This window comes from Propithecus coquereli, unplaced genomic scaffold, assembly GCF_000956105.1.
Source record: "Propithecus coquereli isolate 6110/MARCELLA unplaced genomic scaffold, Pcoq_1.0 Scaffold785, whole genome shotgun sequence".
In the NCBI taxonomy this organism is placed as follows: domain Eukaryota; kingdom Metazoa; phylum Chordata; class Mammalia; order Primates; family Indriidae; genus Propithecus; species Propithecus coquereli.
The window spans coordinates 59,099-125,804 of record NW_012154007.1 but is presented as its reverse complement, the minus strand read 5'-3'; the positions used below and the strand labels follow the sequence as shown (position 1 = coordinate 125,804).

The following is a 66,706-nucleotide window of genomic DNA, read 5'->3' as shown; positions in this document are numbered from 1 at the left end:
GCCGCTGACTGTCGGAAGCACCGGCCCGAGCTCTGACATCTGCTTGTCCTGCACAAAGCTCTCGGGATGCCTAGACTGTGGCGGAGAAGAACAGTGTGGCCACACCATGCATTAGGGCAACACGTGTAAATGAAGAAATCCACTCCCATTTTGAGGTCACATTCTAGTTTACAGTTAATGTTTAACCGTGTTTTAGGACAAAGACAGTCCTACAACTGCCAAACCAGCCTAAACGAGTTGGTGTTTTGATGTGAGCTTTCTGTTGCAGTGTGACACACATATAGAAATGTGTGGAAACGTTACGTGCTGCTAACTGAGTTCCGAAAAGTGCACATACCCGTGTCACTAAGTCAAAGAAATAGACTATTTAGCCCAAGGTACCCATACCCTTACTTTTATCCGCATGGGTTTGTTTCGCCTGGTTTTGAACTTGGTGTAAAGGGAATTGCACGGCGTGCACCCATTTGTGTCTGGCTTCTTTGACTCAACATTCCGTGAGATTCATCCACGTTGCTTTGTGGCGGGAGCTTATGTTGCTTTACTGCTGCACACTGTTTACCCATTCTGTCGATGAAATGACAGGCTGTTTCCAGGGCGGCTGGGTTTCTAACGACATTGACGTCGTCTCCTGGTGCATATACTTTATTGTCACTGCCGAGCATATGCCCCGGCGTGCCAGTGCTGAGTCACAGGGCCTGTTTCGGCCTCAATAGATACGGCCGAACAGTCTCTACTAGTTTATACTGCCACCCTCCATGGTGCATGAATTTAGTTTGCCCTAAAATGTACTAGAACTTACTATTTCTTAAAGTTCCATCTCTATCTCCTCAAAATAGCTGTTATTCGGTGCTGTCAAGCAAAATCGCTGAGGGTTACACTAGATTATAAAACTGTGGAATATGGTGTCTCCAAGTTTTCACAGCAGATTTCAATCTTGGGTGATGTTAAAAATAAAATACAATAGCAGTTCCCCCCAGCTTAAAGAATGGCATCTGCTTACCACTGTCCTTTTCACATTTAAAGAAAGTCAAGATGTCGCTTAGCTCACTTCTCATTAGATTTAACAGCTTCTGTAATTTGGGGTTGGACCCTACTTCTAACTGTCTGTCTTGGTTATAAGACGGGGATTTCTGAGAAAAAATTGGTATGCACTGATGAAAAGAGAAGTTTCTTTGTTTTCTTTTGAGTGCAAATGCTACTTTAGTTTTTTTTGTTGTTGTTATGGGATCTAGGGAAGCTTCAATTTATTCCCTTTGATAGGAGTGATTAAACTGCCCCTTCGGTAGTTTAAATTGTAATTACTGAGTAAATACATATGTTTGTCAGAGTTTAAAGGTCAGACGTCGCTCAGGAGGTCAGGCCTCTGTCTGGCCACAGAGAGGCTATTGTGAGCTGCTGAAATACTACCTCTGCTGTTCTCCTCCGTTCCTGGTGACCTCAGGCCAGCTTCTGTGGAAGGCCTGTGGTCGTCCATATATTAGATTTCCCCATTGTAGATCAAAGGTAGGTAAAGATTCGGTTATATTGAGTAGTTTCTAACAGCATTGCTCTGGGGATTTGGCATCAAGTTTGAATCCGGATACTAATAGTAATGTAATGGGATAGGCCCACTTGGACTGATGATTGTATGTGGAACAGGGAGGTATTATTCAGCTAAACTTGAAACAGCAGTCTTTCTCTCATTCAGCTGTCAGAAAAAGGTTAAGGTCATAGAATCTCTCAATTTTAAGGTGTCCCTGCATAAAAGTGCCTCTTGGCACTTGCCGCTACACGATTCTAGTTTCAATGCCATGAGAGTTGGCGTGTGCTTTTATAGTGTTTGGCTATTTTTTGCTTGTTATCCAGGTTTCATGATGTTCCACAAAAGCACCTACACTCTACTGTTTGAATAAGTTTGAGAATTGTGGGTCTGGAAGGAGAGGCAGTAGTTGCAAAAAGAAAATTATAGTGACAGCGGCCACTGTATGTCAAGGGCTGTCTGTGCCAGGCGCTGTGTCAGCCCCTGAACATCAGGTCTCCTCCTGGCGCGTCGATGCCGGGTTCGGGATGAGCTCGCTCTTCCTCTCGCAGCCGGGCTCTGCCTGCCGCGCTGATCATGAAAGGCTGGTGTTTTCTCCTCCTTGTTTTGTCTTCTTAAACTTGAGGGCCAGCAGGCACCCTCAGGAGTTGTGACGGTGCCATTGGGATGATGCCCAAGGTGAGGTTGCAGAGTCCAGCTGGCCGTGTGTGGGGATCCGCCCTCTGGTGCCAGCCCTGGGACACACTGGTTTTGCTAAGGGTGGCTGGGGGATTTCCCATGAGGAGATGGACTCTGTTCAAAATATGTGTGTTTGTGCATTGACGTTTGTGATTTTCAGTACATCTTGATGAGCAGGTGTTGAGTCTCTCAAGGGAATGACATACAGATTTTTTTTTTTCTTTTTTTTTTTGAGACAGAGTCTCACTCTCTTGCCTGGGTTAGAGTGCCATGGCGTCAGCCTAGCTCACAGCAACCTCAAACTCCTGGGCTCAAGTGATCCTTCTGCCTCAGCCTCCCGGGTAGCTGGGACTACAGGCATGCGCCACCATGCCTGGCTAATTTTTTCTATATATTTTTAGTTGTCCAATTAATTTCTTTCTATTTTTAGTAGAGACGGGGTCTTGCTCTTGCTCAGGCTGGTCTCGAACTTCTGAGCTCAAACAATCCGCCCGCCTCGGCCTCCCAGAGAGCTGGGATTACAGGTGTGAGCCATGGTGCCCAGTCCTTGACATGCAGATTCTTACTGGCGTAAAAGCAATTCTCAGTCTGCACATATCTGACTGCATTTCCATGCTGTTGTCTTCTGGCATGTCTGAAGCCCTCACGCTAGAGATAGCAAGTAGATTTTATCCAACCTATCAACTCTAGTTTATTACTAGTGGTTTTCTGGTGCTCTTCAGGATTTTGGGGCTTTAACCTGGCTCTTTGGAATGTATAGAAATGCTGTGGTCAATCAGCAACGTCTGCCGCGGGCGTGGGTGGCAAGGGGCACCCAGATCGCCACATATTCCCTTCCTGGCTCCTCATCTAGTGCAAACAGCCCAGCACCACAGAGCCAGCACTTGGCAAGCACGAGCCCCAGACTCACTGACTTCTCCATAGCTCGTGTCCTGAGCTGCTTTCAGACGCAAGAGGCAGTTCAGCATGGCAGCTGACAGCTTGGGTTCAAATCCTAGCTCCACCACCTTCCTAGCCTTGGGACTGTGGAGCAAAGACCTGAGTGATGACAAACTGTACTGTGACAAACTAGGTATTTCCTCAGTCGTTACAATTAAACTACCAAAGGGCCAGTTTACTCACTTATGAGGGAATGCATGAAAGCTTCTTTAGATCCCATAATAACAAAGCTTTGGGCCTCAGTTTCCTCATATGTGAAACATGAATCTTAACAGTAACCACCTCATCTGGTTGCCGTGAGGACTGAATGGGTAACCCATGTAAGGCGCTCGGCGAACGAAGGCCGTGGTCTTCACCACTGTTGGCCCTCTGTCCATGGCTTCCTGACCTCCCCCTCCTGGCATGGCTGCCTGCCTGACCCCTTTGGGCTGTGCTGCTGGAATCTGCTGCTGCTCTTCTGGCAGTGACCTTGAGCTATTCCTGCGCTGCCTCTTCCCACTGCCTAGATTCCACGTTCATAATAATAATAATAATCATTCCCTTTTATGGAGTACTTCCTACATGCCAGGCACAGTGCTAAACCCTTTAGATGTATCATCAAACCTTCCAAAAACTCTAGGAGGGTGATGTTACCATATGCACTTCAAAGATGAGTGGGTGCAGAGAGCTTAAGGGACTGTCCCTAGGCCACACCATAAGTAGAAGACTCAGGATCGATTTCAATGCAGATGTCTCATAGATATTTTAGAATTTTTCTCTTGGCCAACATTTTCCCATTTTCCTTTTCTCCTTGTCCTTTCTTAGGTCTGATGATTAGATCATCATTATAAAGACATTCCAAGTAGAGCTTTTGAAAAAAATGTCCAAGCTAGGGATTTCCAAGTGGTTTCCACAGTGGGTCACATCATCAGACAGCACTTTTCATGGTTTTATGGATGATAACATGCACTATAGTCATTATTTTAAAACATGGGGTTTTTTTGAAAGGGAAAAATGGGTTTGTTTTTATTTGATCACTTGCACACCAGTGACAGGCCAAGCTCTAGGCACTGAATGACCAGACTGGCGCCAACAGCCTGGAGGATTCTGGGCATCTGGAAGGGGCACTTAGACAGGACACACCTCTATTCTCTTCCACATTTGCTAGCCTGGTAGTGGCTTTCAACCTTAACGGCAGCGATTTAATAAAAGAAATTGTCCTCCCACCGAACCTGATGGCCACACGTGTTGTTCTTAGATTGGCTGCACAGCCAGAAATTTCAGGTCCTGCCCAACTGGCCTCTGACCCAGGCCAGCTCCCTCCTACCCACCTTCTCTTCTTTCTACTTTTAGGAATGGTCCTTTTCCTTGCCCCGGTATTTTTGCTGAGACCAACATCTCTCTTCCGGCTGACACACTGACAGTCAGAGGAAGCTTCTCCAGCCTTCTCCCCAGCACCCTATTCTAGGAAACAACACACTGCCTGTACTTAGGGGTTCACTCGAGGCTTTTTTCTGCTAGTGCAGCAGACATCTGTTGGGCTCATGCTGATTGCCCTTCTGTGAGAATGCTTTCCATCTCACTTCCATCTCTCTGCATCCAGAGAAAACTCCAGGCAAAGCGACGCGGGCGCTGATGCAGGCACGCCATCTGTGACACACACACAGTGTCCTCAAAGCTGAGTCATGCTTGTGTTCCTTGAGCTGTCCTGGGTGTCACTTCACTCAGGCTTGAATGAAATCCTGTTTTTCCATCGATCTTATGAAATAATTCAGAGGAATTCCAGTAAGTTTCCTTTTAAAAAATCATGTATGTATTAAAATGATGATAATGATTATTATGGTTGTCATTATTGTTATTTTGCTTAGACTGGCTAAAGTTGCTTTCAGTTGTGGGTAAAAGAACCTCTCCCAGTACAGCTAGTTGAGTAACAAATGGGTGAGGAATAGCTAGGTTCATTTGAAGAGGGTTCAAGTGATATTTACTATGTTGTATGTCCCCTAAGTCAGCGGTCCCCAACCTTTTTGGCACCAGGGACCGTTTTCATGGAAGACAATTTTTCCACAGACCGGGGGGTGGAGGGGAAGAATGGTTTCAGGATGATTGAAGTGCATTACATTTATTATGCACTTTATTTCTATTATTATTACATTGTAATACATAATGAAATAACTACACAACTCACCATAGGTTGGGGGCCCCTGGCCTAAGTGCTATGCACTAACATTGAGCATTTTTTGCACAGCACACTTTTCCACTTAGACCCCATGGGGCAAGGCTGTTCAAACTCTGTTCATCACAGGCTATGAGAAGTTAAAAAACAAAACAAAACATAGGTAGGAACATGATCAAACTTAAAAGATAAATAATAAACTAGAAAAAAGTATACTTTGAACATATCTGATTTTCAAAGGTATTCTTGATATATCAAAATAAGCAAAAATGAAAATCCCAAAAGGAAAAAAGGATATACACATAGCCAATTAACACGTGAAAAAAATCTGTTAACAATGAAAAGCAAATTAAAATGTCAGATTCCCTTACCCCAACTATTAATTGGGAAAAATTTATCAGAATGATAAACAGCCCATTGTTGGTGCAAAAGTTGAAGATGGCTTCTCCTGCCCACTGCTGGTGGGAATGTGAAGTACAGTTGACTACAACAACACAGGTTTCCACGCATGGGTCCACTTATACGCAGACCACCTCTCCCACCAGAAACAGCAAGACCAACTCTTCCTCTTCCTCTTCCTCCTCCTCCAGCTAACTCAATATGAAGATGATGGGGATGAAGACCTTTATGATGATCCACTTCCATTTAATGAATAGTAAATATATTTTCTCTTATGATTTTATTAATAACATTTTCTTTAGCTTATTGTAAGAATACAGTATATAATACATATAACATACAAAATATGTATTAACTGATTGTTTATGTTATTGATAAGGCTTCTGGTCAACAGTGGGCCATTAACAAATTTTGGGGGACTCAAAAGTTATATGAGGATTTCAACTATGCAAGGGGTTGATGCCACTAACCCTCAAGTTGATCAAGGGTCAACTGTACTATGGTAAACCCTTTCTGGAGCTTGTTTGAAAATATTGATCAAAAGCCTTAAAATGTTCATATCTTTGACATAGCAATGCCAATGCTATAGCTTTTTGATTACGGAAATAATCAGAGCTATGTAGAAAAAGGAACAAATTCATTGCATTTTAATACAATGAGTGAGAGAATCTTTTTTTTTTGAGACAGGGTCTTACTCTATTGGCCAGGCTACTGGAGTGCAGTGACATCGTCATAGCTCACTGCAACTTCAAGCTTCTGAGCTCAAGCGATCCTCCTGCCTCAGCCTCCCGAGTAGCTGGGACTACAGGTATGCACCACCATGCCTGGTTAATTTTTCTATTTTCTGTAGAGACAGGGTTTTGCTCGTGCTCAGACTGGTCTCAAACTCCTGGCCTCAAGTGATCCTCCTGCCTTGGCCTCCTAAAGTTCTGGGATTACAGGTCTGAGCCACCCTGTCTGGCCAAGAATCTTCTTTTTTTTTTTCAATTAGCTTTCTTCTTGGAATGAAAGGCAGTATTCAAAGTGATACATATTAGCATTTACTGAGTACTTTCTATATCCAGATGTTTTTCTAATAGCTTTACACTTTATTAACTCATTTGTAAGGCACTTACAGAACAGCTGGGGACCAAGAAGGTGGCTATGTGGCACAATGACAGGCCTGCACTGGTCTGCTCTTGGGGTTGCAAGTAACAGGAAACAACTCAAATTAAAAAAAAGGAAAATTAAAAGATCTGTGAAGTCTTAGCAATGGATAATAACAACAGCTAAGATTTATTGAGAGCTTTCTATAGGCCAGGCACTGTTCTAAGCACTTTGCATGTATTAATACTTTTTATCTTTACCTAATACTGTGGGGTAAGCACTATTCTTAACCTCATTTTGCAAGTAAGGAAACTAAGGCAAAGAGAGGATAAGAAGCTTGCCCAAAGTTGAAGCAGCCAGTGATGACAGCCAGCCAGGCAGCTGGCTCCAGAGCTCAGGTTCTTAACTGGGTTAGTTGGGGTCTGGCTGCATCCAGGAGTTGGAACAATGCTACCAAGACCTCTTAGCTTGCCTCTCGGAGCTTCCTTCCTAGGTGGGCTCCCCTATGTGTTTCCAGAATGGCAGCCCCAAACCCACATTGACCTCACAGCTCACCATTCCAAAGCAACAGGGAAGATCTTCGCAATGGCCCCAGCTTAAGCCCCGAGAACTGAGAGGTATGGTTTAGGTAAATATGCCCTCCCCCAGGACAGGGTTAGCATCCTGAGAACTGAGGAGGACCACTCTGGATAGGAGGAAAAGTGGTTTCTCAGAGGAAGGGATGCTAGGCAGACACATGTACGTCCGAATGAAGACCAATTAGCTGTGATTAAAGACTGAAGAATGGGTAATGGAGTTCCTGCTATGTGCGTGGTGTCTGCAAGGCACTGGGGAGTCACTAAGACATGGTTGTTTTCCCCAATCAACTGAGGAAAGCACAAAAGAAAGGCAAAAGAAAAATTGCAATAAAGCTTGATAATTCTTGGAAGAGAGACAGGAACAAAGAGTACTGGAGCCCAAGGACAAAGGAATACTGATCAAGAGTTGAGCAGGGGCCGGGCGCGGTGGCTCATGCCTGTATGCCTAGCACTCCGGGAGGCCGAGGCAGACAGATTGTTTGAGCTCAGGAGTTCGAAACCAGCCTGAGCAAGAGCGAGACACCGTCTCTACTAAGGATAGAAAGAAATTAATTGGACAACTAAAAGTACATAGAAAAATTAGCCGGGCATGGTGGCGCATGCCTGTAGTCCCAGCTACTCGGGAGGCTGAGGCAGTAGGATCACTTGAGCCCAGGAATTTGAGGTTGCTGTGAGCTAGGCTGATGCCACAGCACTCACTGTAGCCCGGGCAACAGAGTGAGACTCTGCCTCAAAAAAAAAAAAAAAAAAAAGAGTTGAGCAGGTGCCAGATCTTGAAGGCCTGGAAACTAAGGAGTAGTGAATAGTTAACTACCACTGTCTGAATGCATACTGTATATGCCAGGCACTAAGCTAACCATCTGTATACATCTATCTGGTATCTCCTGTTTCACAGATGAGGAAATTGATACTTAGAACAATGAAATAACTTTCCCAAGGACCCGCAGTCATGGAGCCAGGATTCAATAGACTATATAAACACCTTGCTGCTAAGGGGAGGGCAACAAAGGTCACAGTCAAATTCATTTTTTCCCTATAAGTAATCCACATTGAAAATGGAAATTTCTTCATTGGTAGCAATCTGATATCATATACCTATAATTAGGACACCACAGTAGACATTGAGGAACTTATTTAATGGACTCCAGCAATGAAGATGTGGTCATTAAAGATCGGAATTTTTCCAGCCTGCTTTAAAGTATTATCAGCATGGTGTACAAGTAGTGCCATTTAAAATATCAGAGAAAAAGAAACGCTGGAAGGATTTCAGATCCAAATACATACAAAGGCCCTGAAACCACCAAAGGGGAAACCTGATCCAACCTGAACATACCACACATGGAAACCCCGGAATTGTGGAATTGCTGCAATACTCTTGGAAATATTCAGTTACAAGGAGACCCTGCACTGGGAGACCCCGTTTTTGAGGATACAATCAGCAGAAGACTGTATTTGATGGAATGAATTCACTTCCTGTTAATAAGGCTTCTAACCCAGTATGAGAGAGAAGGAGGGAGGGCGAAGACCCCAGCTGGCTTTGAAGAAATGAATCCCAGTTCTTTGGGAGTCTGTAAAGAAAAAGGAAAAAAAAAAAAAAAACAGGAAAAGGGAGACATTGTTTAGAAAAGCTATATGATCCATCCAGCTGTTAAATTCTTTGCTCCAAAGGGTGTAGAAAGGCCGAAGAAATGGCAGAAATAAATCAGTAGAAACTTGACACTCCTCTTGAATACTTTTTTACATTCCCTTTACAAATACCCATGACATATAGAAGATTTTAATTTAAAGAGTGCCCACTAATTCAAATTTTACTTCCTGTGTGGTTTTCTGGGCTATGCTGCCCTCTATTCAACCCACCAGAAACCATTCTCCCTGTTTAAACTGTCCTTTTTCTGGTATTCCCATAGCCCCATGTACAGTATTTCTATTACGGTACCGTGTTGAAGCTGCCCTCTCCACTAGATTCTTTTTTTTTTTTGAGACAGAGTCTGGCTCATGTTGCTTGGGCTACAGTGCCGTGGCATCAGCCTAGCTCACAGCAACCTCAAACTCCTGGGCTGAAGCAATCCTCCTGCTTCAGCCTCCCGAGTAACTGGGACTACAGGCATGTGCCACCATGCCCAGCTAATTTTTTCTATATATTTTTAGTTGTCCGGCTAATTTCTTTCTATTTTTAGTAGAGACAGGGGTCTCGCTCTTGCTCAGGCTGGTCTCAGACTCCTGGCCTCAAGTGATCAACGCGCCTCGGCCTCCCAGAGTGCTAGGATTACAGGCCTGAGCCACCGCGGCCGGCCTCCGCTAGATTCTTACCTAGCTCTGTCCTCATCATTTTACTGCATGTAGCAGCTCAGAAAATGTTTCTTGGCTGAATTAATGAAACGCTTCCGTATACCTATAAAAACTGCACTGTCTTGTATTATGTCTCTGTGGTCATCTTGGGACTAGGAGCGCCTCAAGTGCAGTGCCACTGCCTAGCATGGTGCCTAACAGTTCCTAGTAAATAGTAGGTGCTCTGTAAACGCTTGAGTGGGTAAGCACATTTCTCAGCACATGACTAGGTAGGGAAGAGGTGGGACAGTAATAAACAGGATTATTGATGGAAGAAAAGCTGTGAACTGGCAACACATGGTTTATGGGTGTGAGCGGAGGGCAACGGCAGTTCGAGAGGAAAGTAATTTAATTCCCATGGTGCAGGCTGGGGCAGTTTTCCACAAGTGGAGAGAAGGGGGCTCACATGAACCACATGCAGGTGCTCCTCACTTAACCCCACAACAAATCTCAAGACAAATATAATCCTTGCTGCGCAGAAAACACCCGACCGGTTTGTTTCACGCCCAAGGGCCCCCAAGCGGTAAGTGACAGGCCCCGGTGTCCTGTCCAGCGGTCCTTTTCTCCTTCTGGGGGTGCCTTCAACCCTTCTGAGTCTGGCTGGGCGACTCCTGAAAAGTGTGAGTAGGAACGGAGCTGGAGGCTGAGAGTCGAGGTCTGGATATACAGTATTTCTTACGCTTTGCCACCAGGAGCCTGGGAAGGCTCTGGAAACGGAGCAGCTCAGGGCCGCACATCCTTGCCCTGCGCGCATCCAGCGGCAGCAGTAATCCTGGTCCTGCTGGACTTCCGTAACTCGGAATAAACTTGGGAAACGTTCGACCGGGAAAGTTCAGTATTTTAAAATTCAAACCACGCTTGCGGATTCGAGTGCGGAATCTACAGCGCCAGCTCCACCCTAGCTTCTCGCCTACAAAAACCGCAAAGGAAATTGCAGTCTCCACGCGCGACTCCAAGAGACCCCATACCTGGAGCCGACGCCGGAAGTGCTGTGTGTTGGACGTCACTTCCGTCGCGTTTCGGGGCGGTGCCGAGATGGACGCTTCACAGGCTCGGGAGCAGCTCCGGAGGCGATTCTTGCTCCCGCCGGACGCCGAGTCCCCCCTGGATAGCGAGGGCGACGCCAGGCCGGGTGAGGCTCTCTCCCCGGCTGTACTCCGAGCCGCGCCGTGGTCCCCGGAGGCGAGGTGCCCGGAAAAGGCTGGCCTCACGGGCCTCCCGCAGCCCCAGCCCAGTCAGGAGGAACCGAGTTTTCGTTTTTCAAGTCTTACCAAGTAGTTTTGCAAGTCGGGTATTTAATGTCATGAAAGATCCTTAGAGATAGCGTAGTTCTGCGCATCTTCATTTCAGCTGCGCTTCAGGATTCCTTGGAGAGCTGGTTTTACACCTATGTGGAACTATCCATTAAAATTAAATATATCGACCGGTTATAAGGTTTAAGAATTTGGCCTGGCGCGGTGGGTTGCGCCTGTAATCCTAGCACTTTGGGAGGCCGAGGCGGGAGGATCGTTTGAGGCCAGGAGTTGGAGACCAGCCTGAGCAAGAGCGAGACCTCCTGTCTACAAAAAAAAAAGGAAAAATTATTTGGGCGTGTTGGTGCACACCTGTAGTCCCAGCTACTCCGGAGGCTGAAGCTGGAGGATCGCTTCAACCCAGGAGTTCCAGGTTGCAGTGAGCTATGATGAGGCCACTGTACTCCAGCCTGGGTGACAGAGCGAGACCCTGCCTCAAAAAAAAAAAAAAAAAAAAATACAGAAAAACCCGTAATGTTACCACAGTACACAAAGACGTGTGCATAGTATTTCACCTAGAGTAGAGTTCTAGAGTGCCCTTTCCACATTTGAGCTGCCTCAAAAGGTTATATTTGTTTAAAATAACTATTTAGTTATAAAAAGTGTTCTTGAAAGAGTACAAGTCCATTTCATGCTCTAACATTTGCCTTTGGCATTTTTATTAATTAACAGGGCTAATTACTTTCTAGAAGAAATGTGAAACTTAAAATTCCTACACTTCCAAGTAGCATCGTTATTTCTGAAAGACTAAGAAAATGTAAATTTGACTTCACAATTCATTTAGAGGCAATAAGTTGACTATATTGAACATTTTATAGTGGGCTTCTATTATTTCTCTAAATATAAACCTATCTTGATGGTTTTACAGAAGGATTTGGTGCTATAAAGGGAGAGACTCACTCTAGGAAATGATTTTATTTGGCTTAAAACAAGTGTAATTTTTCCTCACAAAATTATGGTAACTAATAAGTTGAAATCTCACTTCTTTGCAGAAACCTCTACAGCTGTTGAGAAAAAGCAGAAAGCTCTTCCAAGACTTAATATCCATTCTGGATTCTGGATTTTGGCATCCATTGCTGTGACCTATTATGTTGATTTCTTTAAAATCCTTAAAGAAAACTTTCACACTAGTAGGTAAGAAAACTTTATTGCTTTATAAGTTAAACCCTTATTTTGCATTTTATATTTTGTCAGTTGAATTCTTCAAACTCTTAGTAAGTACCTACTCTCTGCCAGCACCTCCCATGTTGGAGGTGTTGGTGATTCACAGATGAATGAAAGACGTTGGTCAAAGGGTACAAATTTTCAGTTACAAGATGAATAGGGATGGGCATGGTGTCTCACGCCTGTAAATCCCAGCACTTTGGGAAGCAAAGGTGGGAGGATCACTTGATGCCAGGGGTTTGAGACCAGCCTGGGCAACATTAGTGAGACCCCGTGTCTACAAAATTGTTTTAAAAATTATCTGGGCCTGGTGGTACACACTTGTAGTTCTAGCTGTTTGGGAGGCTGAAGCAGGAGGATTGCTTAAGCCCAGAAGTTTGAGGCTGTGATGACCTATGATCATGCCACTGCATAGCCTCGGTGACAGAGTGAGACCCTGTCTCTTTAAAAAAAAAAAAAAAAAAGGATGAGTAAGTTTTGGTGAATCTAATATGCAGCATGATGACTATAGCTAATAATGCTGTACTGTCTACTTGAAATTTGCTAAGAGAGTAGATCTTATCTTATGTGTCTTTGCTACACATACACACACAAACTCACATACACAAAACCAATGGTCTCTATGTGAGCTGATGGATGTGTTGATTGTGATAGTCATTTCCTAATGCATACTTACATGAAGTCATCTCATTGTACACCGTGAATATACACAATTTTAACTTGTCAATTATACCTCAGTCAAGTCGGAAAAAGAGTGTGTTTGCTCTGGGAATGCATGGCAGAGTGGATGAGAACTGAAAATTTCACTGTGCCTTTTCAGCACAGATGTGTTGTAGGATGAGGAAGGTAGTGAATTTAAGAAGGACCTGATCTGTTTGGAACACAATGGAGGGAGAAAGACTGACTGAGGTCTTTATAAGGACGAAGTGCAGAGGTACTGGGGAGGGAGTGGGAATGGCAGCCGGCGGCACAGGAGAATCGGGCCCCAGGGCTTGTTTCAGAGAGTGGTCACAGCATGCATGGTGACTACAGGGTGTGACTGAATCAGATGAGGTAAAGGTCACCAGGGAGAGGAGTCAGAGCTTTGTGGACAGGCCGATGTAAAATAGTTCCTCATTCACAGGGACTGAGATGTCTTCAGTATGATCTCTGGAGTTGATGTGGAGAAGGTTGTGAATCATATCCCTGTGTCCTCACTGCACATTGGACAGTCATGTGGAGGTGCCCAGATAATTGACAAAAAGGAGGGATGTTGGTGAGCGTCAGAGCTGGCATGGAGAGGACTGGTTTGCTTGGGGTCAAGAGTAGTAATTTGGAAGTGCCAGAGGGGCTAGCAAGATGTAGACGGGACTGTGATGCTGTGGTATCATGGCGACACACAGCTTCTCCTCGAGGCCTTTGGGAGGAGCAGTGACTTCTGGAGGTGGGGGGGGATACTGAGGAGCTGGAGCGAGCGAGCGTCAGGGCACAGTAGGCACAGGGTGTTTATTTAAACTGTTGAGGGTAGAAGGCTTGTCCTCTCCTTTCTGATTTCTGTGAGTAGGGACTGTCCCTAAACACTCCCATCTTCTGCCCTTTGATCTCACTGGCTCCTTCCCTGGGAGGTGGTGTGATTTATCTGAGTGTGACATGAAGAACTGGACGTATGTAGCTCAGCGCCTTCTTCCTTAGGGAGTGAGCTGCCCATAGCAAGCACAGATTCGGGTCTGCTTTGCTGTGCTGTCATTTTATGGGGGCAGCTCCAACAGGAGAAGTTCGCTAGGTCTTCACTGTGACATGGAACCCAGTGGCTAAGTCGGTCTATTTCTGGGTTTCAGTGTTAGGAAGTACTTTGTCACCACTTCTCGCAGCTATGTCAGTAATAAAGCTGACATTTGCTCTTCATCAGTGTGACGCTTTCATTTCTCTCAGTCAGGCTGGGAGGAGAGGGGATGGGTCCTTCAAACAGTGCCACCATCAGCTTTTCCCTCATTCATCAAGTATTTTGTGAGAGCCTGAGATGTGTTTGGCTGTGGGTGCCAGTGGTAAGTAGGTACATTTCCAGCCTTCCAACGGCTCCTTCTAGGCCACAGCAGACAAGTTGCCAGGCCTTGTGGTGCATGCTCTGTAAGCAAAGGCACAGGATGTTATAGGAGAACCTAGGAGGGGTACCTAGTCCAGTTCATCCTCAGGAGTGGAGACCTTTTTGAGGTTTAAGAAGACACAGGAGAACTTCTCTATTTGTGTCCTATGTTAGGTGTTCTCAGTAGTTTAAGAAATGGCAGGGTAAGAAATGATCCCATGTATAAGATGTTTGGGGCGGCTGCGGTAGGAAGTGGAGTGCCCAGGACCACACAGCTGTCATGTGGCAGAGATGACGTGCAGGGGTACTAGGGAGGGGGTGAGAATATTGGCTGGTGGCCCATGAGAATCAGGCCCCAGGGAGAAAGGGGTACAGAGGGAAATGCAGTTACAGTCACAGGTGCTGGGACCAGGGCTGTGGGGAATGGGAAGGAAGTAGAATCATAGGCCTATCCTCGAAAAAGTATTGTCCTACAGGAAAAAAACATAATTGCATACTCAAAGCCAATTCGCATTCTTGGTGAGGGACTCATTAAGCAGGGGGTAGTTTGAGCAGCTGTGGGACGAGAGGGGTGCACAGAAGGAAATGCAGGCTTTCTGCTTTTTGAAAACAGCTCATTCCTCTGATACCTGAGTAATTTCTGTTTTCCCTGCTTTAGCCTCAGTTCAGAAGCTTGAGGCATTAGGGTTCTTTAAATCTATGCAAGGCTAGAGGAGGATGCCTCACGCACACTGAGTCAGGTCGTGGTTGGAATTGGAGAGGAACAAAAAGGCATTGTCCTTTGGGGGAGGGTAGGAGAGATTCTGAAAATGGGAGGGTTTCATGTAGATATCTTTCATGAGAGAGAATTTGAATTAACTGTCTTTAAATTGATTTTCAGTATTCCAAGAAATTCTGCTTAACTTGGAGGAGTTAATGGTACCTGATGAGAATGTTCTTTATTACTCTCACACTCAGAAACAGCCAGAAAGCTGCTGTCTTTCCTGTATTTTCAAAGAAAATGCATAGCTGTAACCAGGGTTCCTTCTTTGTTTTTTTTTGGACAGAGTCTCACTTTGTTGCCTGGGCTGGAGTGCAGTGGTATCAGCCTAGCTCACAGCAATCTCAAACTCCTGGGCTCAAGTGGTCTTCCTGCTTCAGCCTCCCGAGTAGCTGGGACTACAGGTGCGAGTCACCACACCAGGCTAATTTTTCAATTTTTAGTAGAGATGGGGTCTCACTCTTGCTCAGGCTGGTCTTGAACCCCTGAGCTCAAGCCATCCTCCCACCTCGGCCTCCTAGAGTGCTAGGATTACAGGCGTGAGCCACTGCACCCGGGCCAGGGTTCTTTCTTGGTTGGCTGGTTTATGAAAGTATTCTTCAAAGTCTTACTCTTTAATCTTTTGATGAGCCGTGTGTCGTCTTTTCTCACCACCATCTCCCATAGATAGAGGCTTTCTGCAGGCTGTTACTGTAATAACATTTTCCTCTGTACCCCTTCTTCAGTTGATATTCTTCTTAGAAGTTGATGTTTAAACTGTTAATGAAATGTTTACAATATCTACTGATTTGCTAAGGGTTATGTAAGTAACCCCTACGTTATTTTTGTCTTCACAGTTGGTTTCTCTTTGGAGGTGCCTTGTTGCTTGTCAGTTTACTGATTGCATTTTACTGCATAGTGTATCTGGAATGGTATCGTGGGATTGGGGAATATGATGTCAAGTATCCAATGTTGATACCCATTACAACTGCTACGTTTATTGCAGCAGGAATTTGGTAAGTTAACTTTGAAATGACTAATAGGAATGAAAAACACATTTTTTTTTGATCAGGTAATGATGTATATGGTCCAAAATCTGAAAGAGAAAAAAGGTGTAACAGGAAAAAGAGTCTCATGTCATTCCTGTTCTCTGCTTCCCTTTTCATTATCATCTCTTTATTTATGTATCTAGTTATTTAAAACACAAATGGCAACATTCTATACATATTGTGCATTTTGCTTTTTAAATCTTTTCACTGTGATATACCATACATGCAGAAAAGTAGAAGAAAACTAAAATGTACAGCTGAATGAATTCTTACAAAATGAGCATTGATGTACACTGTATCCAGGTCAAGAAAGACAACCAAGCCAGTACCCTGGTCACCCCTTCATACCCCTTCCATCACTACACCTTTTTTCCTGCCACAGGGAGATACTGTCCTGACCTTTATGGTGATGACTTGCTTTTGCATCCCTTAAATACACTATTTTTTTTTAACTTTATAGAAATGGATTCATATAGTATATATTCTTTTTCATTTGGTTGCTGTGTGTAACATGATGTATAATTCATCCATATTGTCGCCCGTAACAGTTACTTGTTTTCATTGTTATTTAGCATTCCGTTGTATAACTGAATCCCAGTTTATCTGTTCCACTGTTGATTGTGTTTAGGTTGTTTCCAATTTGGGGTTATTATTAATATGAAGGATGCTATTAAGAACATTCTTGTACATGTCTCTTATAGGACATGTGTACATGTTTCTGTTGGATATATATATATATGTGTGTGTGTGTCTGTGTATATATATGTGTATATGTATATATGTGTATATATGTATATGTATGTATGTGTATATGTATACACATACACACACATGAGGTGAAATTGTTGGGTTGTAGGGTGTGTGTATCTCCAACTTCAGTAAATAGTGCCAAACTGATTTCCAAAGTGGTTGTTCATCTTTTTTTTTTTCCCTTTTCTTTTTCAATGGAACCATATTAGTTTAGAATTCTTCCAAAATGGTACATAGAGATGTGTCTCATTATTTTAAACAGTTACATAATTTTCACAACATGGACATACCATGACTTATTTAGCAAGTTCCCTGTTGCTGGAATTAGTTATCTTTATACTCAGACAATACCACAGTGAATATCTTTCTGCATAATTTAATAGGTACACAATGAAAAAACCATTTTTTTTGCTTATAAAAGTAATATTACTCACTAAAGAAAAATCTGTAAATTCCAGAAAAATACAAAGGAAACATGTTCGATGATCCTGTCGATCAGAAAAAACTACTCTTCACATATTGTGTATAGCTTTTCAGTTTTTTCTTTAAGTTAATTGAATTTTGACTTTGGAAATATCACACACCTGTATACATATTCAGTTTAAATGTATGCTTTCTGTGACTTATTTTCTGTAGTTGAAGTGCAAGGATATTTGACATCGTGATGTGGTTTTTGTTGATCCTTCAGTGAAGTGGATATACAGATGTGTTATTTTACTTTTTCCCATAAGGCTAAGATCAACTCAGAAATGTTAATTTTTTAGACCAGTAGGATTATAGTTATTTAAAATTCATACTTGTCAAAATATTATATATTAAAACCAATAACTATCTGAAAAACTTAATTAATTGACTGTAGTCTGTGTGCTTAGGGGCAGGGTGAAAAAGATGCGGACAGTGTTTCCCTCCTTGTCACTTATACTAGAACTTGGAGGAAACTAAGAGCAGTTGATGGATAAGGAAACTGAGGCCGAGAGAAGTAAAAGTTAACATACTAAATTATCCCTATTTTGTGCTTACAACTTCAGTCATTAAAAATCATTTGCACTTAGAAAGTGTTTTATTTTTTACTTTAGTGACATAGTCTATTTCTCAATGAAAAATTTAATAGCTTATAAACAATTACTTTTTCATTCCGTTTTTAAGAGAAATACTTTTGTCTTTTTTACCATGATAGTTTAGTATGTGAGATCATAAAAGCAGGTATAGCCATTTAAATTCATATTTTGTTATGGACAGTAACTTTAAGACACTTAAGCTTCAATTAAGCCATGTCAACTCCCATTAGAAACCTTTAGTGATTCCAGTTCCAAGTACTTTTTAAAGAAATTGTGACAGTTCCATAAGTATATCCAGAGTTTTTCTTTCCAACATTGGCTGAGTCACACATTTGAAAAATATGATATATATGGAAAGTTGCTGCTTGGATGAATTTTCCCAAATTGAGTTCTTTAAATCTAGATTCTAGAATATTTATGTATATTACATTTATAGTTGTCAACTGTTTGGTTTTTGTTCTTTTCAGCTTCAACATTGCTTTATGGCATGTGTGGTCATTTTTCACTCCATTGCTGTTGTTTACCCAATTTATGGGGGTTGTAATGTTTATCTCACTCCTTGGATGATCTGAAGGTAAGAGATCAGGAATGGTATTTCTCACAGTGAACTTATTTGGAAAACATCTTTCAGTGGACACAGCTGTAACAGATGCCTTGTAAATTATTTTAGTCATGTTTATACCAGAGCTGTTCATCCATTGCACTCTGAGATAAAAGGGACTGACACCCCTGTCTTTTGTAAAATTTAGTTCTAAATGACTACTTTTTAGAGATGGCAACCTGCCTTTCAAAGACCTCATAAAGATGGGATTTGTACTTTTCAGCATGGTTAAAATCACACATTAGACCATTTTGTGTTGAAGTCAGCATCCATCAGTTTATATCCAGTGACTATTGGCTAGATTTTTCTTAAGGAATGGGCACGTAGTAAGGATGGGCAATTTTACCTAACAGGGAAAAAAAAATTCTGCCATCTTCTAACTGTCCTGGCTACCTCATAACAATTTGGTGGATGATGACACATCAACTTTTTTTTGGTATTATTTATCGAATTTCTGCCTCCCCACAGACCACCCCACCCCTGGGCCTGCTGCCGTTACACAAGTCTGTATTGAGAATACTCACTGTGTGTACTTAGGGGCAAGATGAAAAAGACAAAGGCAGTCCCTCCCTTCATGTCACTTACATCAGAACTTGGAGGAAATTTACTTTATACAGCAATTTACAGATATGGAAACTGAGGCCCGGAGAAGTAAAAGTTCATACACTAAATTATCAGGAAATTAATGAAAACTGACATTTCAGCCGACAAACAGCATGTGTTTCCTGTCGGATTTCAAAGGACAGTCACTGTAACCGTGTAAAGAAGAAATGGACATAATCTCATTGTTGCCAGTCTGAAAAGAGTTGCTGGCAGTTCTGTGCCCACATTGATGCCTGCAGTACCCTTCGTGCATCGCGCAGGCTAGGGCCACTGGGCCCTCAGTAGACGCTCTGTCCCTGTGCACATGTGTCACCACCAGCAGCTCAGGGCTCTGGAGTAATTTCACATCTCTGAACATTTTCTCATCTGACCCTCTCACCCACCCCTCCCCTTCTGATGTTGTTAAATCTTTTTTGGCTGTTCAGTTTTGCATTTTTACAGATGTTTGAGAGCTTTTGACTTATTGCTGACATGAATTTATAATTGGCAGTAGACAGCCAGATGGTGGGTGTTGTAGGTCACAGATAGATTGAACTGTGCTTTTTAATGTTAAATTCAGTAGCTTAAGATAGAATGTTTACTTGAGACATAAGTGCTGTTTTTCTTTCAGATTTAAGGACACATATTTTATTTTTTTTAGAGATGGTGCTCTTGCTGTGTTGCCCAGGCTGGCCTTAAACTCCTTCCTCAGTCTCCTGAGTAGCTGGGACCACAGGCGCGTGCCAGTGTGCCTAGCTGGACGTGTAAATGTAAAGTGAATGATTAAACATCTACCTAGCCGAAAGCATCACAGACAGATAATGGAAAAGCCGCAATGGATTTTTGCACCTAGGAAGTGAGGGGTTTCCTGGGAAAAATTGTGACTTTATAGATCTGTTGTTGAAATCAGAATAAATTGTAATTCATTTGGATATTCTTAAACTCAAATGATTATTGAATTTTTCAGAAGTCTGTGTTACATAGAAATAACTATTTTGCAACATTAATCTGTTTGAATCTTTGGGGAAGGTCGTGGTTTCATTATAGGTACATAATGCACTCCCAATATGCTAAATAAATTGTTCACTCTTCCATATAAGGGGTAGCAGTTCATTGTTTAGGATGACTGAATATGTATAAAGGAATTATGTTGTCACGTGCCTTTAACCCAGCTTCAGTAATTACTATATATGTCATTTTTATGATAGTCTTGTTGGGTGAGAGGACCAAATGAAAGTATTCTATGTTTTCCCATCACTTTATATTTTATCGTCATGTAAATTATTGAGTTTTTAGCATTTTCTAACATGAACTTTTAATCATTTTTATGTGTGCATAATTTTTTCTGTACCATTTAAATAAAATATTTTTATAACTTTCTCGTGGGTTTTGTTCATACAAACTTTGCAATAGCTTCCATTTTTAGCTGTTAGCACTTTGAGTTAACTGTAGAAATAATAAAGGATACTCTGCTCTTCAGAGACCTCATAATGACAGTATTTCCACTTTCAAATGCAAGTATGTTCACATTAAATCTAAATATCATAGAGCGTGCCTTAAGTTGATTCTTTTCTCTGTAAAGTGACTTCTAGAAATGACCTGGTTTAGTCACCACTTGTGTCTAGTTCAGCTCACACCCTGCTGGCCCCAGGACCTTCAGTAGTGCAGGTTGAGTATCCCAAATCCAAAAATCTGAAATTCCAAATGCTCCAAATCCCAAACTTTTTGATCACTGACGTAATGTTCAAAGGAAATGCTCATTGTAGCATTTTTGATTTTAGAGTATAATGCAAATATTTCAAAATATGAAAAAAAGACAAAATCCAAAACATTTTTGGTCCCGAGCACACTTTGGAGAAGGGATACTTACTTAATCTTTTTTCAGTTGTGAGGTGGGAATAATATCTGTCTTGTAGGTTATGGATAATAGTAATGTTTATGAAACACCTGTTACAGTGCCTGGCAAATAGTAGGTCCTCATTCACTAAATGGTAACAGAGGGAGAAAGAGAAAGCAGAATCTGGGATTAGGAATATCACATCAGGTCGTGATATTTGTGTAGGAAAATGTCAGGCATGATTAGGAACCAGAATGCAGCCCAGTTTGTGTGCGCTTGGACGTGGAGGTGCGTACATTTTCTTTAGGGAGCAAGACCCAGCAGAGGCCAGCATCAGGCAGCCCCATCAGTGACATGAGGTCCAGTGCAACCTTAAGGCTGCACACTCTGCAAGGTGCAGCACTTGGTTCATGGGCGGGAACTGGGATGGGGCCAAAGGAGAGTGCCCCAGTGCCAGCTCTCACACATTTTGTATCTGTTTTTTTTTGAGACAGAGTCTCACCCTGTTGCCCTGGGTAGAGTGCAGTGATATCATCATAGCTCACAGCAACCTCAAACTCCTGGGCTAAAGCTATCCTCTGACTCAGCCTCCTGAGTAGCTGGGACTACAAGTGTGCACCACGGAACCTGGCAGATTTTTCTGTTTTTGGAAGAGACGGGGTCTTGCTCTTGCTCAGGCTGGTCTTGAGCTCCTGACCTCAAGCGATCCTCCCACTTTGGCCTCCCAGAGTGCTAGGATTACAGGCATGAGCCACCACACTCGGCCTCTGTTTTTTTTTTTTTGAGTATTTTTACAACTTGGATAGAAATCTAAGGCTGGGATTTTCTGTTTAATACAATTTGTTAAGACCCAGTTAGTCGAGAGCCAATGACTGTGGCCAGGCAGGATGGTGTGAAGATTATCCTGTTACTTAGACATTTTAATAAATTTGTTTAAGCAGGATCATGACTAGTCTCTGTTTCTGTTAAACAACTGCTAATGCAAGGTGCTTATGGGTCTTTTCCTTCATTATAACTATTAAATAAACAAAAACAGCGTCAAGCAATCGTGTTATTGCTTTCAAACAAGCTGATAGGAGGAGTACCTACGCATGTAAAGCAATGAGTAACTAAATTGACAGTCGTAGATCTTTATCATGAAAGTCAGGGAAATGATAGAAGCAAGTGCATGCTCTGACTTTGACGGTCAGTGTCAAGACCAGGTTTTCAACCTGCGTAGGTAGCACACCACTTGCTGAGCCCCAGTGCTCAGAGGTTCTGATTCAGTTGGTGGGTGAGGCTGTCCACATTGCTGGAAGAATTCCACAAGTGATTCTCATGTAGCCTGGCTCCAGATCCGCCCTACTACCCTAGCCAGTTTGGGTAAAGACATCTCTGTAGAAGCTAGGATGTCATTAATAGGATTTGCAGGGAACACAGATAACTGAATCCAACTTAGTTCACTAGGGTAAAAACCAGATTGGGACTCCCCCAAAATCTGGGGGGACCTAGCTTGGGAGACAATGGACTTTCTAGGGGACTTCAAACGATTTAAAGTTCCTGGCTGTATTTGGTTTTATGCAACAAAAACTGGTCTCTGGCTACAGTTTAGCAAAAGAGAAATGCATTGGACAGGAATAGAAGGAAACACTGAAGAACCACGTCTTGCAAAGGACAGGGGCTAGGAGTGTAGGTAATAGGAGTAATAAGACATGACTTCTCACCATCCTAAGGAAGGAGTGTCATGTCAAAGAATTTTTGGGCCATATTTTAAAATTGCCACAGTTTGATCTCTGGCCATAAATTATCTATATCCTCCCCCCTACAAAAGTCATCTCCCAGGAATCCCTGCGAAGTCTCATCCCATTACAGCATCAGGCCCAGGCTTGAGGTCCAGGATCTCATCATCTAAATCTGCACCAGGTGTAGATGAGGGTCCTCAGTGATAGGGTCCTTTTCGTCTGCGCACCTTTAAAGGCAAGTTGCCTGCCACTCTCACTCCAGTCATACAGTGGTGGGAGAGACACAGGGTAGCTGTGATAGACATTCCCATTCAAAAAGTTTGAGTCTTGCACTCATTGGTCCATAACAATTCTGAAATTCAGATGGGCACATGTCCCCCAGTACTGCTTCCTAAACATATGTTAAAGCTCTTGGCTCCGCCCTCTGGGTTCTATATCACCCTCTGAGTCTTTTTTTTTTTTTTTTGGTAAGAAAATTGAGTTTGGAATTGAGGAGCCTTTCAGCCTACTTCCTACTCACAAAAAGTTTGTGGTCCAGAGGGCTCTTTTCATTTTGTATTGTCTCTGTCCTTTTACGTCTGAGCAAGTGGTGCTTCCACCAGAACAATTCACAAAGTGCAAGCTGGAAGATATACTGGGCACTTCCCCCTTTCGGAACTGCAGAGTGGACACAGCTAAAAAGTAGGCAGAGCAGGTAAGGTCGAATTCTCAGTCTAGGAAAATCTACACCCAAATCAGGGAAGGATCATGGCCTTGAGAATTGGAATGTGGGTGTTTTGTTAAATGCTCTTAAGAACTTTGTATTCCTAGATGTTTCAGAACACTCTGGCCTTGTAGAATGGGGCCACTCCCCCTTATTGGAAGATACAATGCCTTCCTAGCTTGAAGGCTATGCAAAGGGCTCAGAAAAGGTAGGAACCCTGCAAAGCAATGTTTACCTTCTTCACCATTTGTCCCCGTAATCCCTCCTGTCTACTCAACTAATACCCTGGGTCAAATATTTGTGTCACCTTGCTGGGGATGTGCTGGCCTGCTAAGTAAAAAGAGGAGTTATATGGCAAAGGTGCTCAGGACCTGGCTAACAAACTGGTAAGAATCAGGAGAGTGCCTGAGAATGGATCCTGGAGGTGCTGGATACAGGCAGAATATAAAGTTTGTCAAAACTCTCTGCTGACAAAGAATTTAACACCCTGGCAAGGGCTTCAGAAGCTGGTTCAAGTACCCTGCTGTTACGGCTCCTGGAGGCTTGGAGAAGGTAACAGCCCATGTTAATCTAGAGACGCCAGGATTGCCGTGACACGCTGGAGGAAGGGATTGGCAGGCTCGGGGAGTGGCCGTGCTTAAATGGGTCTAGTGCATGACAATGGAGACCGGCTCTCTAGAAGGGCCCAAAGACTCTATCTGTCAAGGAAATAAAAAACGTGCCAATGAGTAGGGTCAAGCAGCTCCGAGCTGGTGGATAGTGTGCGAATGCCGTTGCAGAACAGGGCTCTGGCAGGAGCCAGAATGACAGGATACCACCATAGCGGAGGCTATCCTAGCTTTGTCCTTATCAGGCACAGCTAACAATACACGGCACAGTCTTTCCTCGGGGTGGGTCAGTCTTTTTGTTAGGCGCCATGGTCTAGATATAGATTGTCTTGACATTATACACAACATCACACTGGCCCACCACATTGGTGAAGTTGTGTAATTGGGTCTGGTGAACAGGAAGTAGCATGTACTTTAGATGCCATACATGTAAATGTGTGTGTGTGTGTATGGGTATATATACGTAAACACACACAGTTGACCTTGAACAACAGGGATATTAGGGACATCAACCGCCCACTCCACGCAGTTGAAAATCTTTGCATGTAACTTTTGACTCCCTCAAAACTTCACTAACAGCCTACTAGTGACTGGAAGCCTTACCAATAACATACATAGTAAATTAACGTATTTTGTATGTTACATGTGTTATATACTGTATTCTTACCATAAAGTAAGCTAAAGAAAAGAAAATGTTATTAAAAAAATCATAAAGAAGAGAAAATACGTCTACAGTACTGTACTGTATTTATCGATACGTTTACATCAGCTGCTTACAAGATGAATCATCCATCTGAAATAGCAGGGAACCATAGCTGCAGACCTCAGTCTATGGTACCTATTGAGCAATTCAACTTTTTCTTGTAATGTCATGACTTCGCTGCTTGGGAGCACTTCCAGCATCATAGTAGCACTTGGTATGGGTCCGTGGTGTTATTCAAGGTTTATGGTATTGCACTAAACATGATGAAAAATACATGAAAATTGAGAGATCACTTTTTACTTTGATATGAACTTTGTTGGAGAGATGAACTGCTCATGCAGAAATGATTAGCCTCATGTGGCATTTTAAGTGGATACTTGAAACACTTAAGCTCACTGCAATAGCAACAGGAGGTGGCTATGAAATTATTAAATATTATCATAGTACAGTATGTCCCGCAGTACATTTTATGCAATTATGATTTAATACTGCATCTTTACACTTATTTATATTTTTCTTGACTGCGAGTAGCACCATTTGCATTGCGTATGTGTAAGTTTTGCTACATTTTAACATTGTATTAGGTCATTAAATATGTCTGATTTCAAATCAAAAGTTTAGTTTATTATATCTCAAACAAGAAGCACTACAATTAATCAAAGTATGCAAACTGTCGACACAGTTTTGCCATCTTTATGGTAGCAAGTTTATGCCAGCAGCCAAGAAGTCTGGAGAGCAAGTGGAATGATGTCACATGTGTGATTTCCACAGCTTGTTGAGAACCAAATATTTTTCCTTGCAAGAAGTGGTCCAAAGCCTGGAAGAAGTGGTAGTCAGTTGGTGCAAGGTCTATTATGAGCAGCGTTGTTTGTGACATGTTGTCTTGCAAGAGGATTGGCCTGTCTCTATGGACCAATCTTGGCTGCTTCATTGCAAGCATCCTCATCATTTCATCCAGTTGGTTGCAGTAGACATCAGCTGTAATCAATTGACCAGGTTTCATGAAGGTATAGGAGATAATACCATCACTGGACCACCAAACAGACATCATTAGCTTTTTTTGATGAATATTTGGTTTTGGACTGTGTTTCGGCACCTCGTCTTTATCCTGCCATTGTACTGAATGCTTGCAATTGTCAAAAATAATACAGTTTTTCATCACATGTAACAATATGTTGTGGAAATGGTTCACCTTTATGTCATGACAGCAGAGAAAGGCAAGCTTCGAGACAATTTCTCTTCTGATGCTTGTTTAATTCATGCGGTACCCATCTATTGAGCTTCTTTACCTTGTCCATTTGTTTCAAATGGTCCAATGTCATTGGAATAGTGACGTCAAACCCTGCTGCAACTTCATGTGCAGGTTGAGATGGATTCGCTTCCACTACAGCTTTCAGCTCATCATTATCCACCTTGGTCTTAGGTTGCCCATGTGGCTCATTTTCAAGATTAAAATCACCAGAACAGAACTTCTCAAGCCATTGACGTACTGTAAGTTCATTAGCCACATCCTTCCCAAACACTTGGTGGATATTTTGAGCTGTCTGCGCTGCATTGTTTCCACGACAGAACTTATATTTGAAAATAACACAAATTTTTGACTTATCCATGGTTTGACAAAAATTGTTCTAAAAAAATATTTGAAAGATAATCACAAGCCAAACCATGTGTTTCAAACACTGAGGATGTACCTTCACAATAAAAATTTTTAAAAATGTCAAAGTGAAATGTCAGCGATATCAACTGAAATGTAAGATATTTCATTCTTAATAACCTAATAGATTCGTGTATATTTTATGGTAATAGGTGGGCGTGGTGGTGCATGCCTGTAGTCCTAGCTACTTAGGAGGCTGAGATGGGAGGACCACTTGAGGCCAGGAGTTTGAAGCTATAGTGTGCTCTAATCAAGACTGTGAATAGCTACTGTATGCCAGCCTGGGCAACATAGACCCCATCTCTAAAAAAAAAAGGTAGTAAATGATAAAATCAACTAGTATCTACATACATTTTATGCACTCATGACATACCTAACTTTTTCCTAATTTTTCTTTGTTTCTAGGCCATGTGATTCATCTGTGAGTTTTTGCAAATTGTCAGACATCACCGAAAAATTTTCAAATGTATTTATTGAAAAAAATCCTTTCATAAGTGGACCCATGCCATTTAAACTTGCATGGGTTTATTCAAGGGTCAGTCGTGTGTGTGTGTGTGTGTGTGTGTGTATAGTGTTTATATGTATGTATGTATGTATACACACACACACACACACACACACACACACACACACACACACACAGAGGGTGGGAGTTAACCCCTATACAAATTCAAGAGCCTCAGTGATCTGGAGCATGTTGAGATATTACCTCCAAGGTAAAAGACAAGATGTTTCTCCTGGTACTGGTTACCATTTTAAAAGAGGCACAATGCTTATGGGAATTTTTAGATGTTGGAGGCGGCAACATGAGCTTCCCGTCATGAACTGGATGCTGTCTGATCCACCAAACCATGAAGTTGAGCATGCACAGCAGCAATACATTGTCAAGTAGAAATGGCATATACAACATTGAACTTGAGCAGGTTTGGAAACCATAAGAAAGTTGCACATGCAGGTGACTCAGATCCCTTGGAGATCAACTCCTTTGGTTGACAATGTTTGGCTGAAAAAAAAAATAAAGAAAAAAGAAAAAAGAGAACAACTCCCACTCATTGCTTTCTTTCCTCAATCTACACCTGCGGTCCCACAGGAGCTGCTCATGACTGAGGAGAGAGCTCAGGCCGTCTACACGTGCTTCTGCACCATACGATGGCATTGGCCCAAAGAAGACAGCTGCAGCATTACAGCCCCACCCAGTGGTGGCCCGGAAGGACAGTGGTGAAGGAAAATCCTCCCTGTGAACAGAATGGTGAGTGATACATTTGCTTGCCCACTCTGTTCTGATTAAGAAACATCCAGAATGCAAAGCTACGCTGTCTCATGGATGGTTGCTAACAGAATAACAGTTTGGTAGGTGGTCAGTGACTTGAAAAGAAAAGGATTGGAAGATTGGTGACAAGGAGAATCGGTGAAGAGGGATATGGCTAGATCTCTGTAATGGGTACAGCGCTCTCAGAATGGATGTAGAAATTTGCATCTCACATGACTTCTCACCAATGGGCCTTCACTGCAGAGCAAGTGGACAACATGGAATGTTCTGTGGGTGTCTGTCAGCCTTTTGCCCAGCCATTCAGTGCTTGCTCGATGTGCCCTTGTACCAGGTGCATGGTGGCAAGGACAGAGACTGTGCACAGGGTCAGCACAGAAATCCTCTGGCCAAGGCTTAGCTTGCTGGTAAGTACTGGTGTGGAATCTGCTGCAATGGTTTTAAAAGAGGGCCCTGAATTTTTTGACATGCCTCTCATTAAGAAGGAACTTTAGTTCCTTCCCTTGAACCTGGGTGGGCCTCAAGGTGCTGGCAGACACCATCCTCGTAGATGGTGACTTGTCACTGTGTCCTTACATAGTTGAAGGGGTGAGGGATCTCTCTGAGATGTCTTTGATGAGGGCACTAATCCTAACCATGAAATCGCCACCATCTGATCTAATCACCTCCCGAGGCCCCATCTCCTAACACCATCACCTGTCTGATTAGGATTTGACATATGGATTTTTTTTTTTTTGAGACAGGGTCTCGCTCTACCACCCAAGTTAGAGTGCAGTGGTGTCATCCTAACTCACTGCAACCTCAAACTCCTGGGCTCAGGCAATCCTCCTGCCTTAGCCTCTGGAGTAGCTGGGACTACAGGTGTTCACCACCATGCCCGGGTAATTTTTCTACTTTTTGTAGAGAGGGGGGTCTCACTCTTGTTCAGGCTAGTCTCCAACTCCTAGCTTCAAACAATTCTCCTGCCTCGCACCCCTGCCCCTGAAGTGCTGGGATTACCAATGTGAGCCACTGTGCCTGGCCACAATGGAAATTTTAAACAAGTGGGATCCAGATTCTGAGGCGTTTCTTTGAAGAACTGTAGCAGGAGATGTAACCTGGCTTTTCCAATACCATCCTGAGGAAAAACCACAATCAACGCAGTGGCTACCAAGGGGTGGGCGTGGCCCAGTCAAAGCTTCAGTGGACCAATCAAGAGCAAAGGTCACGGCAACAGTTTTGGGGATGCTCAAGGCATTTTTCTTGTTGGCTTTGGAGGGCTGACGAATGATAACATCTGCTTATTACGAGACTGTTTTGAGAAAATTAGCCAAAACTTTAGCAGAAAAACACCTGGGAAAGCTTCACCAGCGATTCCTCCACCACAACAACGCTCCTCTCGTAAAACAAGGGCAGTGCTGTGAGAGCTGCAGTGGAAAGTCATTAGGCATTTACCTTACAGTCCTGATTTGGCTCCTTCTGACTACTTTTTGTTTCCTAATCTTAAAAAAATCTAAAAAAGGCACCCACTTTTCTTCAATTAATAATGTAAAAAGGACTGAATTGACCTGGCTAAATTCCCAGGACTCTCAGCTCTTTACAGGTGAACTAAATGGCTGGTGTCATTGCTTACAGTAGTGTCTCGAACTTCATGAAGCTTATGTTCAGGGACAAAGTTTATATTTTTTATTTTTATCTTTTAATTATATTTTTCCTTGAATGTTTTGAAGTCTCCTCGTACATTGTGAAATGGCTAGATGGAGCTAATTAACATATGTGCTATTTCATGTGCTTATTTTTTTGTGGTGAAAACTCCTAAAATCTACTCTCTTAGCAATTGTCAATAGTACTATATACTTCTTGGTAATGTCTAGGCCAAAAAAAAAGAAAAAGAGGCCATGTGTGGTAGCTCACACCTGTAATCTCGGCACTTTGAGAGGCCAAGGCAGGAGGATCGCTTGAGGCCAGAGTTTGAGACCAGCCTGGACAACATAGCAAGACTCCTGTCTCTACAAAAAATACAAAAATTAGCTGGATGTGGGGTGCATGCACATGGTCCCAGCTGCTTTGGAGGCTGAGGCAGGAGGATTGCCTGAGCCCAGGGGTTTGATGGTGCTGTGAGCTATGATCAGGCCACTGCACTCCAGCCTGGGCAACAGAGTGAGATACTGTCTCAAAAAAGAAAACTGAAAAGCAAAAAAGAAAAAAAGAACACCATATATTGTTATTAACTACAGTCACCATGTTGTACAATAGACCTCTTGAACTTATTCTTTTTGTCTAATTGAAATGTTGTACCCTTTGAGCAACATTTCCTAAGCCCCCGATATCCCCTTCTCCCAGCTCCTGGTAACCACCATGCTACTATCTACTTGTGTGAGCACCACTTTTTAGATTTCACAGATAAATGAGATCATGTGGCATTTGTCTTTCTGTGCCTGGCTTATTTCACCTAACACGATGTCTTCTGGGTTCATCCATGTTGTTGCAAATGACAGGATCTCCTTTTATGAGGCTGAATGATACTCTGTTGTGTCTGTATACACATTTTCCTTATCCGTTCACCCACTGATGGGCACTAAGGTTGATTCCATATCTTGACTGTTGTGAACAATACTGCAATGAATACGCCGCCTGTTATGGGTTGAATTTTATCTCACCAGAAGATATGCTGAAGTCCTCACCCCTGGTACCTCTGAATGTCACCTTATTTAAAAATAGAATTTGTAGATGTAATTAAGATACAAAGTAAGACAAGTTCTTACTGGAGTAGGGTGGGCTCTTAATCTAAGTGTGACTGGTGTCTTTATAAGAGGAGGAAAAAGACACAGACGCAGAGGAGGAGGCCGTGTGACAATGGAGGCACAGACTGGAGCGATGTGGCCACAAGCCAAGGAAAGCCGGTGGCTGCCAGCAGCCACGAGGAGGGAGAGAAGGCAAGGCGGGACCCTCCCCCAGAGCCTTCGGACAGGGTGTGGCCCTGCTGACACCTCCATTTCAGACTTCTGGCTTCTAAAAAAAATGAAAAAGAATAAATTTCCATTGTTTTAAGCCACCCAGTTTGTGGTACTTTGTGACACCCATACTAAGAAACTAAGACACTGTCAAACTCTTTTATTCTTAAAAATATTGGGATGGCACAGGGTAAGGTGCCTGTGTCAGCCCTGTGGTCCGGTGTAACCACTGGCTTCTGGCCTCTGAAGTCCCATCATCCTCACTGGAATTGGGGACCCCGTGTCTCATGAAAGTGTGTCTCACCCTCATCCGTGTGGCACTGAATTGCCACTGGAAGGCAGCTGCCTGGCTGGGGCACTTCCAGCCCCTTGCACAGAGTCAGGAGATCAGTTCCAAGGGCATCGTGGCAGGGGTAATGGGCTCTGAAAGAGGCGAAAGCAGTGGGCAGAGTGAAGTTTCAGACTCCTAGCACCTGCCCACCACTGAGCAGGGGGCAGTCATAAGAAATTGGGGGTCCTGTGTGGCTCAGGCCTTTGAAAAAAAAATCTTATCAGCAGAAGGCAGAAAGCAGTGAGTTTTAGCATTGTCTTCAGTAATAGAAAAAAAGGGACAGACTTTAGTCCAGGGTTTTGGAACCTGCTTCTAGCTCCGTAAGTGTGACCTTCTGACTGAATCCAAATTTTATAGAATAAATCCTTTTATTTTTATTAATACATTTCTGTCTTTTGTATTTTTATTTTTAAAATTAATGTATTTAAAATACCAATGAATAAAATAAGTTTCAGTGAAATAATCCTCCCGGGTTGACCAACACAGTTAGAACATTAGTAGCCATAAGGGCCAAACTGACGGCTGCTACATTCACGATTTGGTTCTAACCTCCCCCGCCCGACTGGCGCCACTACTGCATGAGGCTGGTAGGTGAGAGTTTATGGGAGTCAAACACACCAGCCTGATATCAGCTTTTGACAATGGTACACTGTGTTTCTGTTTGAAGGGGAATTTGTGAATAGTTGCACAGCTCGACAGTACTTTTTAATTCTGTCTGCTTAACAGCCCATCACGTCAAAGGAGACCAAGAGAAGGCTGAAGGAAGAAAACAGATTTTTTAGATGAGAATTGGGAATTGCAATATTACCTTGTTTCTGCTAAAGACAAGATAATTTGCTTGCTTTGTCATACTGCAATATCAACATTAAAGAAATTCAATGCTGATCAGTGTTTTAACATTCATAATGACCACAAATATTTTAAATTAGAGAGAGAGGTGTGAAAGGTTGTATTGCAGACATTAAAATATGAAAAGCAAAAGCAAAGACAATTCTTTCAAGCAATTCTTTCAATTCTTATTGCTATAAGACCTAGAAATATGCCACTGAAGCAACTTATAAAGTAGCTTATATACTCGGGAAAAAAGGGAAGCCATTCGGTGATGTAGAAATTGTGAAAGGAGTTGTTGAAGTTGCGGGACGCTTTGACTCCAATAACGTTTCAAAGTACAAACAACTGCATCTTACATGGAGAGCCATAACTGATTGGCAGCATGAATTAGCCTTCGACTTAACAGAACATTTTCATGGAATACTTCAAAAGAAAAATATATACGAAATTTGAGTGGCTTTAAAAAAAAGGGAAAATATATATTATTCAATCAATTGATACTACTGACTCAGGACAGGTTTTACACTTCATTGAGGTCATAACAGAAGATTTTCTTTGGTATGAAGAGTTACTTGCTTTGGGCACTCTTGTGAGCAGAACACAGGGAACAGATATCTTCAACAACTTTCAAGACAAATATTGTGAAGTTGGACTGAATTTGGTAAATTTAGTGAGTGTATGTACAGATGGTGGACCTTCCATGACAGGAAAACATGAAGGGTTTATTGCACAGATGAGAAATACATTAACAGATCCAGATGCTCCCATTTCTTTTTATTGTATCTTGAATCATCAAAATCTCTGTGCTAAATCTACTCTTTTAAGTGACACTTTGCAACAAGTTATAAGTATTGTTAATTGTGTTTGTGCAAATACAACACGGCATTGTCAGTTTCGTGACATGCTAAAGTTGAATGATGAGGTATTCAGTGTGGATTTGCCGTATCGATCTAAAGTGTGTTGGCTATCGCAGGGACGGATGTTAGCCGAAATTTTATCTCTGTGAGAACAAATAGTTAAATTTTATGAAAAACAGAATTAGCAATGCAAATTATTGAAAGAAGATTTCTATAGAAATGCAACATTTCTGTGTGATATCATGTCAAATCAAAATGACTTGAATATTTCTTTGCAAGGTAAACCTAAGGGTGTGTATATATGATATGTGGCAAAAAATCGAAGCATTTTGAAAACAGCTATCTTTTTCCAAAACACTTCTTCAAAAGGAAATATTGGATGAACATTTTCCCCATTTAGCAAAGGTCATTGATGAGCAGAATGATATATGCGAATCATTTGAAGAATATGCAGCTGTTATAGACCTATTAATTGGAGAATGCAATGAAAGGTTCACTGACTTTGAGAATCATGACCTCACACTCAACTTAGCATTTCAGCCTCACCTAGTTGATATCACCAACACACCCAAAGAACTACAGATGGAATCGATTGAGCTCTCAGTAGATGACATTTTAAAGTCACTGTTTGATGCTAAGAAAGATCCAATTGAAATATGCAAAAATGCAGTAGAATACCCAGGCCTTTGGCAACATGCCTGAAAAATGCTTTGTTGCTTTTCGACCACTTATTGCTGCAAATCTACATTCTCCTACCTAACCCAAATCAAGATACCCTTAAGGTCACAAATGACTGATGCCCATCTAGAGGACCAACTGAAACTACAGACCTCCATGCTGCAATCAAATATTCAAATGCTTTCCAACAAAAAGCAGGCACAACAAAGTCATTAAAAGGTTAGTTAACTTAAAATTTACAAATAGTTTTCATTCTTTGAAATTATTAAGTACACAGTAGTTAAATTTTTACAAAATAATGTACATTTTAAAGTATATCTAATCGAAGTTCCTTGAATGCAGCCTTATTTGATCACAGCTAAATTAATGTGGCCTTTCAGCATGAAAAGGTTGCCCACCCCTGCTTTAATCTTTCTCTGTTGGTGTCCAGAGACTCATACTTCATTGCTTATTTAGAATAATCAAGGCAGCCCAGAAGCAGGAGTCCCACCTGATTTTCAGATGGGGATTGAGTGTCAGCCATGTTTGTATTCAACAAGTTCAGGTGCTGTTAGCAGCTGGAACAAATACATTTAAAACTTAGCACAGTGAAATTTATTTCTCACTCGTGTGAAGTCCAGCTTCCTTCGGGGCAATCTGCTTCACATGCACTGGGAGACTTAGGCTGACAGGCGCTGCCATCTTCAGCATGAGGCTCCAAAGTTGCTCTGGGTGTTGGTGTCACATCCGGCTGATAGGAGGAGGGGAGGAGGTGGAGGTTTTCATGGTCTGAGCCCAGGAGTGTGCATACATCTCTCTTACCCACACTCCGCTGGTCAGAACTTACTCACCTCTCCCCACTAGATGCAAGGGGCACCAGGAATTAGAATTCCTGGCTGGGCAGCCATTTCCCAGTACTAACTGCGCATGATGGGAGGGGAGCACAGGTTCGACGGACAGCTGGTCGCCTCTGCCACGAGGCCTCAGCTCAGTGCCTGGCACACAGTTGGTGCTCAGTGAATAGCAAAATGTGTTAGGTATGTGGTATGTGGCAGGCACTTCCTAAGTGCTCTGTAGTTATCAACTCATTCTATTCTCATAGGAACTTGTAAGAATGAGTATTTATTTTATTTATTTTTAATTTTTAATTTTTTTGTACAGACAGGATCTCGCTCTGTTGCCCAAGCTAAAGTGTAGTAGTGTGATCATATATCACTGCAGTCTTGAACTCCTGGGCTCAAGGGATCCTCCCACCTCAGCCTCCCAAGTAGCTTGGACTACAGGCATGCACCACTATGCCCAGCTAATTTTAAAATTTTTTGTAGAGACAGGGTCTCGTTATGTTACCCAGGCTGGTCTTGAGCTCCTGGCTTCAAGTGATCCTCCTGTTTCAGCCTCCCAAATTGCTTGGATTATAGGCATGAGCCACCACACCTGACCAAGAATGGGTATTGTATTTTTATTTTTTCTAATTAAAAAGATTGTAATTATATTGGATACGTAATTTAAGAGCTTCGTTTTACAGATGAGGAAATTAAGGCACAGAGAGGTCCAGTAACTTGTCTAGGGTCACACAGCAGTAAGTGATGAACCCTGGATTCAAACCCTGTAGCCCACCTAACCGCCACTTGATGCTGTATTTTCCTACAAAACCATGTTTAATTGAGCTGATTTATGAAAAAGCAATAATGGATAGGAATGTATTTTGTAAAAATGTAAAGTGAAATAAAGGCATAGGGGGTTTTGATGAGGACCTGGGACATTTATGGGGCCCCTGCCATCTGCCAGGCACTAGGCTCTCTCTCATCCAGGTTCCCATGGCACTTGGTACAGACTGTAGGTTTCATCTTGTTGTCCCCAGGCCTGTCACAGTACCTGGCACACAGGAGGTGCTCAGTATACATTTATCAGTGGATTTTTAAAAAGCACATGCTGGGTGCTAGAGAGAAGAATGAACCAGACACAGCTGTGTCTTTAGGGAGCTCAGAACTGGAAAGGCAGTTAGAAAAAACCAGTTACTGTGATGGGTGAGAAACAAGAGTGATGGAGACGTGGACAGGTCTACCGGGAAACACATGAATAGGCAGGGCAAAGAGAGCCTTCTCATTTTAGCCATCCATCCACTCAGCCAACACGTATTTACCTAGCGACTACTATGTGCTTGGTACCGCTATTCTGCATGCTGGAGCTACAGCCGTGACCAAGTTGGACACAGTCCTTCTCATAGAGCTTTTGTTACAGTGGGAGAGACGGGCCACAGACGTTGGCACATCGCGAGTGAGGTGGGCTGAGGAGGAAAACCGAGCAAGGTAAGGGGAGAGAGTGCAGCAGGAAGCTGTGTCACTGAGTCAGTCCTCATCCTCCTCTGATGAAGAGACACAGGCCTCCCTTGCCCAGTGATGCACCCAGCCCATTTGCACATTCATTATTTTATCAGCTTCCCTACTGAGCATTCACTCTGGCTTGGCTCTGGGCACACTCAGTGGGGGACGTGTTCTCTGATTGCAACCGCCTTGTAATCATGTGCATTTCTTCGCACAGGCTGGATCCTCCCTCTGGACTGCCCTCCCCGACCCTGCCCCATCCCTCCTGACCAGCTGCTCCTGGGCCTTTCCCCCTCCCAGAACCTCTCAGTCTTCCTGCAGACCAGAGCTCCTCCCAGCCTGGCTCCCGCAGCCCTGCTGGAGGAGGAGCTGCTTACTCTGTCCCCCCACCCCCATCTCTGAGACGGTGCGCACTAAGTCTCGAAGTTCGTGCTCTGGAGCTTCCCAGTGAGCACTCACTACACGCTTGTCCACTGAGCCTTTCTCCACCTGAAGTCAGCTCCTTCAGAGCAGAGCCTTCCATAGCTGAATCCCCAGAGCCTAGAACAGAGCCTGGCAAACGGTCCAGTGTAAGATAAATATATGTTGATCAAACGAATGAATGAATGAATTGATAGAACGAATGAAGGCACGGCAAGGTCCCCATGTTGATGCCTTCCAGGCGCAGGGCTCCCCCGTCTCCCCTTTACCAGCCAGAAAGGGCTACTGCAGTTTGCTGGCCGAGTGCAAAACGAAAGCGTCGGGCCCCTTGTTCAAAAATTAGGAATTTCAAAACGGCAACAGTAGAACATTAAAGCAAGAGGGCGAGAGTGTCTGCCGGGTGCCCAGCCCTGTGCGAGTACCGGGGCTTGCCCAGGGGGACGCCCAGGAGGCTCGGATGCCTCAAGGCTCGCTCCCAGCTCCCCTCTGCGACCTGCCGCTGGGGTCCAGCCCCTCCTCTCAGGCGCGCCCACTTGGGCGCTCTTTCGCGGAGCTTCCCAGGTCTCCTCCCAGCCCCGCGGGACCCAGCGCTCCTGGGCGGGGGCGGGCGCCTGGCGGGCACTCAGGGCTTCGGACGGGAAGCCGGGCGATCTGGACACTGGGGGAGGCGCCCGGGCACCCGGGCTCTAGGGCAGACCCCTGGGCGACCCCCTGAACCCCGCTTGGTCCAGGAGCAGCTCCCCACTCCCCTGCAGGAGGGTGAGGGATGGTCTTTTTTCTGGGAAAGTGACTCAGGTCTTCTGCGTCTGGGCATCTCGCAGCCCACACACAGGCACACCAGACAGACAGACAAACAGAGGAACCCAAAGAAAGACAGCCCCTCCCCCTATTCATAGATCTGGGGGCCCGCGCTCCCCCGCCCCTAACCAGATACACCCGAAGACAGATGGCCAGACATAGAGCGTGACCTGAACAGAGAAGACACATCACAGAAAGAGGCAGGGACAGACAGACCGAGACACGCAGGCTCGCCGGGACTTCTGGTCCCTGACGCAGAGCCTCGGGAACAGCCCCGAGCAGTCCCAGCGGCCAGCCTCGGCCTCAGCCACGCCCCCCGCGCCCCCCGCTCCGGCTGGCTTGGGGAGACTCCCTCGCTTCCATCCCCCGAAACGCCGGGCGGCACCTCTCGCCATCCAGAGTTTCCGGGGCGCCGGGGCAGGGGCTGGGTCTGCGGCGCTGGAGCAGGGGTGAGGGCGGCGGGCGGGAGGACTCGCGGGCGGCCGAGGGATCGGGATCGGGGGGCAGTCCCGCGCGGGTCCCGTAGGGGGAAGGGGGCTGCCTCTGGCGTCGTCAAGTGAGTGGAAGTGGTCAGGGGCGGCGGGGGGCGCGTAGAAACCCGGGTCCTCGGGGTTGGGGGGAGGAAGTGGGCCGGGTGGCACCTTGAGTGAGGGCGAAGGGGCACGGGGCAAGGGCAGGCGTCGGGAGGTGGGCTGAGTAGGGGCGGGCGCCGGTTGGCAGAGGGCGTCGGGACAAGGACAGGAGGCAGGGGTAGCAGGCGGGGCCGGCGGCAGCCACCCAGGGACAAGACTTGGTGTCGCGAGATGCCCGAGGGCTTGGGCGCGCCCGCCTTGTCCAGGGCAGCTGCAAGCCCCTCGGACCCGGGCTCGTCGGGGTCTGCGGCCCGCCCCCTGCCCCAGCTCGCGGCTCCGGGGTCCCCGCCATCCGCGGAGTCGCCGCGGCCCCCAGGGTCGCGGGCCCCTCGGCGGGGCGCAGTCTGCGCCACCTTCCCGCAGAAGGTGGCCGAGGCACTCAGCAGCCAGTACGGGCTGAACGTGTTCGTGGCGGGGCTGCTGCTGCTGCTGGCCTGGGCCGTGCACGCGGTGGGCGCGGGCAGGAGCGACCTGCTGAGCCTGCTGAGCGCGCTCATGCTGCTGCAGCTGCTCTGGATGCTGTGGTACGTGCGCCGCAGCCGCGCGCACCGCCGTCTCATCCGCCCCAAGGACGCGCACGCGGGCGCGCGCTGGCTGCGCGGTGAGTCCGCCTTCGCGGCTTTGTCTTTCTTTTCTCGTCCTCCTCAAGCCTGCGCCTCACAGCTGCCCGTCTCTGCCTCCAGGCTCTTGCCTCATGTCGCATCAGCAGAGCGACGGCGACACGAATTCTTCAGTCTATCCCTGGCTTGAAGCCATGCAGCGCTTCCACTGACCCCACGATGAGGGCCACGCTCCCTTGCCTTGGCACCCACGGCGTTCTAAGACCTGGCTCCAGATGGCTTCTTTCGTTTTATCGCTTCCTTTACCCTTATCCTGTGCCCCAGTCCTTCCCAAAGACCTTCAGTTCCTGCCACAGTATTTCATGCTTCCTTGCCTCTGCGTATTCTGTTCCCTCCTCCTGGAATGTCTTTTCCACCCTCCCACCTGCCGGCCTGTTTTCCAGGACCGGGGTCAGGCCTCACCCCACCCTTCCTTTCCCGACTGCCTTCCCTTTTCCCCACCCTTTGTTGTTCTGACTACTCCCCTCTACACCTCACTGTGCCCTGTTCTTATTGACACATGTGTCCCCTCCGCCCCACTGGGGGAGCTCTGGGATGCTTGTCTCTTAGTCCTGGAGCCACCTCAGGGCCCGGCATGGGGTAAGTGCTTGGGCAAGGTACTGGATCACCTCTCCCACCCTGAACCCTAGTCTCCACATCTGTAGGATGGGAGCACACGCTGGGTGGGGTCCAGTGACTGCCAGAACCTCTAGTTCTCCTTCTGTCCGTGTGCCTGGCAGGAAATGCTCCTCACTCCCTCCCCACCCCCCATCCCTGCTCTCTCTGTGAAGCTCTTTTGGTCCTTGTCAATTTCTGCCTTGTGTTCTGGCTATTTGGATATGAGCCTTATTGTCCGGATGAGATTTTAGGTTTCTTAGATAGGGATTGTATCTAGTTCATCTTGGCTTTGGGAAAATTTGAGACCATCTCAGGGTGGCCCAAATTCCTGTTCTGGAAATGGTTGTTTTAGAGAGGTTCATGGTTTTGTGACTCTCCATAAAGGCAGTGAATACAGTGTTACTTAAAAGAAACAAACAAGGCACAATATGTTATTTTACAGTATTGACCTGTACAGGCTAAAATCTATGATGCACACAGGCCATGTACTCACGCTGTCCTGCAGCGGAAGCGTCCTTTCTTTGTCCCTCCCTCCCTTCCTTTCTCCTCCATCGTTCCTTTCTTCCTTCCCTCCTTCCCTTCCTCCTCTCTCTTTACCCATTCCTTCATTTCCTTGCTCCCTCCCTGCTTTCTCCTCCCTCTCCTCCCGTCTCTCCCGTTCTCTCTTCCTCTCTCTCCCTTCTTTCCTGTCTCTGTCCCTCCTTTGCTCCTTTTCTTCCTCTCCCTTCCCCTCATCCTTTCTTCCTCTCTCCTTTTTTTACTTCCTTCTTCTATTCCTTTCTCCCCCATTCCTCCTTCCCCTTTCCCTCCTCTCTCTTTCTTTTCTTTTTAGGCCGCCATTATAGTATCCTCTCTCTTTTTCTTCCATCCTCTGTCCCCTGTTGTTCGTTCTTCTCTCTCTCCCTCCTTCCAGGACAGGAGCCTGAGTCCGTGGGTGAACGGTTATGCCATTTCCCAAGATTGGGAAGTCAGGGGGAGGAGCAGGGTGGGGATGCAGAAGCAAGGTTCTCTTGTGGACAAGTTACATTTGAGATGTTTTTGGACACCAAATAGGACATAATGAGGCAAAATAGAGAGAACACGTCATGTAGTAGGTGTTTGGTAAACGGTGGCCATTTAGACACCGGGTGAGTTGTCTCATAATAATAGAACCATTTCAATGAAGTGTGTGGACCATGGAAAGAGTATTAGCTCTGGAAGCCGTGGCTCGAGGTCTCAGCTCCAGCACCTTTTCTGAGTCCCAGTTTCCTTATCAGTAAGATAAGAATCCCAGCCACCTCTCGGGCAGGAGCTGGGAGATGCTGAGAGAAAGCAGTTTGCAAAGCCCTGGCCATTCCTGCGGAGGAGCTGTGGGTTCATCGAAGCAGCAAGAGTCTAATTAGGAATGTGGGGAGGCCATGGTGCCAAGGGGAAGTGCCTTCAGTCCCAGTAGCACTGAGGTTTCACCTGGAAGCACAGCTGGAGAGACAGGTTTGATTGAGGAACTTTGCTCTGCCCTGGCGCTGGCGACAGTCTTAGATCAACATACACAGGGCAATTCCCTCAGGAAAGGGAGTGGTGATCTCCAAGACCCATCCTGGGACTGCTAGGAGAGAGTCTTGCTTAACTGCATTCATTTTCTTACGTATGTTTCTTGGATGATATTTCCGGTCTAATGGAAACATAAACATAATGTCAGGATTTCAGCATCAAAAAGAGAATGTGGCTGCCAAAAAAGCAGATGCAGGTTTGGGATTCATCGGAAGGAAGTCAGACTGTATGCGGAGTGCCTGGTCCTTCCTGAGCATCTCATGGGTCCATATAGGAGATTGGCTGCAGGAGGTCTGGAACTCCTGGCCTCAAACAATCCTCCCACCTCGGCCTCCCAGAGTGCTAGGATTACAGGCGTGAGCCACTGGGCCTGGCCTTGTGGCCGCAGGAGGAGTGAAAAGATGTTCCGTCCAGGAGAGGGAAGGATGCAGAGGTCACGGGGTAGAAAATGCTGCTGCTGCCTTGCACCCGTCAGCTCTGGGTCATCCTTTGGTGTTCAGTAAGCAAGAGTCACTCTGGGAAGCCTTTCCTGATACTTTCAGACCAGGGGCAGCCTCCAGGCTGTATGTTCTGGTAGAACCTTGTTCATTTTCTTTCCAGGGCTAATCGAGCAGGAGACTGTATTATTCAGTTACTGTTTATTGGGTTAATGGGCTCCTGTGTGAATGTGCTCACCCTTGTATCCTGTGCCTAACAGGCAGTAAGTGCCAATCAGTATCTGCTGAATAATTGAATGGATGGATGGATAGATGAATGAATGGATGGATGGATGGATGGATGAATGAGTGAACGAAGCTCCAGGGAAGAGGATGACAATTCTGGGAGGTCAACTGCTGTTCAATATAAGGAAGACTATTTGAGTGTAAGCATCAGCTGGTGATGGAAGGGCACACTTTGAGAGATGCTAAGCCTTCCAGCCCTAGACATGTCTAGGTGGGGGCCAGATGGCCGCCAGTCATGATGCACTGAGAAACATCTTTGCTTGGGCTGGAGATGTAGACTAACTCTGTGGAAACTCTCACCTCTGAGAACCTATGGCTCAAGATTCTAGATTCCTAGGAGAGACCTGAGTGCCTAACATAGGGGAGAGGTCCCTCTGCCAACATTGGATGAGTACCCTAGGCAGTTTTTGGATTATTGTCGAGTAATATGGCTAGTATACTTTCTAATTGGTTCTAATTCATTACGTTTTTTTTTTTGTGGTTGAGTGATGAGATGATGATGATAATCAAATCCCACTTATAGAACTTTCTAGGTGTGGGACACTGTTGTAGGTGATTTCTATGTAATAACTCATTTAATCTCCTGAACACCCATATGAGATAGGCAGTGTTATTATGATCCACATTTTACAGCAAAGAGACTGAAGCACAGGTCAGTTAAGCTATGGCCCAAGGTCATCAACTAATAAGTGGTAGAAAACAGGATTTGAAGTTAGGCGGCTGGTCTCTGCTGGCATTCTATGTTCCACTGTCTTTAGAGCATGATTTTTGTCAATGTTCCATGGACATCCAAAATTGTATACTCTTTTTTTTAGAGGCATGCAAAGTTTTATGTACATGTAAAAGCAAATTTGTTGACGTGTGATTCAATTCCTCTATGTCTGTACTTACATTTTGTCTACTTGATCTGTCTAGTTCTGAGTTAAATACATAAAGAAAAAACTATTTTTTTCAGGCACATGTGTGACTGTTATATCTTCCTCATATATTATGTCTTTTATTATATGTAATGTTAAAGGTGGAATGTTAAGGTCACTACATTAACCTTAAATTCCATATGGTCTGATATTACTATTGCTATTTCTATTTTCTTTTGTTTCTGTTGCCTGGTTCCTTTTTGTCCACTTCCTTTATTTTCAACCTTTATTACTTAGTTAACAGTGTGATTTGTGTAAAGAGCATATAGGTAGGTTTATTTTTAATTCAATCTTCCCATCCTTCTTACTAGTTAATGGGAGGATTTAGATCATCCTAATTTACTGTAATGATTTATATACTTGATTTTTTTTCCATTTTTCTTTATAATAATTATAATGATATATTTTAAATTACTACCCCTTCACTTTCCTCTTATGCATATTTGCCTTTTTTGAACATTCGGAAAATTTAGCATGCTTTTCTATTTCATTAATGACCATCTTCCCTTCCCTCACCCCCCATAATCAGATGCATATTTTTCCATTCTTATCTGAAAACAAAATGCCAAATGTGTCCCGCAGCAAGACACGTGTGTCTCCCTCCAAGATGCTCTGTTGCTCCCACTTCCCCTCTACCTAATGAGATGAGACCTCCAGCGTACATTTGCTTCCCTTTTTCCTCTCCTGTCTCCCCCCACCTCTTTTCCCATCTCTTTATCACAGGGACTTTGAAAGGTTTTTCTTCTCTGCTCCCCACCCAGTCCTTCTCCAGCTTATAGGTTTTGTAGAAATAGTTTCATATTTAGTGGAATTCCCCCTTAAAATGTTTATTCTGTATGACAAGTCTTTATAGAGCCTGTAAATTGTACATTCCTCGGCAGTTTATCTTCTTCCATTTCGATTTCATTTATCATCTTCTTTTCTTTCCTATTAATCTAATTATCTATCTCCTTGACTGTCCACCCACCCATTCACCCATCCACCCACCTATCTATCTATCCACCCACCCATCCATACACCCATCCACCCATCCACCCACCTATTCATCTACCCACCCACCCATCCATCAATCACCCATCCATCCATCCATCCATCTATCCATCCACCTATCCATCTATCCATCCATCCACCTATTGATCCACTCAACCTCCCACCCATCCACTCACATATTCATCTACCCACCCACCCGTCCATCAATCACCCATCCATCCATCCATCCATCTATCCATCCACCTATCCATCCATCCCTTATACCTCCGCACATCCTCCAATCTTTTGCAAAGTTGATTACTCACGATTATTTCTTCTTCCCTTCATTTTGAGGTCTCTCCTCCAGTTCGATGGTTGTTTGGTTACAACCCTTTGTCAGACAACTTATGTGGATAATATTTTTCTCTCACCTGCAGGTCTCTGTTCCATGGTCCCCTCCTTTCCTGATCATCCACCTTCAACCTCAATCCCCTGCTCTGCTTTACTTTTCTTCATGCACTTAGCACTTGCTGAAATTCTTTATATGTTTATTATTTGCTTGTTTATTTTCTGGCTCCCCTACTAGAATGTTAAACTCCCCAAGGGCAGATACTCTTTATGTCCCCAGTGCCTTGCCCATAGTTGGTGCTCAACAAATAGTTTTTGAGTGAATTACATTTTGCATAGTTTCAAATGTCTTTCTGCCTTTTGCCTGGATGAGTGGGCAGCATCCTAGCTGGGAATAAGATGTTTTAGCTGCAGCCCTTTCTTTCAGTGGACTCTTCCACTGTATTGTAGTTTCCAATGCTGCATAGAAGAAGTCTGGTCTGGTGCCACCTCATCCCTCTAATGCTTTTTGCACACCCCAATTTATGCAATATTATACTTGTGTACTTTTGTTTCTCCAGCAATCTTGTTTCTTTGTCTTTGAGCCCCTGACACAACGCCTCATGTATAAGAGGAGTCCTCATAATATTCATTGTATAAATAACTGGGTGAATGAATCCTTGGACAGATGGATAAATGAAGGAAGGAAAGACTTCGAGAGTGTGAGAAAATATATGAAGTATTTATTACAGAACGCTTGAAATGTCAACCACAGAGATCTAGACCAGTGGTTCTCAAAGTAGGGACTCCAGACCAACCGCATCAGCCCCACCTGGAAACTTGTTAGAGATGCAGATTTGGGGGCTGCACCCAGACCCATTGACTCAGAAATTCTGGAGGTGGAGCCCAGTAATGTGTGTTATAACAGCCCTCCATGTGAGTCTGACGCATGCGCGGGTTTGAGAACCTCTGCTTTAGACTATCCTTATGTTCTGCATGGGATTACTGAGGCCAGGAGCAGGGAAATGACTTGCAGGAGCTCACACATTCCTGGGCACAGCTAGGACTGGGCATAGCAAGGACTAGTGCCCAGGTCCCCAGGGCTCCAGGCCTGTGCTCTTGCCACCCAACCAGACTGCCTCACTTTATCTTGCTATTTCTTTTTGTGATCGAAACCAACCATGCATTAGTGAAACCATTTCAAAGCACTGGGATCGAATCTCCACTCTTACAAAGTTTCTGATTTCACTGGGGTTTTTCCAGGGTTTAAAAAAATGTGACTTAGAGTTGTTTCTATAAGACTTCGAGCAATGGAAACGAGCCAGGCGATTGCATTACTTTTCACTGGAGGCTTCTCAGGCTGGGGCTGTAATGTTATAGCTCACTGCCACGGCTCATCCCTGCCTCTCTGCTCAGGGTCTTGACACGCATCACACGGGCTCCTGTTTCCTCTTGTTCATGGAAGAGAATGTGTGGATGGCGGTCCGTGTTGGCCCGGGAGAGGGATGAGAACTTAGACATAGATCAGGACCCCATGGTCACTGCGTTTTTCTCACTGATTCCTTCATTTGTCACCAAGAGTCTTTTTAGTGTATTTTGTATTATTCCTTTAGAGTTTTTTTTATGCATTTTTTTGTTGGTTTGTTCTTATTTTTTTATCAAAACCATGCTCATTATACCATCGAAGATTGCCTCCTTTCTTCACTTACCTTGCACAAGCCCTTTCCAGGCTACCGCTACAGACCCCTACCCCTCATTTTTTAACAAACAAACTTTATATTTTAGAAAAGTTTTAGATTTACAGAAAAGTCACAAAGGTAGTACAGAGAGTTCCTGTACACCTGTATAACTTGCACCCTCTGGACCCTGATTCTTTAGAGAGCGGGGTTTTAGGGTTAGAGAGCTGAGATTTCTGAGCATCACAGTAACACTCTTCGATTGATCCTTTTTAGAAAAATTTCCAAAGCCCTTCTGTTGATTCAACCAAACTTTATAGAATGTGCATCATTTGTCAAACTCTGGGATATGCATGGGGTAGGTACAGTGATGAATAGGACACAATGCCTGTCCTCTAGTTTCAGTTAATCAGCCCAATAGTAGAATTTATTTTATTAATATATTTTTAATTGTGGTAAAATATACATAACATAAAATTTACCAACCTACCCATTTTTAAATGTACAGCTCAGTAGTGTTAAGTACATATACGTTGTTGTGCAACCAATCTCTAGAACATTTTCACGTTGCAAAATTGAAACTCAGTGCCCATTAGATACTAACTCCCCGCCCCCTCCCCCAACCCCGGCACCCACCAGTCCACTTTCTGTCTTTATCTTAAGATACTTCGTATAAGTGAAATCCTACAGTATTGTCCTTTCGTGCCTGGTTTATTTCACTCAGCATAATGTCCTCATGGTACGTCCATGTTGTATCATGTGTCAGAATTTCTTTCCTTTTTAAGGCTGAATAATATTTGAAATAACATCAGTGCATATTATCATGTGTATGTGTGTGTTTCTACCTCCCCGCCCCCCAAATTTAGGTAGTATCACATTGTTTGCCGTCATTACCATCATCCTGGGAGGCCTTAAAGTTGGATACTTTGTTGGATTTTCGAAATGTTTATCAGCCACAGAGGGCGTCTTCCCCGTCACACACGCGGTGCACACTCTGCTGCAGGTACAGTGCTGTTGTTTGTTTGCACTGTCTTGGTTCCTGTTAAGTGGTTCCCAGGGCACATAAAAACCTGTAATATCAAGACATCCAGCAAGCTGGGGCAGCGCGAGCAGCTGCAGGCTGCCCGGCGAGCCCCAGGGGAACTGGAGTCCATCTCTATGGCTCAGTCCTCCCTCCACCTCCACTGCAGAATGGGAATCTGTGTCACCTCGGCCACCTCTGTGGGGACGCTGGGAGGTAGAACATAGAATGATAAAGACTCTGGCTTGGAAATTCTGCCAAGCCTGAGTCTACCAGAGGAGGCTTGGAGGAATTTCTTTTTCTTGGTGTATAACGGCTTTCTTGAGATAGAATTCCCATGCCATGTGATTCACCCATTTAAAACATACAGTTCAGTGGTTTAGACTGTTCATAGAGTTGCCCAACTATTGCCACAATCAATTTTAGAACATTTTTATCACCCCCCAAAAGAAACCTCATGCCATTGCAGGGTCATGGAAAGACTTTTTGTTTACCCACTTGTGGATTAAAATCTTTTAGAAATGTATGAGGATGTTTTCCCCAGCAATGGTGAACTTGGTGTGGATTTGTGAACTAAGAAGTAAAGATTTAAAAAAAAGAACGAAGTAAAGATTTGATAACTGGGATTTAAAAGTATAGCTTAGAGTTAGAAAAAGCTCATGGTTAAAAAGAATCCTGGATGGGCCTCCAATGTAACATCCATCCTTGGCAGGAAGCCCTGGTAATGGCTGTCGGAGTTAGGATGGGATCCCCGCTGCTCTAATGACAAAAGGGAGAACCAATATTTCTGTGGCATGTTGGAGCATGCAAAGCACTTTTCACATATCTCTTCATGTGATCCTTCCGACAGCTCTGCAAGAACGGGTGTTGGATTCTCATTTTCTTCTTTTGTATTGTGTGGATTGAGGTTGACAACATGGCATTCTGATACGCTATAAACAGTGAAGTGATTGCTACGGTCAAGCAAATTTGCATACCTGTCATCATGTCACATAGCAGTTACCTTTATTTTTTGTTTGTTTGTTGGTTTTTGTGGTAAGAGCCCCTGGAGTCTACTCTCTTAGCAAACTTCCTGTGTACAGTACATTGACAAGTGCAGTCCCGTGCTGTGCACCGGCTTGCTAACTGTCTTTGCTGTGCACCTGCGACTGTGTGCGCTTTGACCAGCATCTTCCCATTTCGTCTCCTCCAGCCACCATTCTACTCTTCGTTTCTATGTATTTGATTTAAAAATTTTTTTTGGATTCCACATATAAGTGAGATCACACAATATTTTTCTTTCTGCGTCTGGCTCATTTCACTTAGCGTAATTTCCTCCAGCTTTATCCTTGTTGCAAATGGCAGGGTCTACCCTCATCTTTTTCTAAGGAAAAAGTTGGAGCTCATGGAAGACAAGTGACTCTCTCAAAGTTGAAGCTGAGACACAATGATTATTTTCCTCCTGAAAGTCACCCTGGAAGATCATGGACTTGTTCTAATGATACTGTCATTGCTCAGAATATTTTCGAGTTTCCAGTTTGAGAATGCCCTTTAGACACAGTTTTCCACCTTCATAAAGCCAATGATACCATTTTTAAAATTCCATCTTTTATCCAAAGTGATCCTTAGTTTGTACACCCAGTTGACTTACCAGATGGCACCAGATGACCTTAGAATGTTTCTCAAGGTCAAACACATTCTCACAGGGTGAAGCTGTCTGACAGGACATGCCAAATGAGCCCGGAAGCACATCAGCTCGGTGGCAGCATAGTGGAATAGGTTGAGGGCTTGCTGGGGAATGGACGAGTTTGAAGGAGCTGCCTTGCATTTGAAAGTTGTTATGGGCTGCATTGTGTCTCCCTCAAATTCTTATGCTTGCACCCTGGTCCTCAGTACCTCAGAATGCAACTGTATTTGGAGATAGGGCCCTTTAGACACAATTGAGGTTAAATAAGGTCATCAGGGTGGCACTAATTCAATCTGGTGTTCTTATAAGAAGAGGAGATTAGGACACAGACACTCACGGAGGGATGACCATGTGAGGACAGGGAAGAATGTGGCTGTCTACAAGCCAAGGAGAGAGACCTCAGAAAGAACCAACCCTGACGACATCTGATCTTGGACTTGCAGCCTCCGGAACCTTGAGAAGATGGATTTTTGTCATTGAAGCTGCCAGTCTGTGGTCCTTTGTTATGGCAGCCCGAGCTGCCTAGTACGAGAGTTAGCCGGCCATTCCTTCCAGGGGAGCCAAATCCCATGATGTTAGAGCTGATGGCAATAGCAGTGACAATGTGGAAAGCTTAATGAGGCCAGAAAGAACTGTGTTCGTTCATTCACGCACTCGTTTACTCATCCAGCCCATTTTTAAGTACTAGGCAAGCACTGTTCTTGCTATTGGGGCACAAGAGTGTCATATGCGGTGTCAGCACAAAAGCAGGTGGTGACAATGTTAGGCTCAGTGATTTGACCAACATGGCCCAGAGTGACAAGGGGGCACAAAGGAGGGCATTTGGCAGCTTGGGGTAAGGGGTGGCCTCTGCCAGGGAAGTGCCCCACAGCTGGCTGTGCACAAGGGAGCAGCACAGGGTCAGAGGCCCCTGGAAGAAGCGTCCGTGGGACGCGTGGTCTTTGTGCATGACGGGGAGGGGAGGACATGTGGGCCATGGTGGAGAGGAGGCCAGGGTAGTGGGCATAAGTTGGACTCCTCTGGTCAGACTGCCTGGCTCTGGCTCTGACCAGCAGTGTGACCTCCAGGAAATTACTCAATTTCTCTGAGCCTCCTGGGGACAGTCGCAGTACCTACTTCATGGGTTTGTTGTGAGGATTAAAGGTGCCGGTGTCTGGACAGCACTTTGCACAGGGCTGGGCTTGCAGCAAGCGCTACCTAGAGGCTGACCACCACCTGGGAGCTTGGGCTCCACCTTGAGGGCGATGGGGAGCCACTGAAAGCTTGAGATAGATGAGTGACCTGGACAGAGGTGAATTTTTATTGGCTGGTCAATCAATTAATCATTCTATACCTCCCGGACACTTGCTACTACATGCTTTTGCTACATTAGATGACTGGAGAATGAAAAAATTAGTTTTAAAAAACAAAACAGTGCTTCAGGCTCTGTTCTAAAAAATAGAGTATTTATTTATTTATTCTAAAATTGTGGTAATTGCTGTGAAAGCTGCAGATACCAGGATGAAATGACTTTTGTTGGACCCAGACAGAATAGGGCCGGGAAGGTCTGAGGAGACCTACGCTTACACTTCTGAGATAACGGTTTCCAAGGACTTTCTAAAACCCTTCATGCCTGTCCTGATTTGATAAAGCATATCACCAGACACTGGTCAGGACTGCAGTAATTCAGAGATGTTTTCAGAAGAACACTTGCCCAGTAAGGACATTTCCACCAATGAATTGATAACAACACTAGTTTTGAGCCTCCAGAACCAATGAGTGAAATAAAAGACCAGCCCAAATCAATTTTCTTCTTTATTTAAAGCACTCAACATTTGGTTTCTGGCCACTGGTGCAGAGTAACTGTTCAGCGGATATTTCTTGGATGAACCTGACATATGTGATATAAACCAGTTAAGGGCATCGTGACAGGCATGCTACCACCCCCACACCCTTCCCACAGCAGACATCCTCAATAAATCACAGCACTGTTTTCTGCTGAGCTGTGAGGCCTTCACCTGCTTTACAGCACAGTGCTCTTAGATTGCTGTCCCCGCTGGGAAGTGGTACTGCCACCTGAGATGGGATGGGAGGTCACTGATGTCCCCAGCATTTTCCCAGACCTTTTCTTTGAGTTTTATAGCTGCTCAGGTTTGCAAATATAATGATGATTTTCCCACTGACATGTTTTTCTTTTCTTTCTTTATTTCCATCTAGGTATATTTTCTTTGGGGGCATGCAAAGGATATTATCCAGTCTTTCAAAACACTAGAAAGGTAAAAATTGTGGGTGATTGCTTTATATGTCGAATTTGTCATTTCATTTAGAACAAACAAAACTCATTCCTGCCATCTTTCCTGGGTTATAAAAACTGCGACCAACTGTCCACTCAGTTCTGACAGCAAAGCCCTCACTCGTGGCTGGGAGAGGAAGCTCTCTGCCTTCTGTCCCTTCCTGGGCATAGCCCTGGAAGTAGCCTGGTGTGGGTTTGAATTTTGAATTTCGACTCTGCATCTTAGACACTTCCCCTCTAGGACCCCTGGTCTTCTCATCTGAAAAATGGAGACAAAGGGAAGACAACACAATTTCTTTTTTAAGCCTCAGAAGTGCCTGGTCGAGACATTCTCCTCAAAACAAAGGTCAGATTAACAAGAGAAAAGCCAGTAAAAGTCTATTGAAACACATTGTACCCATCACATGGGAGAGGCCTCAGTTCAAAAGCATCTCTCTCGGCCGGGCGCGGTGGCCCACACCTGTAATCCCAGCACTCCCGGAGGCCGAGGCGGGAGGATTGTTTGAGCTCAGGAGTTGGAAACCAGCCTGAGCAAGAGCGAGACCCCGTCTCTACTAAAAATAGAAAGAAATTAATTGGACAACTAAAAATATATAGAAAAAATTAGCCGGGCATGGTGGCACATGCCTGTAGTCCCAGCTACTCGGGAGGCTGAGGCAGAAGGATCGCTTGAGCTCAGGAGTTTGAGGTTGCTGTGAGCTAGGCTGATGCCACGGCACTCTAGCCCGGGCAACAGAGCGAGACTCTGAAGAAAAAAAAAAAAAAGCATCTCTCTCAAGGCAGTGGTTTAAAGAGTATCTGAACAAAGAGCCACACATCCTATAATGACAAGACTAAGGCAAGTTTGCTCTCAGATTCCCCCATCCATGCTAGAGCCAGTTTCTGAGCTGATAAAAACCCAGAACTGTCCCAGTGAGGACAACACTTAGATCTCTTTCCTTGGGCAGGGGAGGAGAGGTAGTAAGAGAATCGCTGTCCTGCCGTCAGGCAAGCATGGCAGAGGCAGAGGAATATTCTGGTTTCCTTCAGAGACAGGAACGTAGCTGCCTCTGAAGACTAGACCGCATCACAGAACAGGCCCTCAGGAAGTGCCGGGTCTGTCACCATTTCTGTTCCCTGTGCTCTCAGGTGACTGTGAGGCTCAAAGGAGAGAATCTATGGGATGACAGGGTGAATGACCTAAAAGCAAGGCATTGTTGTCATGTGAGAAAGCACTACGTGCACACACGGATACTCAGCATTTGTATAGAAGGGTCCCTCATTACGTGAACTCTCAAAGAGGAACAGAAAACTCCCGAGTACCACTTAAAATGACAACTGATATTTAAAAGATGAGTTTATGCCTGACAGCTGGATGAAACTGTTTCAGTTGACCATTGAAATAGAAACAGATTTCAGCAACTTCATTAGGCAAAAAGGGTCAACGTCAGCCGGCATTTGGACACCTTTTGAGGCCTGACTGTGTGCAGGGCTTGCTGTCGGCACTGCCGGGGATACGCAGTGACGATGACCCAGGTGCCCTCGGCTGTGGGAGTGGCATCCTGCAGGTGGCACTGGGCAGCCTGTGTCATCCTTGGCAGTGACCTTTTACCCCAGTCCTAGTGATACCAGAAGCCCTGCTGCTGGCTCGAGGGGAGCGAGGGAGGGGCTGGAAGTGTGTGATGATGCTGTGCCCTGCAGGGGAGGGCAGTGGACAAATGAGGACCCAAAAAAATAGCTTTGATTGTCCCTGAGAGCTGGATGAAGACTTCCACGTTCAGCCATCATCCCATTCAATTCATATGCGGGCTCTGGTCCTCGTTAACTAGATGGGCTGCTGCTCCAGCAGGTTGAGACTTGCCCCAGGGTGCCAGAGTGCCAGCTTCAGGCCTGAGATTTCCATCCCGGGCCATCCCCTTTCGCAGCTGAGGAGTCAGGAGTATGCGTGTGCCCCACCTGCTCTCCCTCCAGCCCTGGGGTAGGGCTCCAGCTGCAGCTTGCGGATGACATTTGCTGGTTTTGTCATTTCATCTACTCCATAAGGTTATTCTTTAGAAACTGTACTTTTTTTCCTGATAAACTTGTGAGGCTACAGTAGAATTTAAGAATCCCCATGATGACTCTGTCATGAACTGGATGTTCATTCCTCTCCTCCCGCCATTCATATGATGAAGCCCTGACCTCTGAAGGCATAGTATTTGGAGGGGGGGCCTTTTTTTTTTAGTATAAAATTATAATCTCGATTTCTTTCTTTTTTTTTTCTATTTCAGCATATTATGGGGTACAGATGTTTAGGTTTCGTGTGTTGCCCTTGGTTCCCCTCCCCCCAAGTCCGTGTTTCAAATATGTCCATCCTTCGGGTAGTGCGCATTGCACTCCTTGTGTATACAAATACCCGTCCCCTCCTCCCTCCTTGGAGGGGGGGCCTTTGAGAATTGATTGGGTTTAGATAAGTCATGAGGGTGGGGCCCCCATGACTAGTAGGATTAGTACTCTTACAAGAAGAGGAAGAGACACCAGAGATCTCTCTCTCTCTCTCTCTCTCTCAAAGAGAAGATCCTGGCTCAAAGCCCATGACCAAGATGCAGCAGGGCTGGTGTCTGGGGAGGGCTCTCTTCCTGGCTTGCAGATGGCTGCCTTCCCTCTGTTCTCATTGGCGGAGAGAGAGTGAGCTCTGCTGTCTCTTTCTCTTTTCATGAAGTGACCAGTTCCATTGGATCAGAGCTCCACCCTTATGACCTCATTTAACCTCAATTACCTCCCTAAAGGCCCTGTCTCCATGTACAGTTACATTGGGGATTAGACTTTCAACATATGAATTTGGAGCAGAGAGTGGGGACAGAATTCTGTCCCTAACACCTATTGTTAGATATTTAATTTGTCTGAAAGTGTTTGTTGTTATTGTAAGTAGTACTGTGATGAACATCTTCAGTCAAAAGTATTTTTGAACATCTTTAATTATTTTCTTGGGTCAAATTCCTAGAAGTAGAATTGTTGGGATGGGTGAGATATTGTTGACAAATGCAGGTTGAGCAGATTGTCCCCAGAATTCCTGCTGAATCGTATTAACTCTCCCATTAAAAAGCACTTCCTTTTACATGCTGCCTATGAGCTTCTCTCGCACGCAGCCCTGTCAGTTGGCGACAATAGGTATGATCATGATTCTCACTTAGCAGATGAGGAAACTGAGGCTCAGAGAAATGAAGCGAACGCCCAGGGCCAGGCAGCCTTTGTGGGACCTGAATGCTCACGCTGACTGTGGCGGCTGCCAGCTGGCCGGGCTGGGTAAAGTCCTTCTCTGTGCTTGGCCACTAACTTCAGCAAAGCCTCAGGTCAGCAAAGCCTCCAAGCACAAGCGTCTGTGGCCTTGCCGTCCGGGTTGGCAGCCCCAGCCACAGGTGGCCTCTGAGCCCCTGGATCGGAGCCAGAGCAAACTGACATGTGCTGTCAGGTGCGCCCCAGATTTTGGAGACTAGAATGAAAACAGAATGTAAAATATCTCAATAATAATTATTTTGATATTACTACATGTTGATCTAAACATATTAGATGAATTGGTTTGACAAAATATTACTAAGATTATTTTCACCTGTTCCTTTTTATGGTTTTAAAAATGTAACTACTAGAAAATTTAGAATTGCACAGGCCACTCCCATCTGTGCCCTGAATTCTCTTCTTACTGGACAGCTCTCCTCTAGGGTGTGTACCTGATGTTCACTGCCCGGACCTTGCATCTGAGGGGACCCAGTGGGACTGGGCTTAGGCTTGCCCTGGCCTTGCTTGTTGAGTGATTGGAGATGAGTCTCTTCCTGCTCTGGGGCTCTTTCCAAAACTGGAGACTGAACGGTTTGAGCCAGATGAGGGTTTAGTTTCATTTATCTTGTTTTGTTTCTAGGGCAAAGTGTTCAACATTTTTGAATTACTTACTACCTTTAGATTTTAGATTGAGACTTTTCTAGAAAAATCAGAAGATATAGCAATCCTAAAAGAGCATGGCAACAAAGGGAGAGAGCTGAGTCAAGGTTGCTCCCTGTAGGTGGGGGCTGGGCCCTCCATTTTCCACAATCCCCACTACTCTCTAGTGTCTGCTGGACCTGCTTTGTTCATTGACATTTCCTGCCAGGCCCTGAAGGCTTCTGAACTTGCCACCCCTGGAATTACTGTTTTCTTCTGATCTTTTGAGCCAGCATTCCATTACTCCACACTTTCAGTACACACAGACCATTTTCTCCTCATCTGAGAATTTCCCTTGCTGGTTTGAGTCCTTTTGTTTTCCCAGAGGTGAGGTTTAGAGGGACAGAGATTCTAAAAGTAGAGCTGGAAACATGAATTGGGATCGGAAATGGCTCATGGAAGCCTTGCCTTTGTTGTGGTCTTGGGTTATGGACCCAGGTGTGGGAAAGGCAGAGGGCATGGGAAGTGACACCCGCCCTCAGTTGTAGGACGGGAGGCTGCGCTGCCAGCTCGCAGAGAGCTTGCGCGGCAGAGCAGTTTGCAGCTGTGGGCGGCATCGCCTACCTCCTTGAGTTCTGTGGGCCAGGGATTGGACAATGCCATTGGGACAAGGAAAAAGGAGAGAAGAAAGGGGAGCTGTGTACATTATGAGTAAAAGAAAAGCCAGCCAGTCGGAGGCAAAGGACATTGTCTGCGTTTGTCAAAGGCTCTATAGAACGCCTCCCAGATGCCTCGGGGAAGGCTGGTGTGACCTACAGCAACTGGGTAACATCAGGGGCAAACAGATGGGCAAACACCTACCTCAGACACCCCTGGGATTCTATTTCTTTCTCCAGCTGTGCCTGGACACTATGCAGCTGCCAAAGGAAGTCAGGGTTCAAACGAGGCAAGTTTTGGCTGCAGTTGCTCATGGGGGCCCCAGCAGGGTCAGCTGGGGTGAAGACTCAGAACAGAGGCAGGGTCAGGGTCGAGGACGCAGATGCATCATTTTTCCCGTAGGCAGGTCATGGACAGGTGGTCCCTTCGTTGGACAGGGAAGGAGCATGCTTCCTCGGGGCCCCTGTTCTCCAATTCAGGAGTGATCAGTCCCACAGAAAGTTTTAAAGAATGCCTCTCTCAAATTGCTAGTGTTTGTTGCACCTGCTCCATGCAAGGCACACTGCCAAGTGCCCTGAAAGCTACCACAACCTGCAAGCATGGGAACACTTGGAGCAGGCGGTGACCATATGGAAACCACATTCTCCACGGATCTCTCCTCTGCTACCCAGAGTCTAGTGTCCACCTCCCACTTAGTCCACTTTTCCTCCGTCTGCTGTAGGAGACAGTGTGGTGTAGAGGCAAGAGCAGGACGCGAGTCAGAACAGAACAGCGCTGCTGCTAACTGACTCTTCAAACCCCACTGTGGCTGCTTTCTCTGTGTGTGACCATGAACTAATTCCTGAACCTATCTGAGACTCCAGCAGCTCAACAGTGCCGTCTTAGAGCAGGCTGTTTCTAGGTTTCCACTATGCCATCCTCAGTGGGTGGGGGCTTCAGCCCATGCTGATGGCCTCATGGTCATAAGACAGCTGCCACAACTCCAGCCTTCATGTCTACATTCAAGGTTGGAAAAAAAAGGGAAAAGGACCATACCAGACCTTTCTCAATCTTATCTCTTTCATCAAGAAAGCACAAGCTTTTCAGGAATGTCCAGCAGACTCCACTTCATGTGCCACTGGCCGGAATGACCATGCCTACCTGCAGAGGAGTCTCTGTGTCTTTAGAGGCAGGTGGTAAGGCAGAGCAGGGGTGTACGATGATGCTCGCATTGGCCAACTAATAGTAAGGGTATACCCACTCTTCACATTTCCAGTGTCACTCTTTCATCTTTCCCTCATTGTTCTCTCTCCCTTCTTCCCTTCTGGAAAAAGGGTTTGGGGTATGGTGGGGTTAGCCACTTGCTTTTAGTAAATTTTCATCCCCGTAGCCCTGCTTCCAAGACCCAGCTTCTTTGCTGTCCCATAGATAATGAGTAGAGTACTGGCAAGTTCAAGATTGAGGTGGAATGCCAAGACCCTGTGGTTTTGGAAGATCTCATGGCACTGCCCCTCCCAGGCAGACAGGGGACCCCCCCCAGAGCCTAAGCTGCCAGGTAAAACCAGAATCACGCTGAAAAGGGTGTGTGTGTGTGTGTGTGCGTGTGTGTCACACCATGGGGCTTGGAGCTTTCCCAGAGTCGCTCAAGAACTGAGTCCCTGTCTCTGTTAGGTTTGGGGTGATCCACTCGGTGTTCACCAACCTGCTTCTGTGGGCCAACGGAGTCCTGAATGAGTCAAAACATCAGCTTAATGAGCACAAGGAACGACTCATCACTCTGGGCTTTGGGAACATAACGACAGGTGAGTGGTGAGGAAGGTGAGTGGCCCTTCCAGCACGTCAGAACATCATGGAGACCTGCAGAGACCCAGATATTCACAGACTGGGGCACAGGGTCCCAAGCACTGCAGGTCCACCCAACTCGGCATGGGCCAGACAGTCCCTGATTGTTGAAAATCTTACAAAACCTCCCCTGAGTCTCTCCTCCTGCCTCCTAAGTAGTGTGTGCTGAGCATAGTTGCGGGTTTCCTCCACGCTTCCTCCTCAGGGACTTGTACCCAGGGGCAGTCATTTCGATGGCCATCCTCATGGTCCAGTTTGATGCAGAAATAAATGTCTTTGTTTTCAATGTTGAAAGATTGATGGTTGTTTCTGTTTGTGTTTTTGATTAAATCTCTATTGCCCCTTCTATTAAAAGTATGGCTTTAAAAAATCCATGTAAGTCTGATGGTAGGTTGTGGCCAATTGGTTGTGACTCTGAAGTTTTTATTGAACCGTACGTGGCTTGTAAGTTTGGCCCGTCTTGTTCCCCCTGTTCTGATTTGAGAGGCTGTAGCACTCATCTTTATATACGTTTTTCCAAAATTCTTTAGCATTTATGATATATTGCTTCTATATTGGAACATTCCATTTGAGGGGAGTTTGGGGTGGAGGAAAGTGCAACATGCTGGGAGGTGGCGCCCCAAGTTTGTCCTGTCACATACTAGCTGTGTGCCCTTTGGAAGCCATTCAACCTCTCTGAGCCTTGCTTTTCTCATTTGTGAAGCGAGGGGACCTGAGCCTTGTACTTGCAAAGGTCCTTTCCATCTTTAGTGTGCTGCAGTCTATGCTCACTGTGTAACCCTGGGCCGTCCTTTAGAGCACCTTTGAACCCGTTTCCTCATCAGTGGGGTGGAGACAATGAAATCAGGGGCACATGCTGTATTTCCTCGCCACCGCCAGCTAGCAGCCCACCTTGGGAAGGTGTTTCTTGCTCTTTGGGCCTCATCTCCTCCTCGGTCTCAATATCAGTAACAGCAGTGACAACAACGACAAAAGCAAGCATTTATTAAGCATTTGCTGAGTTCCTGACACTGTCCTTGGCAGCTTCCATTGGCTCATTTAACGCTTGCCCTGGTACTCCGAGGTAGGCAATAGTAACCTCATTATGTGGATGAAACCATCAAGCCACAGAGAAGTTAAGTAACTAGCCCAAGGTCACACAGTGACCACGTGCTTGTGCCGGGATTTGAATCCCAGCAATCTGGCTTCAAGGCCCTCTGTGAAAGATAAGATTAGATTAATTCACTAAAAAAGGACTCCATCAGCTCTAATGTTCTGTTAATCTGAACATTTCCTCCTGATTTCTCCCACGTAATACTGTACGGAGTTACAGGGGGTGGGGAAACTCCTTAAAAATTGCAAATTGCATAGTGTTCTGCAAAAGTGAGGGTCATTAATGTTACCGTAAAGCTTTTCCATCTGATTTGTAAGTAGTATATATATATCATAAATTAAAACAATGACAAAGTATAAAGAAAACATCCACAATAATACCTACCCAGAAATATAGTAAATGCCGCTAACATTTGGCTATTTCTTTGTAGTGTGCTATTTATTTATTTATAGGTGATTTTATACTGTATATATTCAATCTGTTTTTGACTGCAGACTTCAATGAGAAATAGATTTCACACTGCAACACAAATACACACATACCTGTGTGTGTATGTGTACATCATGAAATAATACTTAATCTTACTATTTCAAAGACAGTCTCAAATTTCTATTGTATTCGGTTCCATTCTATTCTATCCTATTTTATTCAATTGCAAATTTAGTCTGTTAAAAAAATGTTGGTTGCTACCCTCTAAACTGATTTTATAACCTGGTACTGGGTTGTGAACTGCACAACCCAAAAAATACTAGACATGTAATTTGTTCTTACTTTTTTCCATTTTCATTCAACATGAATACTTTCCTATATCATTAAAATACATCTTAATTATAATTTTTTAATGCCTACTTACTATTCCATTGTATGGATGTACTAAAGTTCACCTAATTTCTAAATTGTTAGATGTTGAGGTGTTTTTCTCTCCTTCCTCACTCCCTCTCTCTCTCTCTCACACACACTCACACACACGAAAAACTTTAACTTGTTGATTACATTTTTTACTTATCCCCTTAGAGTAGAAGACTAGATTGGGATGATGGGTCAGAGGCTATATCTATGTCACCTTTAACGCTCTAGTTACACATTTCGTTGTTTACTTACAGCACTTTTCCTCTTGTTATGAAATGGTCCTTCGTGCTATTGCCGGGTTGTTTTCTAGAAGGTGGTGCACACTTGCATGCCCTCACTGGTGTTGGCGAGTGCCAGTCCCCTGCCATGTCTGCTTGCGTCGGAGAGCCTTAAGAGGCAATTCTTTGCTGATTAGAAGAGGCATTTCCTCCACAAAGTATTTTTTTTTTTTTTTTGAGGCCGAGTCTTTCTCCGTCGCCCTGGGAAAGTGCAGTGGGGTCATCACAGCTCACCGTAACCGCCAACTCCCACGCCCAAGCGATCCTCCTGCCTCAGCCTCCTGAGTAGCTGGGACTACAGGTGCCACCACGCCTGGCTAATTTTTTTCACTTTTTTTGGTAGAGATGGGGTCTCACTCTTGCTCAGGCTGATCTTGAACTCCTGAGCTCAAGTGATCCTCCCGCCTCTGCCTCCCAGAGTGCTAGGATTACAGTCATGAGCCACCACGCCCAGCCCTACACAAAGTATTTTAAAAATAAGTTTAAAAATCACAGATATAAATCATATTCATAGAGAAAATCTAGAAAATACAGGGAAGGAAAACCTATGATAGAAGAAAATCTAGAAGAAAATAAAAATCATCTGTCAGTTTTCTACACAGAGATAACCATTGTTAACATTTAAGTTTATGTCCTTCCAGATTTTTTTCTATGCCTGTCTGTACATTAATATATCTATTATTTACATATCTATTTTTAAATAAAAATGGAGTCATAGTCTTTATCCTCTTTGGCAACCTGCCAAATAAATATGATTTATGTGACGAATGCCCTTTTGGGGATATTCGTGGCTATCAATTTAGCCGTGATACTAAACATGGTAATTAGCCATGAAATGAAGCTAGTGATCTGGTGGGAAGACCCACACACGGATCCCCAGTGGTGATGTTTCTCTGTGCTTCTCCGCTTCCCCCCTGCACGTGCTGATCGCCCTCCTGTGATCTCCTGCCACCCCAGCCTTAGACGACCACACTCCGCAGTGCAACTGCAGCCCCCCGCCTCTCTGCTCGGCCATCGCTTATGGGATCTACTACCTGTACCCCTTCAACATAGAGTACCAGATCCTGGCCTCCACGATGCTCTATGTCCTGTGGAAAAACATTGGGCGCAAGGTTGACAACCATCAGCACCAGAAAATGCAGTTCAAGTCCAGTGGGGTCATGGTGGGTGCGGCCCTGGGCCTGACTGTGCTGGCAGCCACCATCGGAGTGGTCGCAGTGTACCTGATTCGGATCGGTCGCTCCAAAACCAAGAGTGAGTCGGCACTCATCATGTTCTACCTGTATGCCATCATCCTGCTGATGCTCATGGGGGCTGTAGGGCTGGTTGGAATCCGGATTTACAGGATGGATGAGAAGTCACTAGATGAGTCCAAAAACCCGGTCCGCAAACTGGACTCCGACCTCTTGGTGGGCACTGCCTCGGGCTCCTGGCTCATCTCCTGGGGCTCGATCTTGGCCATCCTCTGTGCCGAGGACCACCCCCCCTACAGCTGGTACAACCTGCCCTACTCCATCCTGGTGATTGTGGAGAAATACATCCAGAACCTCTTCATCATTGAGTCTATCCACCGAGAGCCTGAGAAGCTCTCTGAGGACATCCTGACTCTTCGGGTGGTCACAGTTTGCAATGGCAATACCACGGCCCTCCCTTCTTCCTGCCCCCAGACTGGAGGTGTGGCTGGAGACGTGCCTCCCCAGGGCAGTGACGCACCACGTGCAGCCAATGGGAGTACATGTCTGAGAGGAGGCTCTGGAAACGAAGAAGAGGAGAGTGCCTGGGAACGGACCCCGAGCCCGGCCTGCTGCCCCCGCTTATTTCAGGGCAACGCCAGAAGACGGGTCTTGAGGAATATTGCAGCCTTTTTGTTCCTCTGCAATATTTCGGTAATCTGCATCGAGTTATTGGTATTATTTTTAAATCAATTAATCTATTTTCCTTGCCCTTTTCAAATAAGGAAGGGAGGCAGCTTGTGATAAAAATACTTTAAGCATCAGGTTAGAAAATGAGACTGGAAAGTAGACCTATATTCTACAAATGGACCTATGAGGCCCTGCTCCTGTACCGTGGCTGGGCTGGGCTCTCAATATTAAAGGTGAGAAGACTCAGTCTCTCCTCAAAAAGGTCACAGTATAGTGGAGGAGGGGGCCAAGGAGATTGAAGGACATGTGCTGAGACAGGGTATGTGCTGGGTGTCATGGAAGCAGGGATCCAAAGGGAGTGCTTGAGGTGAGGCTCCGTATAAATCAGGAGTCCTTTCGGCTGTAATAGAAAATTTGGTCAGCAGTGTCGTCAGTCTTAATGACATCTAATTATCTCACAAGAATTCCAGAGGCCGGCTGCTTGGTGGCGGCCTGGCAGCTGCACCATGTCATCAGGCACCCAAGCACTGTTCATCCTTCCACTTGGTCATGTTTGGTGTGGTGCTTGTTGTCACATGGTCACAAGATGACTGCAGCAGCACCAGGCATCACGTCTGGGTTTGAGACAGGAAGTAGAGGGGCACCCCTAGCTACAAGGGAGGCTGGGGATGTGGATGGTTTGCTTTCCAGCCTCTATGGTGGAAGGTAGAAAGAAAGAAGAAGGTATATACTCAGTCACTCACCCAATATTGTCTGCATCAGCAAGGAATGATTGGAAGTTCACCAGGTGGTCAAGGCAGGGAAAAGCATTCTGGGCAGAGGGTACACCATGTGTGACCATGGCATGTTCTGGAGCGCCACGTAGTTTAGCATGAATTCCACACATGCTGAGCAGAACCGCAGTGGGAAGAGGAGAGAGTGCTGGTTAGAGGGGCTCTGGCTTGAGCAGGCTTCCGAGGCCTGGCTGGAGTCTGTTCTTTGTGTTGAGGGCAAGAGAGGACCCTCTCAGATCTGTGTTTGGAGTGACACCCCTGGCAGCAGTGTGAAGGGAGGATGGAGAGAGCGCCAGAGGTAGGATTCTGGAACAGAGGCCCAGGCGGGACACGACGGAGCTTGAGCGGGGGCAGGTGCTGAGGGTATGGAGAGAAGAGAGAGGAACAAAGAGCATCGTGTGCTGTTGGCAATTTTCTGGAGACACATAGAGGAAGGATGGCAGGGCGTGGTGAAAAGAGACAAGCAGACTTTGGCACCACACAGGCCTCCACAGGGACCGTGGCTGGTGGGAAACGCCCCATCCGCGGAGGTGCCCGCCCGTCATTCAGGGTAAAGTCAGCTCCGCCACCGCCTCTATGTGACCAGGTGTCCTCCTGTTACCCTGTTAGCTCAGAGGCTTTCGAGCTCCCTCCCCCTAATTTCAGCTGGCACATGCCCAGGGGCTCCAACTTGGGATATTTCCCTAAAGCCACAAAATTAGGAGGGTCCCTCTGAAGCCAGAAGAGCCATGCGTCCGCCAAGCAAATCTGATTCCTTCCCCGCTTTTTTCTCCTTTTCCCTCCCTCCTTCCATTCCTTAAAATGCACCCACTGAGTACCTACGGGGGTCAGGCCCAGCTGTGAGTGATGAGGACCAAGGTCTCTGGTCTGCCTCCTATGCCACCTACAAATCAGGCAACAGAATAAAACCAACCGCACATCATGCCACGAAGCGGAGGAGTGTGTGGAGACAGCGATGGGGCCGATGGACCGGCTCAGAGGGGGGCCTCTCTGAAGGGGAGGCACTAGGCAGGGAGGGGCTGGCGTGAGTGGTGGGAAAGAAAGAGGGGGTCAGGAATCCTCTAACAGAGGGCTTTATAATCCCACAGGGGACAGTGGGTTCTATTTGAAATGTTCTGGGAAAACTCTGGGGTTTAATCAGGGGAGAGACGTGATCTGGTGTCCATAAGAAGCTAGGCTGGCAGCTGCATAAAGAATATCCTACGGGGCAGTGGTGCGGGCAGGGAGACCGGGTGGGAGGCCACCGCGATGGCCTGGGTGAGAGAGGGCCGCCTGGACAGGTGGAGATGGAGAGACGGGAGGGGCCGAAGCTCTGGCTGTGGAGGCGCAGGGCCGAGGTGGGGGGGGACTGGTGGCAGGGACAATGTTCCTGACAGTGAGAGGGACACAGGCCCGACACCTGGCACCTTGATCGAGCACCTGGGAGGAGGCCGTTGCTGCTAAGACGGGGAAATGGGGAAGGTGGGCTGAGTTCGAGATGTGCTTTAGACACCCAAGTTGCCAGTGGAAAACAGGAGCTTGGAACGCTTGAAGCTAGTCCAGGCTGGCGGTTTAGATTGGGAAGTCACAGGCCTGCAGCTGGTATTTACCACGAGGGACGCGGTGAGAGCTCCAGGGGTCCTTTGTGTAGAGGAGAGAAGGGGACCCGGGGATGAGCCCTCGTGCCGGCCGGCGTTAAGAGGCTGAGCAAGGGATGAGACAGCAAAGGAGACAGGCAAGAACCGGCGGCAGTGGCAGAGGACGCCCCCCAAGAGTCACGGCAGCCAGTGAGCTCAGCAGAGCAGAGACGCAGTCATCCCCTGGGATTCAAGGGGTATGTGTTTCAGGCCCCCCGTGGATACGGAAGTGCGCGGATGTGCAAGCCCTTTATCTAAGATGGAGTAGTATTTGCATATAACTACACACACCCTCTCACATGCTTGGAACCACCTCTAGGTTACTCATGATACCTAACACAGGGTAACTGCTGTGCAAACAGTTGTTACACTGTGCTGTTTAGGGAATAATGACAAGAAACAATAGTCTGTACATGTTCAGTACAGACACAATCATCCATTTTATTTTTTGAATATTTTCAACCCATGATTGATTGAATCCAAAGATGCCCCCAGATGCAGAGGACCAGCTGTATATACTAGGGAGTGTTCTGTATGGAGATGCTAATGAAGGCCATATGTATCAGTTAGCTATTGCTGTGTAAGAACTTACCCCAAAACTTAGCAACTTAAAACAATATACGTTTATTATTTCGTAGTTTCTCTGAGTCACGGATCCAAGTACAGTTTAGCTGGGTGTGTCTGTCGGCCGGGGCTGCAGGCATTCTGAGGCTTGACTTTGAAAGAAGGGGATCTGTTTCCAAACTCACTCCATGGTTGTGGGCAGGATTCAGCTGAGGGTTGTTGGACTGAGAGTCTGAGTTCCTGCGGACTGTTGGCTGAGACCTCCCTCAGCTCTCTGCCCTGTGGTCTCTCTGCAGGGCAATTTGTCACATGGCAGTTGGCCTCCTCTCTTGTGAGAGAGGACGAGCAGGATGGACACCAGATCCTTTTGTAACCTAATGGCAGAAGAGACTCCCCATGACTTTTGCCATATCTTGTGTGTTCGAAGCAAATCACTAGGTTCAGCCCAACTCAAAGGGAGGGGACTCCACAAGGGAGTGACTTGAGGAGCTGGGGACCCTGGAGGGACATCCTAGAGGCTGTCGGCCACGGTGTGGCAGTGGCGAAAGCTGCAGAAGTGGCAACCTGAGGGAGGAGTGGGCCCAGGACCAGTCCCCAAGGAGCCTGACAACTTAAGGGGTGGCAGAAGGGGAGGGATCTGGGACAGAGACGAGGCTGAGAAGGGACCAGTGTGTAAGGCCCATGAGCAACACAAGTACAGTAATAGGTTATTGCTTTAAGTTTTACAAACTTAGTTTTCATTCTAGCCCTCTCTTACAGGTACTAGTATTCCATCTGACAGATGAGAAAATTGAGGCTCAGCAAGGGTGGTAGGGATGGAGAGAATTGAATGGGTTCAAAAAGCATTCATTCAGGACAGATTGCAAGGAGGGGCGGGTGAGGAAGAGAAAAGGTCCATGGCAGGCTCATGGATTTGATGGCTTCCATAGAGATGAGAAATGCACTCGGACAGGTGTGACTCAGTTTCTGTGGGTCCAGGTCAGTGGTGCCCGGGATTTGAGGGGGGCCTCCCAGATGGCTTGGAAGCTGCTCACCGTGATAGGCCATTTTCTCTTCTCTTGTAGCTTTGGATACCTCCCGCCTTTGGCTGCCGCCCCGAATATGACAACGGATTGGAGGAAATTGTCTTTGGCTTTGAACCTTGGATAATTGTGGTCAACCTGGCCATGCCTTTTTCTATTTTCTACCGAATGCATGCAGCTGCCTCCCTTTTTGAGGTCTATTGTAAGATATAATCTGGGTCCACAAGAGACAGAGGAATGAACGAATGAAGAGAGTTCACTGGAGCCACCTGGGAAAGGCCGGGCTGGGCAAATATTGCTTGACAAATATGAGAAGGGCCACCCTTTGTCTGCAAAGATTGTGTTTCCTGTGGGCTGGAGTTGCCCATCACCCTTGATAAATGTAAACAAGTTAGATCAGAGTCCAGGAGGTGAAAGCTGCCTTTGGTTAGTTCATTCTAATCAAACCCAAATTATTTCATCATGCTCTAAATGAGCCACTCTGTTTTGGAAGAATGTGATTCTGGGTTTGTAAAAAGATTTATCCAGTTTGTTTTGCATAAAAATTGTTTTCTATTTATAATGTATTGTGTGACTCCATACGTTTTCCTGACCATCTGCACAGTAATCACTCTTAAATTTTACCCTTCTCAGAGCTGATGAATGTGGGTATAATCACAATTAGCTTATATTATAGTTTCTGATAGGCTTAATTTTTGAAAAAAGTTACTTTTCTCATATGGATGGAAATTAATATATAGATCAATATGAAGACATATTTCTCACCTGAAATTTTGGCATGTTTTTATTTGCGATCTTTTTGAAGTATTTTTAAAAATAAATTTTATTGTTCACTCTCCCACTATAAATACATACACATTTGTTATAGAAAACTTGGATATTTCAGAAAAGTAGAGAAAAAAATCACCTGTGATGCCATTGTTCAATTAGCAATAACTTTTTAAGATCTTGGTATATTTCTCTTGACTGTGTCGATGCATAGGATTCTTTTTATTGTCATTATTGTACCTGCCAGTGATGATGCAACATGTTCAATTTTGTATCCAGCTTTTTACCCACTTAACAATATGGCATAAACGTTTCCCTTATATTGTTATAAACTCTTTATAAACATCATTTTAAGGCTGTGCTATAGTCTATCAAGTGAATATATCATAATTAACTTAGTTTCCTATTATTGGTTTTAGAGTGTTTATAACTTTTTGCTTTTATAAGTGACTCTACAAAAATCAACTGTATTTGTAAAGCATTTCTTGTATTTAGCATTGCTTTTTTAAGATATATAGTTAAAATTAGGCAGTCTAGTCCAAAGGTTATAAATATTTTAAATATGCCTAAGGAATATTGATATTTGGGAGGCATTTGTATATGTTTTTCCATACCTATTTTAAAATCATAATAAAATTAGTTTACTTACTGTAAATACTAATGTGAATATCTTTTCATATCAACAGCACAGGCAATGGGACATTAAGAAACCAAGTTATTTTTACATGACTAAAATACTTTATGTTCATTTTGGAAAAAATGCAGAAAAGGCATATGTACTAGAAACAAAGGAAAACATCATCTATAATACCTTCCATCTAGAGCGGTGGTCCCCAACCTTTTTGGCACCAAGGACTGGTTTCATGGAAGATAATTTTTCCCTGGACTGAGGGTGGGGATGGTTTGGGGATGATTCAAGCACATTACATTTACTGCGCAGTCCAACCTCTCTGCTAACGATAATCTGTGTTTGCAGCTGCGCCCCAGCACTAGCATCACCGCCTCAGCTCCACCCCAGATCATCAGGCATCAGATTCTCACAAGGAGCACGCAACCTAGATCCCTCACATGCGCAGTTTATAGTGGGGTTCAAGCTCTTATGAGAATCTAATGCCACCGCTGACCTGACAGGAGGCGGAGTTTATGCGGTGATGCGAATGATGGGGAGGGGCTGTAAACACAGATAAAGCTTCACTCACCTCCTGCTGTGTGGCCCAGTTCCTAAGAGGCCACGGATTGGTACCGGTCCATGGCCCAGGTGTTGGGGACCACAGGTCTAGAGCATGGGTTCTCAGTCTGGGGACCTTGTTTCCCCAGGGAACATTTGACAATGTCTGCAGACATTTTTGATTGTTACCACTGAGGGGTGTTCCTGGCATCTGGTGGATAGAGACCAGGGATGCTGCTGAGCAGGACAGCCCCCACCCTGAAGAATCATCTGGCTCAGAATGTCAGCAGCAATGAGGTTGAGAAACTGACCTAGAATTGATTTTTGGTACCTAGGTACCTATTAGTACACACACAAATGGGATTATTTTTATATATATTGAATTTGTATGTAACCAGCTTTTTTTCTCTTAATACACCAGAGTTTGCTTCTTACCTATTTTTGGCCTTGATTAGTTAGGAATCATCTGGAGAACTGGTTAAGATTCCTGCCCTCCAGCTGGAAGTTCCTGTTCAGTCTGTCTGAGTGGGACCCAGAAATCTGCATTTTATGAGCATGTCAGGCGATGCCAAGTCCCTTTGAGAAGCAGCTCCTTGGGAGTCCATGGTCCTCAAGTTAAGACTCCTGAACAATGTTCCTTGACATCGTGTATTTGTTTGCAGTATGATTTTGGGTGTCTTTAAGGTATATTCCATGGAGGGATATAACATTCCTTGTTTAGTCAAACCATAATGTTGGACATTGGGATGGTTTCTTCTTTTTGGTGAGATTATAAACAACACCATAGTGAGCA

At 45.1% G+C, this 66,706-nt stretch overlaps 2 protein-coding genes across 2 annotated transcripts; both read left to right on the top strand.

Annotated features, from left to right (window-relative positions):
- The first annotated feature begins 10,690 nt into the window (after positions 1-10,690).
- Positions 10,691-19,659, top strand: TMEM128 (transmembrane protein 128). Its single transcript, XM_012662843.1, has 5 exons — positions 10,691-10,811; positions 11,964-12,105; positions 15,794-15,952; positions 18,261-18,367; positions 19,638-19,659. Exons 1-4 carry the CDS (start codon positions 10,715-10,717, stop codon positions 18,358-18,360), a joined length of 498 nt encoding a protein of 165 aa, XP_012518297.1. The 5' UTR covers positions 10,691-10,714; the 3' UTR covers positions 18,361-18,367; positions 19,638-19,659.
- A 17,764-nt stretch (positions 19,660-37,423) lies between these two features.
- Positions 37,424-64,190, top strand: OTOP1 (otopetrin 1). The gene is made up of 6 exons (XM_012662847.1): positions 37,424-37,853; positions 45,477-45,613; positions 49,494-49,552; positions 55,750-55,880; positions 59,098-60,026; positions 64,020-64,190. Exons 1-6 carry the CDS (start codon positions 37,424-37,426, stop codon positions 64,188-64,190), a joined length of 1,857 nt encoding a protein of 618 aa, XP_012518301.1.
- The last annotated feature ends 2,516 nt before the right edge of the window (positions 64,191-66,706 follow it).

Bases quoted from the DNA above. Each gene is read 5' to 3' on its own strand.
- TMEM128 (XM_012662843.1), top strand. From the start codon at position 10,715: ATGGACGCTTCACAGGCTCGGGAGCAGCTCCGGAGGCGATTCTTGCTC. The intron at 12,106-15,793 runs GTAAGAAAACTT...TTGTCTTCACAG, and splicing joins GAAAACTTTCACACTAGTAG to TTGGTTTCTCTTTGGAGGTG. The intron at 15,953-18,260 runs GTAAGTTAACTT...TGTTCTTTTCAG, and splicing joins TTTATTGCAGCAGGAATTTG to CTTCAACATTGCTTTATGGC.
- OTOP1 (XM_012662847.1), top strand. From the start codon at position 37,424: ATGCCCGAGGGCTTGGGCGCGCCCGCCTTGTCCAGGGCAGCTGCAAGC. The intron at 49,553-55,749 runs GTAAAAATTGTG...TGTCTCTGTTAG, and splicing joins TCTTTCAAAACACTAGAAAG to GTTTGGGGTGATCCACTCGG. The intron at 60,027-64,019 runs GTAATCTGCATC...CTTCTCTTGTAG, and splicing joins TGTTCCTCTGCAATATTTCG to CTTTGGATACCTCCCGCCTT.